The sequence below is a fragment of the Brachycentrus maculatus genome, unplaced genomic scaffold (assembly GCF_059751285.1).
Source record: "Brachycentrus maculatus isolate JH-2025_06_01 unplaced genomic scaffold, ASM5975128v1 h1tg000546l, whole genome shotgun sequence".
NCBI classification, from domain to species: Eukaryota; Metazoa; Arthropoda; class Insecta; order Trichoptera; family Brachycentridae; genus Brachycentrus; species Brachycentrus maculatus.
In genome coordinates, this window is record NW_028281290.1 from 39,305 (window position 1) to 111,393 (window position 72,089).

Below are 72,089 nucleotides of genomic sequence, written 5' to 3' on the forward strand. Positions count from 1 at the left end.
TTTAAATTATTAGAACTATATCCTAAGACGCAATTTCTATCAATTACAGACTTACTCAGACCGCAGAGAATAATAATTTGGCTAGAATTTTGATTAGGTTTGGGAACTGTAGTAAGGCTTGGACAAGTGGGTCGGCTAGACTTGTCAAGAAGGGGCTATATATGTAAGTAACTGTGTATCGGTACATAGGTTACTAGCTTCGTGCCGGGTCATGTTAGAGTCCTTTGTTTGCTGATACAATGTAACTTGATAAATTGTTTGTCAGTACTCGACGATATAATAATTAATAGTCTTACCACGAGCGAGTTTACCACACATCAAAAAGCATGTCAACATTTAATAAGTTACAAAAAAAAAAATACGGCATGATAAATTCGTTTCCATTATATAGTTTTTTTAAAATTTATTATTGAATTTTAATAGTAATGTAGCATTATGCAAAAATATATTACTAAGGTGAAAATGAAAACTGAACAGTTAAAAATTCAAATGTGAAAAACGTTTCAAACATTTATTAAATTAAAAATTAAAATCCATTTAAGCACACAATTTTTCAAATATGATGATAAATGGGGAATGATTAAAAATGTAAGTATCTGTATCAGTAACTAGTATCAGTGGACAATTATCATTTAATTCATTTATTGTTTCGGCATTAACTTTGTGGTAAGACATGTTACAATTATTAAAGAAAACACTTTGTTTTTTACCACTTGAGTTTTTATTAAAGACTACATGTTTCAGAAGTTAAACTTCCATCATTCAGGTTTGTATAATAACTAAAATATAAAATATAAAATTTTTCTATAAATAAGGAGAGGGGAAAGTAAGTGGAGGGGTTAGTCAAGGAACGGAGTTTGAAAACAAAGGAAAAATTGAAAAAATTTTCCTTTGTTTTCAAACTCCGTTCCTTGACTAACCCCTTCCCCTTACTTTCCCCTCTCCTTATTTATAGAAAAATTTTATATTTTATATTTTAGTTATTATACAGACCTGAATGATGGAAGTTTAACTTCTGAAACATGTAGTCTTTAATAAAAACTCAAGTGGTAAAAAACAAAGTGTTTTATTTAATTATCATTTAATTCTTTGACATTAAAAAAAGACATAATTAGTTTTTTTCACATTTGAGTGGGTCCAGATACTTATTCTCAAATCTGTATTTCATCCACTAGGAATTATTTTAACATTTTTTTAAGATCTCAACAAAGATGAAATCTTGCATACATAAAATTAAAAGGGTTTCTGATGAAGTAAAGCTTTTTCAATCCAACATAGATAGATAGGCTATTTGTGAACTCATATACACTGTTTCATTCAGTTGATCATATATATGGGAGTTAGAGTGTGGTTGGTAATCATGGCATCTTAGTCTTGAAATAATCACTTAACAAGCTTAAAACAGGTCATAAACCCTGTCAATACCCAGAGTTTCAATAATTTTATATCAGATCGAAAAATACGATCCTGATAAAATTTTTGATACCCTCTGCAATAAAAATACTATTTGAAACACATAATGCATTTTATTTACTTTATTTTAATAATTAATATGTAAATTAATTAAATAATTATAAATTGCTTTAATTGGCTGTCTGTTAATGACTAGTCAAGTCTGATTCGCAATTATAATATATTAGATTGGAACACCAAACACAAATTTAAGTACATATTATAATTTTCAGTACAGTTATTCTGGATAATGATACTGAATCCTCGGGGATTGCTAGTTGAATTACGTCAATTGGTAAATTCTGGGATTAGTTCAACGCGAATATCTGCAATATACAAGTCCCCTATGCATGACTTCGGTTACGACGTATCTCGCTTTTACGACATCCAACCCGAATATGGCACACTAGCGGATTTCGATGAACTCCCGAGCAAAGAAAAGTAAATGAGTAAACTCGGTGTGTGTATGTTTTTTTAGAATGAAAACGAGGTTTCTATTGGGGTTTACGATATTAAACGAATGTAAAAAAAACAGAATAAAAACATTACCTAACGTACTTTCAGTAAGGGAAAAGATTGAATAAAAAATAATATGTAAGTTTTACCTTTAATTATAAATAAAAAAAATGTTTTTTTTTTTACCAACTAATTTTTATATTTCAACACATCGATCGAAGCATCTGTTGCTTACAAGACTAGTCGTCGAAAAGATAAATGTATTTTTTTTCTTATGAAATAGTGGTACTTACCCATAATTTCTTAAAATCTATATGACACGTGTCTCGATGTATTCCGCATCATTTTCAAACACAGTATACGGAGAAACATAGTGTGGTATTTACCGAGTAAAAAGTAAATAAAATTAAAAGGAATTCAATTAGAACGTACTTTTCAAACGTATTTTTTTGGGGGAAAAGTGAAGTAATTTGGCATATTCAAAACAAAAGATTTAGATTAAACGCATATTTTAAAATAATACAAGCTCACCAAAACGTTACATTTCCATGATAAATGATTTCAAGTTATCAGGAATTCTAGCTTGTAAAATTGTTACGTTTTAGTGCGAATTAATGATTTCGTATTGGTTTAACACAGGATTGGTCACGTTTTGTCGCAATTTAAAATAAAATTTCGATAGAACACATTAAACAGAACAGATTTGCATTTAAAGGATATTTTTCTGCAATATTGAAAATGTAACTTTTTGGTAAGGAACTCCACAAATACAATTGACGTAAAGCCAAATAGAAATTTTACAAATTGCAAAAATAAAGGGGAATTCTTGGAATATGTAGTTTAAATCATATGTTTTGCGCTGTGTTGGATATTGCCTCACAAAACGTAATGAACACGACCAAACCAGAACGGCTCGGGGCTCCGGCTTGTGGGATTTCCCAAATATAATACATAATGTAGTTCTGGTTCGTGAGATTCTCAGAAACATAGTTCCGAGAAGGGACCTGGATCAACCTATAACAGGGCACAATAAATATCACCGGTTTGTTACACCTTTCATTTCACACGGAGGATAGACTTGAAGGCGTAGAATTGTATGCATAGAGATTATAATACGAGAATATACACGTATTAGTCTACTGTACGAAATTGATGAATTTTCCATTTCTGACACGACAAAAATTAAACAACAAAGCTGTAATCAAATTATTTTTTGACATCTCAACTAAGATGATAAAGAATATGGAAGTCTGGGCATTTACGGGGTTTACGACCGTCATAGGCTAGTTTAGATTATCAATTTACACACTGTAACATTCATCAATTCTACCCATGATTGACAATCACACTACTCAATTCTTGGAAGTTCTATTTATTGAATACAATTTTGTAACATTGTGAAAAAATCAATAGAATTTTAACTAGTGAGATCTATTGGAGAGACAAATAATTTTTTTTACCAGAAACTCTTATATTTATATGTGAGGTCCGAATCCTGGATTATGAAAACGAATTGTTCATTTTTAATTCATAAACAATAGATAGATAAAAACACGCACGTGTTTTTTAATGTAACGTTGCGTCAAAATTGCAAAGTAATCGGTGAATAACTCAAGGAAATTTAAGATTGTACAAATGGACACAAAAACAAATAACTTTGACGAAGAAGCGGTTAGATTCGAAACCGGTAGACATTATAATTAAGTTATAATTAAATATTTATAGTGATTTTAAAACCAAGTTAAAATTTAATTATAAAATGGAAAATCACAAAGTAAATATATATGCTTCAAATATAAATTATATCAACATTTTTATTTACATATATAAAATATCGAATAATGTTGCGTCTGTTTTAATTTATGATTTCAGAAGTGTAGTAAGTAATTCAACCGGAAAATAATGATTTTAAATGAATGTGGTTAAGTTTAGACCCATTATTAAATGTATAACCCTTTCACTAGGACAGATCTGTATTCAAGTATTTCTGATTAATTCCAATCATCCCGCAGAACATAGGAAACTAATTTATGTAGCAATATATTATTTACCCCACAGATATCAAGATTATTACGGATTTCGTACCAAATTATCCCTGTACGAGTACAGAGGGCGAGTGGTTCAAATAGTCCTTGAACGAGAATACTACTTATGGAGACTGGTTTTTGTAGGACTGTAGGAGAATGCTGTCACAGTGAACGGTAAGGGAAGGTCTACAAATGTTATATGATATATGGGTGAGTAACATTTTACATACAGGTGTGTATTATAATAAACAAGTTCCCAAACTGATATGGGAAAACTTTGGACCATATATTACGTCGATTTGCCATATTTCCCTGATCGTAAATCGGGACCAGTTGGAAGTTAAGGGGGTAGCAACATTTTTTTATGAATCATCAGTATTTCATACAAATGTGATGTTAATTTAAAATTTGGCAAACAACACATCCCAGGAAGTCCTTACAAATATGACGTTGTAAGTCATGTTTCGTGAAATTTATCATCAAATAAATCAAGACATACGTTTGTTAGTTATCTATTTTTACTGTCTCTATTGTGAGTTATGCTTTCAAGCTACATGTTAGAATTTTAACCTTTATAATTCATAATTCATATATTAAAATCACCTATAACGCTATTGACTAATTTACAGTTTTGTTTTTACTTATTAAGCTACTTGTGGTGTAAAGGTTAGCGTGTTTAGCTACCGTGCTGGAGGTCCAGGGTTCGATTCAAGCGGGTAAAAATAAATATTGGTGATTTTACACTCTAATATTTATTTATTATTACCCAGGACTGGTCCCTGAAGTGCATTGGATGCGAATAAGGCCTAGAAGAGCTATTTTGCCCATAATGCGTATACCAGAGAAGTATTTTTTACAAACCAGATAAAACCATTTTTCCATTTTTAACTTGATGTGAAACATTCTTCCCTTTTTATAAAAAAAGATGGATGTTTGAGCATCCTAAGGCTTACGACCTGGCATTTGGCTGGCGATCAGTTTATACACTTGTATAACGTTCACTGTTCTGCCGTATTTTATTAATTAAAATCAATTACAAAACCGCACAAGAGAACGATATATTCGTTTAAAGTCCGTATATATTTTATCAGAATCATTTTAGGGATTTGTAAAACAAGTAGTCATATTTAAATACAAGATAAATAAAATCCAAATATTTGAGGGTACTGGAAGATAACGCAAGTACATTAATGTTGAAAGAGATACTTTAACATTACCGCATTTATATTTTTCCATTTATACTAATTTATGCTTTGTGTTATTTCAAAGTACTCTACTACCCTCTCTAAACCTATTTACTTCTCCTAATACTACTCTGTGACCTCTTTAAGCCACAATCCAAATCCCTTTATAGAATGTAAGATATATTACGTATAAACGTACTTACAGTACAAGCATACGGGCTATTTTCTACCACGCGAGTAAAATATTAAATAAATACTGTCTCAGAATTTCATCGATATTTTATTACGAATAGTTTTAATAACATGTCCTAATTTATGTTCATCTTTCCTCATCCAGATTAATTTTTAAAATAAGTAAAAAAAAATGTAAATCTTTTGTTTGTTAGTTATATAACAAATTAATATTTAATATGATCTCATTTGGGCTCTATCAAAGATTTTACTCTTCTTGGCATGACGGAACAGAAAACAGCATGCATATGCACATCAGTGTGTCATACATCAATCTGACCTTAATGTCAGGAACCCAGCCGTTATCTAAGAAATGAAGTATGTGACCATAATTTACAAATACATACACAACACATTGAATATTATTTCAATGCCTCTTCTAGCTATTAAGATAATAAATAATGTTTTAGGAAATTGCAAGATAAAAAAAGAATTTTTGTTACGACGCCTTTTGAAAAATAATAAAAAATTTATATGTAATATGTATATATATATATTATTTAATATATATATACATATTACATATAATTATATGTATATGTATAATGTATATATATATATATATATATATATATATATATATATATATATATATATATATATATATATATATATATATATATATATATATATATATATATATATACATATATATATATATATATATATATATATATATATATATATATATATATATATATATATATATATATATATATACATATATATATATGTATATATACATATATATATATATATATATATATATATATATATATATATATATATATACAAATATATGTATATATAATATATATATATATATATATATATATATATATATATATATATATATATATATATATATATATATATATATATATATATATATATATATATATATATATATATATATATATATATATATACATATATATATATTAATATATAAATATATATATATATAAATATATATATATATATATATATAAATATATATATATATATATATATATATATATATAAATATATATATATATATATATATATATATATACATATATATATATATATATATATATATATATATATATATATATATATATATATATATATATATATATATATATATATATATATATATATATATATTTATATTTGTACTTAATATTAGATTTTAAATAACAGACTACTTGGTATGCGTTTTTTGCAAAGTTCCTCGTAGCTAAGGGATACATGCTTCAAATATATATATTTTTTTAAATTGATATTTTCAATAATCGTTAATCCTCAAACATTGCTATTATTAACACAATAATCACTTAAGCTAGCCAATGTCTGGTCGCTAGCCCTGTAACGACTTATTGTAACTAGACCTATTCCTATCATATGACAACATGTTTAGTCTTTTTAGTGTACACATGCAAACATATTAATTTTAATTTTTTTATGAGTTAGTAAAGGTGCGAACTGTAATATTTTATTAAAATTATTATCATTAAAACCCTTGCAGCACCCGATGGTGCATAGGGCACTCCATCATTTAAACGCAGTATTATCTTGATCGTTAATACATAAAGGAAAGGTGATCAGCCCTCTGCTTTAGACACCAGTCCAGGGTAATATTGAATAAATATAAGAATTCATTCAAACCCTTATCCGCACCCCAATGGTGCATAGGGCACTGCATCATATAAACGCAGTGTTATCTTGATCGTTTACACATGAAGGAAAGGTGATCAGCCCCCCGCTTCAGGACCAGTCCAGGGTAATATTGAATAAATATTACAGTGAAAAAAAAACACCATTATTTATTTGACCCCCCTGGGAATCGAACCCGGGACCTCCAAAACGGTAGCCGAGCGTGCTGACCATTACAATACGGAGGCGAACAAAAATTCGTAAATTATAGTCACCATTATTCGAAAATTCAAAAATGTTAAAAAAATAATGAAAATGAAAACTTCTGAATGAATCTGAAGAAAACTAAAAATATATTTGAGAAAAGTTATGAAAAATATTTTTCCGCCTGCAAAAGAAATTGGATCCTGAATATTTCTGAAAACCTTCAAAGGAACCGTTCGAAAATAACAAACTTTTTTGGTTTTCGGTGTTAAAATGAAGAATAAGGCAACCCAAACATAGGTATAGTAATAATGTTGGTCTCTCAAACATATTGTACGTTTTTATATATTTATATATATATATAATAAAATTAAAAAAAACCTTATCCGCACCCTAATGGTGCATAGGGCACTGCGTCATATAAACGCAGTGTTATCTTGATCGTTTACACATGAAGGAAAGGTGATCAGCCCTCCGCTTCAGGTACCAGTCCAGGGTAATATTGAATAAATATTACAGTGAAAAAATCACTTATATTTTTTCTACCCTCCCTGGGAATCGAACCCGGGACCTCCAGTACGGTAGCCGAGCGAGCTGACCATTACACTACGGAGGCGGAAATATAAGAATAGAAAATCATTTATTTTTCTGACTCCTCCCATGGGAATCAAACCCGGGACCTCCAGCATGGTGACTATTACACTACAGAGGCGGACAGAATAATATTCTTGAATAATATTTTAATTGTTAAATATTTCTTTAGAGAATCTTTCTTCTGACTTATTTGCTACTTCGAGTATCAAATAAAGTTAACTTAAAAAAACACTTGATTTTTTTTTTTAATTCACGCATATATTGTAAAATAATATAACCAATACTTTGCAGGTATTATGAATACGGATTCATGTTCATAAAATGATGCAAAATCTTTCAAATAGGATAAAATATATTTTATAAATGTATTTTACACTTTCATGCAGAATGAAGTATGTATATGCTTCTCAACAGTAATCGTTGAGGGAGTTTCGTTCAATCTAATTGTGATGACATATAAAGTAGTAGATAAAGATAATCGTAGCTTGGTTATAAATTGCAACTCTGGCCAAGTTTTATCAGTCAGAAGAATACGCGTGAGTCGGTATGTCAACCATTTTTTGCATTATATTTGAACTTGATTTATGATTTGTAAAAATGTGTATAGTAAACAATATTTGGCTTCCCTAAAATACGGGTATTTTGTCTCCTAAAATTGTATTTTTTGACTGAGTGTTAAAATGATTAAATTTTTAAAAGATATTTTAATAGATTTATACAATTATTCATTTTTAGATAGAACTAAGATGTTTGAGTGGTTATTTCGGGAAATATGCGTTTAATTTATAAGATATTAAATAAAATTCAATCAAATGTACGTTTCATTTCATGTTATTTGGCATATTTATTTATTTAAATTAATGAGAAATGTAAAACAACCGTTTTTCAACCATTTATATACTTATAGAAAATCGCAACTTAGTTTTTTAAAACGCATTATTTTTATTACCATTAACTCGTTATTTACAGATGATATAATTCAAAACATAAAAAATAGTGAATTACATTGTTTTCATATTTCTATTAAAAACCTATAATTTATCTTTTTAACGTTATCGATTTTTATATTAATATATATATATATATATATATATATATATATATATATATATATATATATATATATATATATATATATATATATATATAACATTAGTCATTCGATATTTGGTATGTTATTATGAATTTGACATTGATTAATTACCAAAAAACGGCAAATTGCTGAAGGAAAACTGATTTGTACCACATACATTTTATCCAGAATTGCATAGAAACCTGAAAAGGAATCGCAATGAAGTATTTTCATAGATATTTCTTTTAGTAAAAATTATTTCCCGATAAAAATATTGTATACAGATTCATGCATTCTATAAAGGAAGGAAAGCAATACCAACATTGGAATACTCGCGTTCCATATAAAAACGCGACCATTGCCTACTTTGCCTTATTCTTACCCAACTAGGGATATTGAAAGCATTCAAATGTAAATTCACAGTAAACTGATACAACTTTGTTTCACATTTTCGCAATTTGCTTTGCAAGAAAAAGTCTGTCAGCAAGCCTAAATCGCTCACTCCTTTAAAGAACGTCATAAATAAAAAATCGTCAATTTTCAGTTGTGCATGTTTTCGGAATGTCCAGAAAATGTACTATATCTCAGCAAAAGAGCCATATTTTTAATTTAATATTTACCCGCTACAGGGCAGAAAATGTTGTTTTAGCATTTTGAAATAAATGTATCGTTTAATTATTTTTTTTAAATAAATTAAATATTTTTCAAATGGAGAAAAAACCTTCAGGTTTTACCTAAAAAGATCTGTTGCACAGTAAAAAGTTTAATAAGTGGCTTGATATTTATTTTTAATACATTGTGTTATATTTTTAAATCTTTAAATCATTCTCCTGAAAAATCAAGTTTTTTGATTTATGACGTTCTTGAAAGGAGTGAGCGAAATGCTATCAATATCCTTACCCAACCCTTACTACCTACCCTAATTAAAAACTCTGTGCATACCACTGATTGTATATATGTTGATTGGGCATCACTTCACGAACTCTACATATAACGCACTATGTATTTGTGTAGATTGTAGATGTTGAACATACTATTGTGTAAAGTGTAGAATACTTATTTTCTAGCGGTTACTGGGATGGCGGGATTTTTCCTTTTATTTGCCATATGCCTGGCAGTGAACTCGTGCTCAGGAGTTATCTTAGGCCCAACGGAATCTCGTGATCTTGGAGAACTAGAATGGTGGCAAAAAACCGTGTTCTACCAGATATATCCTAGGTCTTTTATGGACAGCGATGGCGACGGCGTAGGAGATCTCAAAGGTAACTTCCGTGTATTGATTTTTTTGTCATTTTTAGGGAATTCTGAAATTTTCTGAATGTTTCACATTAAACTGATATTGAAATATCGACAAGTGATTATAAACCAATAATATCAAATACTTGAGTTTTATTAAATTCAAAAATCCATACTCTAAAAATCTTTTCCTTAAATACTAAGATACCATTTTTATTGTTACAGCCTCAAGTAATTTAAAACGAAAAAAAACAGCACTATTAAATGTTTTTCTTCTACTGAAAATAAAGCATTAAATATTTAAAAATAGTAAATATATGTGTTTGTATGAATACTTTTTGCGTGTAAATGTAATATACATTAATGATCTGAAAGCTTTAATATTTGTGTTGAAAATTTTAAAACTTTTTTTGTTCATATATTAAATTATGCATTGTTAACATTGTAGTATGGTGAAATAACATTCTTCTTTTCATTCATCGTTCACTTTATGTAATACCACTTAGAAAAGTGGTATTACACAAAGTGAACGATGAATGATAAGGAGAGTGTTACTTTTAATGCTGGTCAATTGATATATACCACATGTATAAGTTAATCAATGAGAAAATCGATATGTATATACTATACGTATGTATGTTTGTAGTCATACATATACACCACGACCAAGGATCATTTTAAACGTACTTGTTTGTTACGATAAGACTTTACTTTAATTTAAAGAAGTCATTTAAAATAAAGGAAGATTTATAGTGATACTAGATAAGTTAAATCAGTTTTCAAGTACTTCTACTCGTAGAATTGAAGCATTATGTACCACGTAGTAAATGGTTTAGTAACGTGCATAGATTTTATCTTATAATACATTCGTTTGTACTTGTACAACGTACTTGTAATAATAAATAATTGTGCATACATTATTATTTCCGCTAACGACGTTGAAAGAAACAAACGATGTACAACGACGCATTAGCGTTTTTTAAAAGTTTATTCAAATTTAAGTACCTACCGTGAAAGATTTGCATAGGAAAATTATCTCGACTTACGTTATTAAATTTTGCAATTGACAAATAATTTTTATGTAATGATAAACAGGTGTACAAACCACATAATATACCCGCAACTTATTCCGACTCTTGACCTAACCAATTTCAAGTATTTTAAATACTTTATCATGCTAAGTTTTTCTTGGTCTTCCCCTGTTTTTATTACAAACCACATTTGTATCATGAATTTGTTTTATCAGCCTAGAATTTTTTTCTTATATCACTATTCGAACACCTATCAATTTTTTTCTTCTTCTTCATCCTTCTGAGTGTATCCGTATGTGGTCATTTTGGTTATATTCTGTGAGCTATCTTTATGCGTTTATAATATATACCATATATGGTGTGGCGCTCTATTACTCTGCCTACCCCTGAGGGGAAGCGGCGTGACGGTTAGGTAGTTAGTTAGTTTTTATATATACACACACACATATATATATATATATATATATATATATATATATATATATATATATATATATATATATATATATATATATATATATATACATATATACATTTTTTTCCATTAACATAAATAATTCTCATTTATACTTTCTTTCAGGAATCATAAGTAAATTAGATCACCTGAAGGATGCAGGAGTCGGTGCTACGTGGTTATCGCCAATTTTAAAATCACCCATGAAAGATTTTGGATACGATATTGAAGATTTTTATGATATTGACCCCATCTTTGGCAACATGACTGACTTCGAAAATCTACTAGAAAAAGCAAAATCGCTGGGTAGGACATTCACAAACTCCTAATTTATTATTTATTCATTGATTTGGCGTTTAATTTGTAGAACTCCATTTCAATAAATGTTAATCATTTTAAATCAAACACAGATTTTTTGAGTCTACTAAGTTGTATTTTATTAACAAAAACACAAAAAATAATAATGTGACAATTGTTTCGCCTAGTTATGGCATTATCAAACGAATGTCATTTATTTATTCGTTAATTTTACTGTCTTATACACTATTTCAAAACAATGCTTAGATTAATCTGAACGCTTACGCTTGAATGAATTGAGAATTGCTAAATGAAACACAAAAGGAAATATATGGTTTTTTAACGCAGTCTTGATAAGAAACAGTAGAATAGTTTTTTGATGATTGAAAAAGGGTTTCGAGTATGTCTTGACTTGGTCGTATGAATGTTACAAAGAGATTGATATGAATACGGTGAATGAAAAACGACAAACAATAAAAATATTCGATGCTCAAATAAATCAAAATATTAAATTCGGTTTCGTATTTGTCGTTCGTTTTTTATGTTTTCTCTCAAAGATTGTTTAGGAACAATAAACAAGGATCTTTTTGTAGAGCATTTTCACGTATTAACTCAAGTGACTCTTATCTTAACACAATGGTATATCAAAGGCACTGCATCAAATTGTTGCAATATTAGTTTGATCATTTATTTGAAAATGGCAAGGTGATCAGTCCTGCACTTAAAGTACCAGTCCTGGGTAATATTAGTGAAAAAAACAATAACATTTATTTTGGACCCCCCGAGAATTGAACCCGGGTCCTCTAGCATAGTGGCCAAATGTAATAAACACTACACTATGGAGGCGCACTAATAATTTAAACTAATATGTGTGCTATCACTAATATGTGCACTGTAACTGAAATGTGTTTCAGTAAAATATCACTAGTATTTTACTTTTATATAATGTGTACTGTCACTTAATAATAATGTACAGTAATTTTAACGCTTTTTATATTGAAAACATTTGCTTCAAACAAATTTATTAGATTTAAAAATAAATATCTTAGTTTCAATGTGATAAACAAGCATTTAGGTGACGTCATATCAAAAGATTGCGCAATCAATGAGTATGCATGAATAGAAGTACGATTATAACGAATGGAATTTAGAGTATCGTTGCACATTATCCTCTGATACCAGTATTTTTATTTTAAAGCAATATGTATGTTTGTTTAATAAAGTTAAAAGGACACAAATTCAAACAGTGCAAACAATTTAAATGCACAAACGTTTCGTTTGTAAAAATGAAATATTGCTGAAAGAAGACTTAATAAAAATATTTACAGGCATCAAGATCATTATGGATTTCGTTCCCAATCATTCCAGTGACCAGTGTCAATGGTTCAAGGATTCAGCGGCAAAAAGAAACAACAAAACTGACTGGTATATCTGGGAGGATCCAATTTGGAATGAAAATCATACTGAACATTTCCCTCCTAATAATTGGGTATGTTATAATATATGGTATTTTTTTAGAGATATACAAATTTAAATTTCCGCAATAAATTGAAGGTGGCACTAACCGTGTGGTATATTGCGCCATATTGTTGAAACTACAGCTGTCAATATCAATGCCATTCAACTGAGGTACGAAGAAATCAGTAATCATGGTTCTGTGGCACTCTCCATTGATCGTAACATTCTGGCCGGCATCGTATTTAAAAATATAGGGGTCAATGATTCCACCTGCCCATAAAGCACACCAAAAAGTAACTTTAAGACTTTTAATGGATGTAAGGGCGTTTTGACAAAGGTTTCTGGGTTTTCTTCACTCCGAATTTGGAAATTCTGCTTATTGACTTAGCCATTTAACCAAAAATGTGCCTCATCGGTGAACACAATTTTGCGTTGAAAAAAAGGATCACGCTGAATATTGTTTTCGGCCCATTCATTGAACTTACGACGCGCATATTATATATTCAGTCTATTCATAGTGAAATGGCGAAACGCACTGACTACAAATCAACTTTCAACTGTCAAATTGACAGTCCGTAAAAACAATGTTGTCAGTTTATTTATTTTTAAAAAGGAACAACCCACATAGCCTTTTATTAGAGGCTTGTCTGGAGGTAGGATAGTAAGAAAAGGGAAGGTAAATGTAAAAATACATCACAAATACTCAGACCTATTGAAAATAAATCTTTCTTGAATTTATTTCGCACTTGGCGGGAATCAAACCCACGACGCCAGTTTCACAGTCGAGCGTCTACCCAACTACGCTACAGCGCTTGTCTTCAAGCCAAACCTCTAAAAAACACCCTTTTTTACTCCGGTTAACACACACGTAGCCTTCATGTTTTGTAGATAGTAACGTGAAATGTTTTCATGGTTAATAAGGACATTTTCTCATTTAAAGGTAAGCGTGTTTCGAGGATCTGCTTGGGAGTATAATCAAGAGAGGGGACAGTATTATTTGCATCAGTTTGCTGTACAACAACCCGACCTTAATTATAGGAACCCCGATGTCGTCGAAGGAATGAAGGTATGTTGAAAAAAAATATACACATCGGCTCAAAACTAACCACCCTATCGAAAGATGCTATAATTTTTGCCAATGGGGTCGCACGTCAATCATATACAGTATAAAAATATTGATAAAACAGGCACAAATGCGTATCAAGACTGGCGGCAGCCACTTGACGGATATCGCCTTTTCTTCTTAACAAAATAAATTGTAGAGGTCCAAATAAAGATTTCCATCACTCGAAATCTTTTATTTTAATTCAATATTGAATTTAAATGAAGTAAAGCATTTTTGGGCGAAATTCTTGTGAATGGATGAGTTAACAATATAAGAATAGTATAAATAATATAAATGTATAAAGATACGGTCGAAACAAAAATATGTACATAAAAAAGGATTAATCAATATATTTTTAATTTTCTTAATTATATTTTTAGTAAGCTTATATATTATTTAAAACAAACTAATATTTACATTTAATTTAATATCATATATATTTACATCTTCTTACAATAAACAAAACGTCTCTTAAGGGAAACGAAGCTTAGATCTATCTGTAAATTGAGCCTAGAAAAGCGGTACGATAGCGATTTGTTGGTAACTGCGTGAATTGGCACAAAATGAGGGTCGAACGCTTTGAATAATTCATATTCTAGGATGTGCTGAGATTCTGGCTCGACAAAGGAATCGGAGGCTTTAGAATTGACGCCATCAACCACCAGTTTGAGGTTGATAAGAAGGACTTCAACGGAACGTATCCTGATGAGCCATTGACAGGCAACCCTGATCCCGAAGATTACGGCTACGTCGATCATATCTACACAAAGGACCTGCCTGAGACTCACTGGATGGTGTACGAATGGAGACAGTTATTAAACAACTATACATCTGAAAACTTTTCTAGGTATTTAAAAAACAAAACTACTTTACATTTCTTTTCTTTTATGACATCTCAACATGGATGCAGAGGAATATGAAAGTCTGCGCATTTACCGGGCTTCCGACCGTCATAGGCTGATTTAAGTGACCACTTTATACACGTGTAACATTCACCAACTCTACCCATAATTCACAACCACGCTACTCAAATTCTTGGAAGTTCTATATATATTATTCGATTTCGAAACATTGTACTTGAATCACTAGAATTTTACTAGAGACATCTATTGGTGAAATTAAAGAAGCCTTTTATTGAGCAGAAACTCGTTCATTTGTATATGAGTTTCGAATCCTGGATTATAATCACATACATGAGAAGCGCCAGAAAAGATTACTTTCATTTCATTATTTTTGTTTATAATTTGAACAGTTCATTTATTTATAACATTTTGAGTGTGCCCAAATACTTGTTCACAAATCAGATTTGTGAAAAAGTGTTTGAACATACTCAAAATGTTGTTCTTTATATTTAAGAATAATAAAAAAATCTCATGTTTGAAATGATTTTAAAATACCACAGGACACTCCTGGAGAAAGTAGGCATTGCAAAAGATATTTAACAAATATTACCCTAAAAGAAAAAAATAAGTTTTATTTAGAAGAAATATTAAAGTCTAGGCATTTATTAGGTTTGCTATCTTTTTTTGCTGTATGAAACGGTCACATTATATCGGTACTGTTTAATTTTTAATATTTTCTCTTGACCGGACATTGTATTTTTCTTTGATTTGGCTACTTATACATATATGATAAAAAACAATATTTTTGCAAATTCTTATCAACATCTGTTTAAATTATAGTATGGTTAAAAATAAATGGCTTCTTCTAAAATTTGTTCATTGTGAAATTTTCCAGTTGTTAATTACTTTCGTTGCTTAAATTAAATAAAAAAACGAAAGAGACATAAAATAAGTCTATTATTATTTATTATGTAAATTTCGTTGTCTCTTTTATGTATAACAATTTATCTACACACAATGATGCCTAGGGCACTCTGCTGTGCAGCTAGAATCGTGAATTGTTTTTCGGTTAATTACGATAATTTGATTCGTATTACAATATACATATAATCAAAATGGAATTTTCCACATATTTAGAAGATTTTTTTGAGATGTACATATATTATATAAAAAAAAAAGAATTTTAAAATATTAATTTAATGTGATACTAATCACATTCGATAAAATTTGTTATCGTGATCGGGATCATACCTTAAAACGTTAAATATATTAAGTTACAGCAAAAAAAATTAAAACGATAAAATTATTATTCATTGATTTTTTTAAATAGATATATTTTTATCTTGATTACTTTATCATATATTAGGAATCTCTTGGAAACAAGTGAATAAATATTTTTTTTACAGAATCATAATGACTGAAGCTTACACAGATATCAATAATACAATGCTCTACTATGGTAATGGAACCAGTGATGGATCTAATTTTCCATTTAATTTTGGACTTATAAGCAGTGCCGATGAGAATTCCACTGCGTCTGATTTTAAGAAAATAATCGATAATTGGATGGATAATATGCCGAAAGGAAAAACTCCCAACTGGGTGGTAAGTATCTCAGCTTAATAGAGGTTAATAGCGTATTTTTGTGTGAGCTTATTTTTGCTGGTGCACGCCTTCGCAATGCCAACAGTAAATTATCCAGCCAACACGCTTGGCAACTCGTTAATCTTATAGTTGAAAAAGTTAGTACAGCAAAACCTCGATATAGAGGACTAATTGGGGAGAGGGGTATCCGTTAAAGCTGAAAGTCTGTTATATAAAATAAGTTTTAAATAAATCAACCTTTTTTAAAAAAAAGAGCATTGTTATATATAAAACACATGCAAACAAACAATAAAAACCCCCAATTAAATTAGAAAGCAATTTTTTTTATTGATTCGGCAGCCACTTTGTGGTAAAATCTATTCTTTACTTAGTAAATACCACTATTAGTAACAAATAGTGGTATTCACTTAGTAAAACATAAATAATAAAAAAAAAAAACAAAACAAAACACAAACCAAAATCATTTAATTATCTTCAGACACTCGGCATGAAGTGATATTGCTGTTTGATATCGACGCTCTTTCTTTCGGTAATCCAGGATTCTTCAAGATTAAAAAATGCGTAAAATATACATTGTATAATATCGTTATCTGGCGAATAGTCAATAATTTGTCTCATAAAATATCTCCAACAAGGAGTTATTTAAAAAAAATTATATCTCATCATAGATGAATAAGAATATGGAAGTCTGGGCATTTATAGAGGTTCACTATATCGAGATTTTACTGCAGCTAGAGTATAGGAGAAATATGTCTTCATGAGAGAAATAAAAATAAAGTATATAAACTTTACTAAGGTTTTTTTTATGCGGTATGAGTAATTTTCAAATAAGATTGAACCAAATTTATGCTTATACTTTAACCAGCATAATGTGCGTCATGAAGGATAAAATTATCACTTTTATAAGTTGTAATGTCTTGTTAACAAGAAGTATAAACTCAAAAGTTGTCTTTTAATCCCATTATTTTTATATGAATATTTAAATCATCACGTTATTCTACTGAGTAAATGCCAAATCAACAAATAATAATTATTATTCCTTTCAAAATTCATATGTATGAATACACTGATATCATATATGTTTAGAGTACGAAATCATTTATTTGATCCCAAATTAGGTAAAAGGATAAAAAATTGATAAGATATACATCAATTATCGTTTGCTAATCTGAAGATATTGCTTTTATGTCGCCATCGGACCAATAGATCGACTATGATCTAGGAACAACTCATTAGTTATAACTACCTTCTTTAGAAATAGATAAAAAAATATATAATGATCTTTAAGATCAAGGTTTAAAACTTTTTAAGTGTATTGGATAAAGAAAAATATAAGCGAATTGCATTTTAAATGAAATAGTGAGAAATTTTATTCCCGTAACCTTTTCATTGTTGACCAAATGCATTTTTCTCAGTAGTGTAAGAATTAAAGGCGTCTCAAATTGAGATGCACCATCTATTGATTTTATATGAAAGAAGATGAAGTCTGAGCATACCTAGGCGTAAGACTTGTCGATTGGCCAGCTAAGTGACCACTTTATAGACTTGCGTAACGTTCAGTATTTTGCCCATTATTGAACTTCCATATTGCGTTAATTTTTTACATCTTTAAACTTGCAATGGTCTTGGATTCTTTCCACATGTGTAATTGGAGGTAGCTTTATATACCGTACAAATTTCTCAACTGATGGCGCCACTATCAACTAAGTCTATTGAATCTAATTTATTATATTTTATATTGATATTCTCATTTGAAAAGTCGAGTTGTAGTAAATACATATAACCGGGAGTGGATGGTTAAATAATTAGGAATTCTAGCTTGTAAAATCGTTACGTTTTGGTGCGATTTAATGATTTCATATTGGTTCAGGATTGGTCATGTTTTGCCGCACCTTTAGTTAAGATTTCGATAGAATACAGTAAACAGAACCGATTTGCTTTTAAAGGATTTTTGTGCAATATTGGTGAGGACCTCCACATATCTTTTTTTCCGCTTTTAGATCGGCAACCACGATCAATGGAGAGTTGCAACACGTTATGGCACCGAAAGAATTGATGGACTTAATATGCTGGTCCTTTTACTTCCTGGAGTAGCTGTAACGTACAATGTAAGTCATTTTTTTAGTAAAAATATATATTTTCGTATTCTTCAATCATTCATTTCATATTTTTAGAAGCCTAAGTTGAAAGTTTCGTCAACTAAGCCTTTGAGTTGACAAAACTTTCATGAAATAAATGTTAGATTATTTCCCAAATTACTTTACGTACTACGTACTAGAATAATCCTTTAAACACATTTAATTTTCTATTCAAGTAATATGATAAATTGTAATTTAGTTTTATTCTGTAATTAGTTCCAATGATCAAGGTAAAGTTATATATATATATATATACATATATATATATATATATATATATATATATATATATATATATATATATATATATATATATATATATATATATATATATATATATATATATATATATATATATATATATATATATATATATATATTGGGTTGATGCAAAAGTAATGACCGTTTTTTATGATCCCAGGTAAAAAATTTTTTTTCATAAATTATGAATAGTATCTTCTTTTTTTATGATTCCATTGTATAAAGGATGCTTTCCCTCTACTTTCTATTCAGTTTTGGCCTGGCCAGAGTACAGTAATAACCCCTTGTATTTTTTCAAAATGTCGTTCGATAAAGTGCATTTACGTATTGTTTACTTTATGAATTCCGTAAACACAATACCGCGAGTGTGGCAACCAAAAACATTTGTGAAGTGTATGGAGCAGATGTCATCAAAGTTCGACAGGTACGAAGATGGTTTGCAAAATTCCGATCTGGAGATTTTTCACTCATTGATAAACCACGTACCGGGCGGCCATTGAAGTCTGATGACGACGAATTAAAAGTCATAATTGACACCAATCCACGTCTAACCAACAGGGAGATTGTGTCAATGATGGGAGTCAACCAAACAATCGCATTAAGACATTTGAAGCGTATGGAAATGGTTTCGCGGTACGACGTTTGGATACCTCAGCAATTGTCGGCTACCAATTTATTGGATCGTGTTTCAACGCGCGTTGCTTTGAGTGCGAGACAAAAACATGAACCTTTTTTGCATCGTTTGGTGACGGGAGATGAGAAATGGGTCGTGTACAATAACGCGACAAGAAAAAGACATTGGACTATACCTGGACAAGCCCCATTAACAACTTCGAAGGCCGAAATCCATAAAAAAAAGTTATACTTTGTGTTTGGTGGAATAATAAGGGTATTGTGTATTTTAAACTCTTGGAACACTATAAGACAAGTACAACAGAATGATATTGTCAGCAATTATCCAAATTGAACATGGTCCTTCAAAAGGATAGACCAGAATTGGTAAACAGAAAAGGGGCAGTGTTTCATCACGACAACGCGCGACCACATGTGGCTATGATGACCTAACACAAGCTAAATGAATTAAATTGGGATGTTATCAAGTATCCACTGTATTTTCCAGATCTTGCTCTTTCTGATTTTTATTTATTCCGATCACTGCGAAAAAATTATAATGATGAAAAAAATTATTCAATAGAGCAAGTAAAAACATCCCTTACTTCATTTTTCGCATTAAAATCCACGGAATTTTATACTACTGGTATTAATAAGTTGATAGAAAGATGGAATAAGGTTATAAGAACTGATGGAAATTATATAATTTATAAAATAAATAATACACAAGAAAATTTTTTTTTTAAAAAATATATGTAAAAAACGGTCAAAACTTTTGCATCAACCCAATATATATATATATATATATACATATATATATATATATATATATATATATATATATATATATATATATATATATATATATATATATATATATATATATATATATATATATATATATATAATTTTAATGATGAAAAAGTTATCACATGTTTTAGACCACAAACTGAGTTTTATTTTACACGACCAGTTTCGAAAACTACAGATATTTTCATCGATAGGTGATCATAAAAAAATCATTTGATAAAAAAATAAGTTTTTGTGATCACGTGTCCATAAAATAACTTTAGTTTTTGAAACTAGTCATGTGAAATAAAATTCACTTTGTGGTCTAATAAAAGTGTTTATTTCAAAAAAGCAACATATCATTCCACAAAGTTGATGCCAAATCGATAAATAACGTATTTATGTTGTTTGATTTTATTAAGGGAGAAGAAATCGGTATGGTGAATACATTTATTTCATGGGAAGACACACAAGATCCTCAGGCATGCAACACTCATGACCCAATCAATTACTGGAAGTCTTCCAGGGATCCGGCTAGGACCCCATTCCAGTGGGAAAATGCCACTAGCGCAGGTAATTATCGTGTTACATGAACTCTTGTATAAATACATGAAAAGGTAAGAGAGAGGTCAAACACGCGTTAAGAGGCCATCCATGAAGGAATAAAAAATAAAACCCGGCGTTTTTGTTATGAAAGTAATTACCGTGGCTGTAACAGACAAAGAATGTCCGCCTCTGTAGTATAATGGTAAGCACCGTTGGCTAGCTTGGCTACCGTTCTGGAGGTCCCGGGTTCGAATCCCAGGGGGGTTAAATAAATATAAGTGATTTTTTCACTCTAATATTCATTCAATATTACCCTGTACTGGTACCTGAAGCGGAAGACTGAACACCTTTCCTTCATGTGTTTACAATCAAGGTAACAATGTGTTTATATGATGCAGTGCCCTATGCACCATTGGGTCCCTTTAAAATCAACTCTGAACCTAAAAATGGTTTCCAACTATAAAATACGGGCAAACATCTCTTAAGGAGTAATTTGTATAACGAGCAAAAAAAATATGAAAATGTTGCTCCCTTAACGAGCGACATTTCGCGTAAAAGGCCGGTCCCTATTTCACGACATTTTTTTGTGAGCCAGGATTTCCGCGCCAGTAAAAAAAATGTTCGCTCAACGAGTAAGATTCTGGAACGAATTTTGCTCGTTATGAGAGGTTCTATTGTATTTAAATTAATGATAAAAGAAATACAACGACCCATAGAATATTACAAGATGAAAAAGCAATGATTAGAATTTACTACAACACACATTTAATTCAAAGGGTTTTCAACAAATACGACAACATGGCTTCCGGTTAACGAAAATTATGAAAACCTTAATTTGAAGAATCAAAAGGAGGCTGCAAGAAGCCATTATAAAATATACCAAAATTTGGTTAAGATTCGATCATTACCCGCATTCACACACGGAGGCATAGAGTCTAAGGCCATTAATCCTGATGTTCTCGCTTTCTACAGGTATGTGATAAATGAATCTTTTACATTATTATTAAAGAACAGTGTCCGTCGATGGTTGTTTCTCGTTGGTAGGAACAAGGTGAAAAGAGAATTAATTAAAGTCCAAGTGTAATTATTTTATTGCAAAACCTTTTTACTGTAAATTGTTATTGTATCTATTGTATGTAATGTATAAAATCAAGTAAATAAAAAAATGTATTAACATGTTAGTATTTTGGCTCAACACAGGCAGCGCCGTAATGCATGTAATTAAAAAAAATGATTTAAAAAAATTGTATCTATGAAAACAAATCATTGTATACCAGCGTTACCCAACCATTTTTGTCTCGCGTACCACTTGGTAGTACATCACGCTTAATTGAACCACTTTGCAATTATGATTGTATTTCGAGAAATTTGTTATTCTATTTGCATAATAACTTATATATAGGGTTACTATATTTACTAAAACTCAATTTATTTATGTTTGAAAAAAATAATAAAGCTTTATTTTTTTCTTATAAAAATGAGACGTTTAAACCTTACTTATCACAATGATTTTTTTAAGATTGTTAATAAATAGTGGCAAAGCTTATTCCTTGTCGAAAATCAAAACCAGGACATTTAAAGAAGTATTTTTATAACAACTATTTTTTATGAAAAAAAAGGAATTAAATCAAATTATTTGTTCAAAAAATGAAATGCGCCACAGGCAATTTTTTCCGAAAATTAATAGTAAATATATGTGTTTGAAATTAAATTAGGAAAAATACAAAAGTTTAAATTATATTCTTGTGCCTAATTTTTTCAAAACTTTTTGTCCACCATTACTGATTATTTTTCGCTTATCACTAACTATCCTCTTGTGTACCACCGGTGGTGCGCGTACCACAGGTTAGGAGCCGCTGTTGTGTACGAAACCGTTCATCAATAATTTCTTTAAAAAAATACAAAAATAATTGAAATTCTACAAACCGATTTTATAAGCGCCAGAGGTCATCGAAATAGAATATTCAGATGAAAACGGTTATTGCCTTTGATTTATTTATCAGGTTGGCTTGCTAGTTTTGTACTGTATTATGCATCCAGTATTTTGTATTTTCAACAATATTTTTTATCTACTGCTACTACGCATTTTCCCTTGTAGAAGTAGTTAGAAGTGAAGAAACGGTTCATACCTTTTCCTTAGACTTTATTTATGAAATTCTAACACATGTTCTTTCACTAAAAGTGGCAGAAGATTTCAAAAAAGGGAATGACCTGCAAAGCCCCTACTTTTAGATGCTTATCTGCAGGTAGGATAGTAAAGATTGGGAAGGTTAATGTGACAAATGCATCACAAACCAATTGAAAATAAATCATTCCTGATTTTACTTTGCAATTGGCGGAAATCGAACCCGCGACGCCAATTTCGTAGTCAAGCGTCTACCCAACTACGCCACGGCGTCTGCCGTTTTTTTTTTAAAAAGATTCTTAGATCAATATATCTTTGCACTGTTCCGTGTATGCTGCGCTGGTCGGGATTGTAGGCGTCTGACAGCCAACGTCGGGTCGGAATTGGATCTAGCTGACTAACTGAACTAAATACTGATCAACTAAGCCTACAACGGGGTACTTCTAGACAATTTGGTGGTGTATTTACAAACTTGTTTTATTTTGATTGGCAGTGACAGGGATATTGAAAGCTTTTAAATGTAAATTCACAGTAAAATCGGGATACAATTTGATCGTTTTTCATATTTTCAATAAATTTCTCAACATAGTTTAAAAAAATTGCTTTGCAAGAGTAGGTCTATCAAGAAGCCTAGATGCTTCTGTATCAGATCTGGACAATGTGGTGGGACAGCTTTCAATAGATCAATAAATAAAAACATTAATGTTAGTAGGTACTTTTAAGAAAGACCTGATTTTAAAATGAAATAATTTTCATATTATTTTTTGACATCTCATCAAAGATGAAGAAGAATATGGAAGTCTGGGCATTTACGGGGCTTACGACCGTCATAGGCTGGTTTGAGTGATCACTTTACACACGTGTAACATTCACCAATTCTACCCATTATTGACAACCACACTACTCAAATTCTTGGAAGTTCTATATATATGAACCAATTTAGAAACCTTGTTCATGAATCACTAAAACTTCACTAGAGACATCTATTGGTGAGATGTAAAGAAGCTTTTTATTAAGCAAAAACTCTTATATTAGTATGTGAGATCCGAATCCCGGATTATAATCACACACATGAGAAACGCCAGAAAATACCATTTTCATTTTTATTATTAAGCTTATAATTTGACCAGATAATTTATTTACAACATTTTGAGTGTGTCCAAATACTTGTTCACAAAATCTGGATTATCTCCAATTACAGGAGTTATTTTCATATTATTGATGTGATGTCAAAAAATAATATGAAAATAATTCCTGTAATTGGAGATAATCCAGATTTTGTGAACAAGTATTTGGACACACTCAAAATGTTGAAATAATTTTCATTGCTTATAATTTAATAAAATATTTTTATTTTTATTATTATTTAGATCAATAGATGATTTGGATTCATATGTCGTGGTGATCAATCTTGGTGGAAACAATCACACAATCAACCTAAATAACGCATTCAGTGGATTAGCAGAAGACCTTGTTGTTGTTGAAACAAGTATTCAATCGACGAAACCCATCGAGTAAGTTAAAATTTTGACTATTTTTTAAAATGAATTTCTATTCAAGCGAGAGACCTATAAAAACGGTCAAAATGCATTGCGATATTAGGGCATATTCATCTTAAAATAAGCTACGCAGAATAAGCAAAGAATCTTGAACACACTATTTTGATAGACTCAAGATTGAACAAGTTTGGGCCAAAATAATTGATTCGATTTTTTTTCTTGTTGTTGGAAATTCAGATCGTTATTATTTCACACTTTACACTTCAACAAAGATGAGAGGAATTTGGAATTCTGGGTATTTTCGGGGCTTACGACTTACGTTTAAGTGATCACTTTATATGCATGTAATATTCACCATTCTACCCATGATTCTACACACGCAAACAAATACAAACACACACTCACTCACACACACGGACACACACACACACACACACACACACACACACACACATACATATATATTTATATTTATATATTTATATACATATATATATACATATATATATATATATATATATATATATATATATATATATATATATATATATATATATATATATATATATATATATATATACATATATATATATATATATATATATATATATATATATATATTTATATACATATATATATATATATATATATATATATATATATATATATATATATATATATATATATATATATATATATATATATATATATATATATATATATATATATATATTTATGTATATGATTTGCATCTTACATCGCATCAGGTGCGAGTTTATGTGCAGTATAAATGGTTGATTTGAGTAAGTTTTATTCAGGAGAGACCCTTTAAAATGTATAAAAGATCTTTATCTAATTATTCAACATACTGGGAGATGCCTGAAAACAAGTTTTTAAATTTTTAATAATTTTAATAGTTACATTTTGTATAACATTTTGGGTGCGTCCAAATCCTTGTTCACAACAAGGATTTGAACATACTCCAAAAAATCGTAAATAATTATTTTAATTGAATTCGAAAACATATTGTTTTGACTAACTAACTAACTAACCATCACGCTTCCCCGCGGGGGTAGGCAGAGAGAATAGAACGCCACACCACTCTATCTTTGCAAAAATTCTTCGCCTCTTCCACGTTCATGCATCTCCTCAAACATACCCGCCGATTATTACGACTCCTAACCTGACCACTTTCAAGTATTTGGCATACCTGATCGTGCTATGTTTTTCTCGGTCTTCCTCTGCTCCTTTTTCCTATTGCATTCGTCTCATAAATTTGTTTTACCGTTAAAATATTGTTTTATTAATAATAAATGCCTATGTATTATTTGATTCAGGTCTGAAGTTCCATCCAAGAGTGTGGAATTGCACCCATTCGAATCTTTGGTTCTGAAGTCATCTGCATCTGCTGTAACAGCAGGGCTTACAATATTTCTAGTGGCGTTCTTAGCAAAAATGTTCCTGTGAAATCACGATTTTCTATCACCGCAATTAACTAAAATTTGTATGAAATAAAATACAAACACACTAAATAAGTCAATTTAGTGAGATGTAAAAAAGTAAAATATTTTTATTTTGTCGTTTAAAAATATAGTAAAATTTCTTATCTATTTGTTATTTGATCTAAATAAAAATATTCTAATCCTTCTACTAGTTTTTTTTAAAAATCTTTTAGTGAAATTACTATGTAACTCTGTAGTGTTAAAGTCAGCACGCTCGGCTACCGTTCGAGGATTCCCAGGAGGGTTCAAATAAATAAAAGTGATTTTTTTCACTCTAATATTTATTCAATATTACCCTAGACAGATAACTGAAACGGAGAGCTGATCACCTTCCATTAAATGTTAACGATAAAGATAATACAACGTTAATATGATGCAGTGTCCTATGCACCATCGGGTGTGGATAAGGGTATGAAGAAGGTACCTGAAACGGAGGGCTGATCAGCTTCCATTCATGTGTTAACGATCAAGATAACACTGCGTTTATATGATGCAGTGCCCTATGCACCATCAAGCGTGGGTGAGGAGTTGAAGAAAAAGAAAAAGAAGTTACTTTGGATACATTTTTGAAATGAACATTTTGAAAAAAATTCTCGAAATACACGATTAAATATGAAAAACGATTCATTCTCTAGAACGATCATATTCCTGTGTAAATTTGGTCGGATAAAATGAATCAATTGGAATGAGAGTGTAAATCAGATCTTTATTATCACCACAGACGTGATAATAATAGAAATAAATTACCCCGGAAGCTTGCCGATTTTTGGTGACTGAAAAATCAACACGAGATTGAAAAGTCTTGTTTTTTTGGCCAACAATGAAATTTTGTAAAGTAGGTACAAATAATTTACGAGTATATGATGTTTTCACGTTTTTCTTTCGGTGGAAAATTCTTCTTTTTATTAAAGTTTGATGAAAATATAAAGCAATTTCTTATTGAGAAAACAGTGCAACGATTTTTTTTCACTAGTTAAGTAAGTAAAGTATGTGTATATATGTACATACATACTTTACTAAAAAAACAAAATACTCATGTAAGAACTTTTGGGTTTAATACTGTAAACACAAGAAGTTTCGAGAACTGCAGAAGTTCTCATTAAATCGTTTAGTTTTAAGTCAAAACAAAAGATATTTATAAAAATAAAGAGATGATATCATTGAGAATATGTTAACTGAATAAATAAAAAACAAAATAATATTATAAAAATACACGTATACTGCATATTTTGTTTTAATAAGTTTTAATAAGGAAGTGATCTACCTTAACGTGTCTTCATTTATCAGTGAAACGAGTTCCTTACCTGAAAATAAATGAAAAATTAATTATAATTTATCAATAATAAAAAATACATTAAAGTAAGCACAGGTTATCTTAATTGATGGATCGACTATGTTAATGAATCATTTTTCGACAAAGCGTATATGAGACAGTTAAAAACAAAGCAAATTTGAGACAGTGAATTAAATAGACAGTCAGAAGATACTTTAAAATATTTTTTTACAAATAAGCTTATTTTATTACATACGAGTAATTGAAATTATGATTACAATTACCTTCATGACAAAGTAAATCATGTATTCTAGCATATTATATATCCACGCATAAACCATGGTTTTGTCAGATTTTGTTGTATATTCTTCAAATACAAAATAGTTGATAAATTAACATGTACACATTTCAATAGAGAGTCAACCGCTTATTTGATTAATTTAAATTATTTGCATTCAAAACTTTTACGATGATGGCATAAATCATTTAATTTATTTTGTTATAAAAGTGTTGTAAAATTAAGTTGTGAGATAGAGATAACCATGAAAAAATACATTTTTCTTTTTTTTCTTCTGACTATTTGTACCCCAATGATGCAAAGGGTATTTATTATATTGGATTATTATTTAAATAAAAGAAAAATAAAATTGCTTAAAATAAGAGGAAATGTAGGGCTCAATAATAAATGTTAAAGAGAGAATTATCAGTGTTATACTTAAATTTACCTTGTATATGTATCTCCGGAATCGTACCCAGGACCTCATTCATAGTAATTACATAGACATAATAACCATTACACTACGGAGGCGAACATATTAGGGCAAGATAAAATTTACTTAATTGGTTTTAGTATTAAGCAAAAATTGTAAGGGTTTCTTTCATCTCAGTTTCCTTAGGGTATGGTTTGTTTTTATTGTACTTTTATCTGTACTTCTAATTTTGTCTGAATGATAGCAGTTCATCTTTAATTGAATGTAATTTTTCTATATAGTAGTTAGAAACTGGACGTGCCTTTTGTATTGTATACTAAAAACATGTTCAAAAAAGCATAGTGATGAACAAAATTCCTTAAAAAATGTGGATAACCAAATGAATGCAGTTTTATATTGTAACAAAGTATTTCATTTTTTTCCTGGAACTTGAAATAAAATAGTGAAATTTTCAAAAGACGTGTGGATTTCGTTAAAACATGAATAAACGTATAGAATGCTAACCAAAATTGATAGCCTCACAATTGTTCAATCGATTTGAATACATGACTGTAAAAATCAATATCTAAGAATAATTAGTGACAACTGACAGTATTACAAAACGTTGTTTTGTAAATGTCCTATCTTATTTAATTTTATGTAAAAATAACCTAGGTTGATTGCTTAATATACAGATTAAATTGATATAAAAAAATATGACAATATTCAATAAAATTGATTATATCTGCATGTGTAAAAACGGATCCAATTACATTATATGCATTTAAAAATATACATATAATGCTCTGTAAAAGGATTACAAGTCTTCATTTTAAATATAAATCCTCCAACCCTTGCATTGCCTTCCACAAAATATATAAGTTTAAAAACATCTGACAACTTTTTTGAAAACATTTTGTAAAGTCAAAAGATGTATCTATGTATATGAGATGATTAATTTATTTTTCTTCATATAAATAAATTTATTTTAAACGCACTAAATATGAACATCGTAATTTATTAAATTAATTTCATGGTGTATTCTAATATTGGATGATTTCGTCTGAGGATTATCATACTCACGATATAACTATCCTTGTGTATTATTTGGTTAAAAAACATACAACAATATTGTGAGTGTATTCAAATTAGTCTGATAATGCATCTCCTAGTATGTCAAATAGTTCGGGAAAGAATCTTACATGAAGAATTCCGCTGATAAAAACATACTAATTTCAACCATGGATGACGAAGAAGCACATATAGTAGATCATTTCAATTGAAACATAAATATAACTTCTGAAATTTGAGTAGTGTCGTTGTCAATCATGGGTAAAATGGTAAATGTTACACGTGTATAAAATGATCAATTTAACTGGCCCATTACAGTTCGTAAGCCCTGTCAATACCTGGAGTTCCATATTCTTCTTCTATGTAGAAATGTTAAAAAAATAAGTCACAATTGGAGGTAATCCAGATTTGTTACCAAGTATTTGGACACACTTAAAATTTTGTACATATTTTATTTACGACATTTTGAGTGTGTCCAAATACTTGTTCATAAATCTGGATTATCTCGAATAATAGGATTCATTTTTCATGTTTTTTTTACGTCTCAACATAGATGAAGAAGAATATGAAAGTCTGGGCATTTACGGGGATTTATATTAATTTATTGAATGTTAAACACGTTCTATATTCTTCTCCATCTACATATGTTGAGATATCAATAAAAAATCTTGTAAACTTACCCTTAAGTAGGCCGGAAAGCACTAGGTAACGAGGTCAGCTGTAGGTCAAAGTTGAATTGGCTGTTATTTAATATACGTTTGTACCCACCTATTACGTAAGAGTAGCCATCGAGGGTGAGCACACATCGGCGCGCGCTCCCGCCCGTGGAGCGGTGGCGGGCGGGGCGCGCGGGGGGCCCGGGGGCGGGGGACCTGCCGCCCCCCGGGTCGCTGTGGCACTTGTGCACCAGGTCCTTCCCCCTGGCGGGCTGCACGGGCACCATGCTGGAGCTGGCCCCCGAGTCGCTGTCCACCGAGCTTTGCCGACTGGACTTGTCCACCGAGCCCTGCCGACTGGAATTGTCCACCGAGCCCTGCCGATTGATCTTGTCCACCAAGCCCTGACTAGATTTGTCCACTGACCCCTGCCGACTTATCTTGTCCACCGAGCTCTGCCGACTTGGGTTCTGGCTGCTGGCGGTGCTCTGGTCGCTGTCCATATTGATAATACCGACACAAAACTCACTTCACTGATGCGAGTACTCGTATACACTCAAAGGCATTTTTATTGCACCCGCAACACCTTTTTAAACGTATTATAAAAATATACATACGTAATAACCCTGATGCGTGATTTACATATTACTATTGCAGTCTGATATTGCATGCATCTATTGCATTTTTTCTGCGTAATCAAATACGTATTTATTACTTGAACGGTTGATATGTTGATTTATATATTATACTATCCGTAAATTAAAATATGTTTTTTTTACGACGGCAGTCACATTTTACAAAGAGAGTATATTTAGGACGTTTAGTTATCACCTCTGTCTGCAACTCTTTTACTGTGTTTTAAACTGTACTTCCAATAGAGGTGTGGTGGAAACGAATAAATCGATATACGTGTATTGGATGGAAGCAAATGCATTTTTATACGCTGATCACGTTTGATGTTCCACATTTTTTGTTCATATTCCTAAGTTCAAAGGGAAATCATCGATCCGCCGGAGTATTTTTAAACCGAATTGTTCCATGAGCTGTATACAACTGGGATACAGAACGTGAGTGCGATTCACTCGTGTGTAGCGCTAAGTTTTCCGATTTATCAAAATATACCTGCAATAAAAAGATTAAGATTACCATATTTTAAATAATTGTAAGTTATTTAATCATAATTTCAAATGCTTGTCAATAACAATTATTTCGCATATTATATTGTTTTACGATTAAGTTACGAAATGTTAGTACCTACCTACCGCTCTCACACGAATTTGTCATAATTTATTGGAAAACGTACTATAACTATCACAAACTACCTAACTAACGAAAATAGAATGCTATATCCCTTTTTTGCAAAGCATTCTCCACTTCTTCCACATTCTTGCATCTCCTTACCATATACATAACTTTTCAATAAATGATTATTAAAAAAATATTTTCATTTGTTGAATTTTATTTTGGTTTAGTTTTTTAGATCCAAACCGTTATTCGTTTCTCAAAGATGCCCTTTCTTTAATTTTATTTTTATTTGTTCGGTAATTATACAGCTTTGCATTTAAAAAATATGTAATTGAAAATAGTTTCATTTATTGTTTCGGCATTAACTTTGTGGTAAGACATGTTACAATGATTAAAGAAAACATTTCGTTTTTTACCACCTGAGTTTTATTATAGACTACATGTTTCAGAAGTTAAACTTCCATCATTCAGGTCTGTATAATAACAGTCTGTTATTATACAGACCTGAATGATGGAAGTTTAACTTCTGAAACATGTAGTCTATAATAAAACTCAAGTGGTAAAAAACGAAGTGTTTTCTTTAATCATTGTAAAAATAGTTTCATTAACAGAAATAAACATTATAATACATTAACAAAAAAAGTTACATTAATAAAAATAAAGCCAAATTAACGATTCCACATTTATGTTTTCTTTAAATTAAAATTAATAAATATTCTTAAGGTCACTTTTATAAGAGCAGCAACTTTGCTGTCTAAACTTAAAACACAGTAAGGGACATTTTTTTTGTAGTACGTTTTTTTTGCATTTTTGGACTAAGTAGAACCTACTTAGTCCAAAAATGCAAAAGAAACGTAATACAAAAAAATGTTCTTTACTGTGTTTTGAGTTTGGACACTTAGTTATAAATTAAATAAAATCTTTATTGTGTTTGAGAAACCATAAAAAGGTATATTTACTGAATATATTTTACGTTGTGAAATTGAAGGTTGATAACGCTATGAAAATTTGTAACGAAACTTAGTAAAAGGTTTTCCCTGTAAAAGTTTATGCACTTTTTACGTTGACATGACAAAAGCAGTAAATTTGAGGTCACGTATTTTTTCACAGTAGTTCAAAATGCTTATATTAGCATACGTACTTTATTTATGCAGTTTAATTATTCGTATTTACTGATGTGTGTTCAAATATGTGCGGTAAAAAGATTTTTTTTTTTAAATAAATTTTTTAAATCAAACACTAGGTGAAACAATTATCACAAATTAATTTTTAAATGTTTTTTAAAAAAAACTTTAATTTATCTCAATTCATTCAACATTATGATATTTAGTTTATATTTTTACACATTTCAAGAGTGTTTGTTGTAGCAGAAATATGATTTCATTCAAATTAGTTTGATAACAAAAAATATTTGATTATGTTAAAAATATGAATGGTTTTATTAAACAATCATGCATGTATAATAAAATTACAACTAAATAGTTAGATGGCTAAATCTGGATTTTTTTAATATAAACTTGTTATTTTGTTATTTATAAATATGATATTTGATAAATATAATAAAATATGATTTAAAAAAAAAAATTACATTTTTGCTGTCAATAATGGCAACAGCAAACACTTTAAAAATATGTATAAAATATCACAATGTTGAAGACGCTTTAGAGATAAATTGAAAAGATAAATTATTCCAATTGAAAAGTGCTAAAGTTAGATAGACAAACGTGGAAAAAATATATACTTGATTTTTTTGTGTGCAAGTATAAAACTTATATCATGCATAAAAAAAAATCATACGACTCGCAAATATTAAAACCTGTAAGGATACGTGACAGACAATCCTGATTTCATAACAGGGCTGAGTGTCAAAGGGGTAATACTTACGACATATTAACATAATCACATTGTGTAAGGTACAAACCGCAAACGGAAATGATCCACTTAATCTCACGGTTTCCTTTTTCGTTCATATTTTGACTTCACGTGACGTCATTAAAATAATATGTTAAGTTAGCCTTCGCAGTGTAGTGGTTAAAGCATTTGGCTACCGTGCCAGAGGGATAATATATATATTGTAAATAATTTTTATATTAATATTTAAATCAAACACAGATTTTTGAGTCTACTAAGTTGTGTTTAATTGTAAGTGTGTGTTTTTGTGTGATTGTGAATCCATAACTTATGTGCTTTTTAACAATAAAATACAACTCAGTAGACTCAAAAAATCTGTGTTTGATTTAACGATTAATACACAAATAGATAGTAATATTTAAGGCGTTACTCGAAGGTAATAAGAGATATTGATATATGTATAAATCTCTACAAAAAACGAACATTCTTTATAAATATCAAAAGCCACGAATTCTTGTTTTATTTTCCTTTAGATTAATATTGAGCCAATATATGAAGGCAAAAGCTTTAAAAAGGTTTTCTTTCAGTCTTTTGTATGAGAGAACTCGGAAAAATGGATTATTATTTTCAATCTTGAGAAGATGGAGTTACAGAATCTTGCTTTGGTTTTTCAATATCCTCATTTCTCCTGTATTCTTGTATATATTGTAAAATTGTAAAGTATACCGAATAACGGTTGGAGAAGGGAAAACCCATTTGCGTAAGTTTCCCGCTTCTACGAAGATAATACATGTATTATTATAAATCTCAGATATTTTCCTTTGAAAATTTTTTATAAACTTGCGATGTAATAATATATTTTTTAGATATGTTACCATATTATACATATATTTAAGTTTATATTAATATGCCTGAAAACATATTTTTTTACATATCTTGTTACTCCCTAAGAATGAATTAATTTTATAAAGAAACCATGATTTTAATGGATTATTTGTACTTCTAGTATCCATGAGCTTGAAAAACTACCACAGGATTTTTTAAACATACGTACAAACAATATTACTCGTTAATGTCCGTATTATTTGTAAATTTTGATTACAAATGTCGATAGAAATTGAAATAATGAGATAAATGTGTAACTTTCATGTTTTCGGCTACGCTGTTGGGATGATGTTCGTTACTTTTTCTCGAGTATTTCTTTCCAGTTTAAGTAATTGGAGTAAAGTTTTTAGAAATACACAATCAAAATTGTGCACTGGTTGGAGTTATTAGCTTCAAATAACCGAATTCAATAAACCGAATTATGAAACGATTTATTTTTTAAAGTTTAAAAAAAATTGATCGCCATGTCCGAATTATACACCATAAATTTCCCCCCCAAACATTCACCTATCAACTTTATCAATGGGATTTTATATTTTTTAAATTTTTTGAATTTTTATTTATTGATATACTATACAAAAGGCAGAGGTTCAACTATATGTACCATTTTATATGTTTTTAAGTGATTTACAACTGATAGTTTTTCCTTTGCCTTGTGAATATTAACATACAGAAGAAAGTGGAAAGTTTTATGGAATGACGAGATCTAGTGCAGAAAAATCATCTTTTTTAATGTACTTGTATGTATAACACTCCTTTGTTGAGTGTAGCTCGACTTATGTTCAATACATTGAATAATTAGTAGAACACAATTTTGTCAAAATTATTATTTTTCAAAAAACCTTTGTTAAATTGCGTTATGAAAGAAGGCGTCACGGAGCTTTATATTTATGATACGTTATGAACGGTTTTACATAATAATTAAAATGATATGAAATTGGAATGGAAAATATAAGTCTTTAGTCACGATGGAAACTGATTGGGATACCAGATTATCCTCATATATTAGGGCAAACAACAGTGTATTTTATTTATTTCATAAAAAAAATATATGCAACAATAAAAAAAATATATCAAAGAAGAACTGGCATTGTTTCGTCTGTATTCTTAATCGATAAATAATAATTACATTATATTATTTATTGATTCAGCATTAATTTTGTGGAATGACATGATTATTTAATTAAAATTAAACACTTGAATAATCCACTTAATCGAGTTTTATTTTATTTACGACTAGTTTCGAAAACGACAATAGTTTTCATCTTCTGGTACAAATTAAAAAAAATAAATTAATTTTATTTGTTAGTTTTAATTAGTACCAGAAGATGAAAACAATTGTCGTTTTCGAAACTAGTCGTAAATAAAATAAAACTCGATTAAGTGGATTGTTCAAGTGTTTAATTTTAATAAAATAATTACATTATTCTCAATATTATTAACATATAAAGCATTTACTTTGTGGTTAGTCATTTTTACTTATTTATTTTTCTACAAATTTTTTAGTAATATTAGTATTCAACCACTCACCGTAAGTGGTTATAAACTAATATTACTAACATTTTTGTTAAAAAAATAAATAAATAATAATTACATAATACTTGAATGCTTTTATTTATTTTAATCTGGATATTTTTATTTGATCCAGATTGATTTTATGGTTTTGTTTGGATAATCAATATTAAAGCGTAACACATTTGAATATTTCAGCAATAGCTAAAAAGAAAAATAGCGTTTTGGTAGTTTTCAATAAAAAAAGCCCTGACAGTTTGTTGCCAAAATAAAGAGATGGATTGAAAAAGTTTTCTAAATCGATTGAGTCTTTTTGGATAATTTAGTTACGGAGAACTTTCAACAAACATTGCTTATTATAGGCAATGGAAGGTGAAGCTATGCCATAAACCGAGTTTGTAAAGCGGTTAACTTCAGAAAAAGCAAATTCAATGACAATCCAGATTGTACTTGATTATATGTTGTATTGTTATGGTACGAAATTGATTTACAAAAAAAGTATAAAGTTTTTTTTACAATTCTTAGTATAAATAAATAGTAATATCTATAAAAATATAAATATTTTTATACGAAACGAGGAAAGTCACCTACACTTATGGGCAATATTCTGAAACAAAAAGCCTTAAGGTGTAATATGTTTTTACGTTACACGCAGTTGTTTTAACAAATTTAGATTTACATTAAATAAAGAAAAATCATTAGAATTATTGGAGAGAATTGTTATCATGCACGTCGTTAATGGAGCATTTAAATAAATTAATAAATAATGTGAAAATAATGACTTCCTTAAAATAACTGAAGGTTCTTGAATTTGAAATTTAATAATAATTGGAAAAGTTGTACCATTTTATATTGGGACGTAAGTAGTAATTAAAGTGTGTTAGATGAAATATTAGCCACGTTGAATTTTTTTTCGATAATCACTGAAAAAATACACATACAACGTAGTAACATTGTTTTCTTAGGATAATACTAGATAACAGATCAAAACATGAACAAAAATATCAAATTAATAAAAGTTAGGCATTGTTTAAAATTACATTTGAAAAAAACTAGATAAGAAAAATGTTTTAATTAAAATGTAACTTTGTTTTAAAATCACTATAAATATTATATTTTAACTAAATTATAATAACTACCGGTTTCGAAGCAAACCGCTTCTTCATCAATACTGATTAATACTAAAACACTTTCTACTAAACAAAACTCTAAATATTTTGATGGTTAGGCAAAGGAGCTTGGGTAGATCTCAAGTGTTTTTTTTGTTGGTTAGCAGTCACAGTCAAAAGAAATCAGGGATGCTGAGTGATTGTGTGTATTTATAAATAGTAAATTATTATTGATTGCCTTTTTAATTTCTTATGTTTCTAAGCAATCTAATTTAATTCCTCTATTGTATATGTGTAATATATTTAGACTTTTATTTTTATCAAATAAGTGATTATTTTCTTTTAGGTGATTGGCAAATTCAGAATATTTATTATTATTTAGACATCTTGCATGCTCTTTACATCGGATGTTATAATTTCTAGATGTTTTTCCTATATCGCTCACTCCTTTCAATAACGTCATAAATAAAAAAACCTCAATTTTCAGTTGTGGGTGTTTTCGGAATGCCCAGAAAATGTACTATATCCCAGCAAAAGAGGCATATTTTAACTTAATATTTACTAGCTACAGGGCAAAAGTGTTGTTTTTGCATTTTGAAGAAAATGTATTGTTTAATTTATTTTTTTAAATATAGTTAATATTTTAAAATGTAGAAAAAACCTTCAGGGTTTACCTTAAAAGATCTGTTGCATAGTAAAAACTTTAATCAGTGGCAATATATTTCTTTTTAATACATTGTATTATATTTTTAAATATTAAACACGTCCTCCTAAAAAATCAAGTTTTTTTAATTTATTACGTTCTTGAAAGGAGTGAGCGATATATAATCTGGAACACGATGAGCACTGTAGGGAATAAATTTCTGATTGTTCTTCATGGTTGAACAATTGTTGAATTGCTTACTTATAAAGGCGCATAAAAATGATGAATATTATGAAAACACCATTATGGTATGAGGTAGTAACTTTCCTTTTAAAATACGTACTAATACCACTGCATTAGAATGTGGCCTTGTCTGAATATGGTATGAAACTTTTTCTATGATGTTCGCATGACGAACGGAATTGAATTATGATCAATTACATACCGCACTACTTAATTAGCGTTAATCATTTTAGCCTCTCACTATTACCAGGGGATCAAACTATGGCCAATTTATTAATTAGTACCCACATTATCATAACACTGGTAACTACGTTATGCTAGTGTGTACTAGCTTAGCACTTGTAGTGTGGAGAATATAATTTAGGGTTGGCAGAAACTTAAGGGGATATTCGCTTACAAAGAATTCATTCATTCATTTAATTTTATTTAAAAAAAAATGTTTTCTGAGACTTATTTTTTTAGAGAAGTATTTTTTTGTATTTCATATTAAGTTTTTTGTTATTTTGTATTAACTAATTCTACTTAGAAACCTTTACCCTTATACCCTGTACTATGACTATTTATTTTGTATACCCATTCACAGGCCATGCCTTCGTGGGATCTTTTTTTGTATTCATTTTAATATTTTATTAATATTTTATGTAATTTAATTTATGCTATGTAATGCAAAAAAATTTATAATAAAGAAAAAAAATCCACCTGACACCACCGGGAAGTCAGGAATGTCTGTTCACGCTCGATTTTTTTTTAATGAATATATATTTGATGTCTTTTGTTTTTTATAATATATAATAAAAAGACAGTGTTGTGATGTGTTGTCCACATTAACCTTCTCTATCCCTACTATCCTACCTGCAGACTAACCTCTAAAAGTAGAGTTTTTTTGGGTTATTCTTTTTTATTATTTAATATATATATATATATATATATATATATATATATATATATATATATATATATATATATATATATATATATATATATATATATATATATATATATATATATATATATATATATATATATATATATATAAATATATATATATATATATATTTATATATATATATATATATATATATATATATATATATATATATATATATATATATATATATATATATATATATATATATATATATATATATATATATATATATATATATACACATATACATATATGAAAATCCTTACCTTTACCATATAATTAATTCGAAGAAAAAGTCATTTTTCCATGCAAATACGGTATTCTAAGAAAAAATTCGTTACGTAAAATTTTACCCTAATTTATTTTAGGTAAAATTGAGAAATGAAGAAAAAAATATTTAAATAAAAATTGAGTTAAATCGCGGGTTTTAGATTAGGTGATAAACTATTCACTGGTTAATTAAGAGAAGGTGATTTGTTGTTCACCGGGAATATTCTACTTTATACTTTAACTTGCGTCGATTCAAAGGGATTCGTGGGTGACTGATTTTTTGTAGGAGCTAATATTTTAAATTTTATAAATAGGATTGGATGTAATATGCGCTACCCCAACATACATATGTTACCTTGATGCTTATGTATATTAAGCTTTAAAAGAGAGGGAAAGAAGATAAACGAATCACAATGCGAATATTTGAACACTTAAAATAAATTTTATTTGCTTATTTTTTATGGTGTCTTTAAGTCGTATTACACAAAATGATCTATAAAGAGAGTGTTATATTACCAAACCACAAAGTTAACAATGCTTTTATCATACAAAAAAAATATTTTGTACTAAATAATCTAGGTATACATATTTAGATTTATATACGTAATATATGATACTATGGTATGTAAACAAACTTTATAGCATTAGTTATAGATTGATATAAAATTAGTTGTATTCATTAGCCAGTCCCTGTGGTATCAGACATGATTAATTACACTTCTTTTTATCAAAAGCCTATTAATCTTGATGGTAAAACCGAACATAGAGAGAAAATTTTGGTTGAATCCTTCAGTACAATATTGATCAGATGCCATTTCCAAGTGATAGCATTTAGAACCTCTTAGTACGTACCTCATTTCAATGAACTCCTCCTAATATAATTAGTCTCATAAAAGATTTTGAAAAAGCTAATAAATACTGATTTCATCTGCAGTAATTACATCTACCCAAACAACTTTATCGTGCTTAATTGATTTTTAGTTAAACGCTAAATACTAAATGACATAGTAGGTATTAAATTTTAAGTGCTTGAAAACGTTGGTAGTGCTTCTAAGAAAATATTTATGGTGACCTACCAGCTATTAATTTTTATGCCAGCATGATAAAAACCAGTTAATTTTCTCATGTTAAAAATCGAAATATTGCACTGACAACACTACTATTTGTATTAATTGATTCGACAGTCACTTCGTGGTAATATATACCTACTATAAGTACCACTTTTTCCAAAACCTATTTGTCTTTCGATGCATTCATACGTAAAAATAAATAAAGCAGTATATTTTGTTGTGTACATAAATGACGAAATGATAATTTTATTGTAGTATAATGTTTGGTAAAACTATAAAAATTATTAATATAAAAAAAATCATCAAAGGAAGCATAAGGCTGGGAAATTTTAAATATTACGCATGACTCACAATCTCATAATCTGCGTATGTCATACCATAATGAAGATCCTTTTGTAGCTAAAATAAACCATTATAAGTTTTTCAAAGAAAGATTTCTTCTTGCCTTTTTTCCTATATTTTTTTAATGTGGGCAATATATTTTACAAGAATTCAATGTAATATTTGTATAAGGCAAGATTTTATCCCTATTATTACAAATCGGAACAGTTAAAATACATTATTTTTGCGTTAGTGATGTAAAAATGAAGGGTAAAATGTAATTTAATATTTATTAACATATTCAATAATGTATTTAATTAATAAAATATATCATCCCATTCAGACAAGCTACGTGTATATGCCAAAATTTTGAATATAATTTCCTTTAAAACTAAGATTTTTAAAGTGATTTAACGATTTTACTAGAAATGTTTTAAACTAAAGTAATCGGAAAAACAAACGTTTAACTTTGTGACCGTCAGAAACCTTAGATGTTTGAACTTTGTCCTTTCTCTAACCCTGAGATAACGATGATGATGAAACACGTTTTGGGATGATCTGGATACGCCTTCAAATTGAGATAAAAAACCATTGAATACTACGTCCACAAAGGAGTTGATTTAACCTTTGTAAAAATATTGATTTTCTTTTCGTTCAAAAGCGATCATATTTGATCGAAAAATCTAAATAAATAAAGGACATTAGATAATATACACGACAAAAGGTTGTAAAAACAAGAACAAAAAAAAACAAAAATGTTATTTAAATGATAAACACAGACATTTAAAAAAGGGTAATCATTTAGCAAATATAATTTATGAATTACTAGTACATTATATACTTAATTTATAAGATGTGGTCTACAATACAAGTAACGAAAAAAATACCGTAGCAAAGCACAAAAATATAAGTTCTGAGAAATTTCTCAAAGAAAAACAAAAGTTTATTTCATGATAACTCATTTACTATTCAGTTCTTCACTAAAAAATAAAGGAAACTTACTGTATAAACTTGAATAACACGAGTTAAGTACTTTTTAAAAACTTCTGAATAACTTTCAAATACAATAATATGAAATTCAGTTATAGTCGAATACAAAAGGTCCTCACAACAATCAGAACACAGAATTGTGCAATAATTCAAAACGTGCCAAATGAAAATTCACACAAAAACATAATTTTAAGGTATATTGTCACAATGCAAATATTTGATAAAACGTTCTACGCTTTTCAGACGCAACAACAATGTATTCCATTCTTCTCAAATTCAAACCTTCTTAAGTAAAGATGTGAATTGTTGAACTTCCTCATCAATCCGCTTTGTAGTAATTGTATTATTATTGTGCGACGTGTTTGCAAAGGGTCCTTCATAATAAATTTAACGACTCCGCATCACAGTACTGCAGTCCAAAAACTCCCTTTGGAATAATTTCTGCTCAGATTGAGGACAAAACTGAGGAGAGTAAAACAAAGTTGCATCTTCAAGTAATTTTTTGGATAAAACCCTTTTTAAGTTGATCTTGTCATAGCGGTCGCTAAACGGACTATACGACATTTCGCCAAGGAGTTATCCTGAAAACTACATATTACTATAGAGAACATAACATATTACTTCTGAAGCGAACATATTCTAAGCAACACAATTTTTTTCTATTGCAAAAAAAACTCTTTGCGCCTTAAAAATAAGGGTGTTTTTATTTATTCGTAATCATCATCAAACTAATACCAAAATGATTTGCAGGATTTAAAAAAAATTACATTTTCATTTATTTTTCTTTAATGTTTTTTGCAGATACTTTGTGGTGTGTTTTATAAAATAAAACTAAAAGTTTGTTTTCAACCACTTTTACTTTTGAAACTTTTCTTCAACCTGATCATAACTTTCAGGGATGGATATGTATTTAATTTTTACACTTATTATTGATTACACTTATAATTGATTTTACAAATTATAAATAAATAATTAAATTTGATATCGGTCTCATTTTTAACTGTTAAAGAATTGGTGAATTGTTTTCTTACATATCGAAAATATTCATAAAAAAATAAGTCAAGGAAAATATTTCGAACAAAACCAATACAAAATTAAATTCACAGCTACGAAGTATTATTATTGTCTTGGTCTGTATCTGGATATGAAATAGATCAATAAATTTTTATTATTATTTTTTTAAATATGGAGAAAAATATACATATTTTACGGTTTTTTAAAGCGGTCTGTACCATAAACCAATAATGGTGTGGCATTTTATATTATCTAAGCTGTGCAAATGGAACATATCATTGTTCATATTACAATGAAAAGTTATCTTATTTTCCCGACATTTCAGCGATTTGTATTAAGACTTTTCGATGTTAAAAATAAGAAAGCAACCAATTCGGATCTAAACGTTTTCTAGAATCACACATTAGTGAAAAGTCTGTAACTTCAGAGATTCGTAACTTTGAAAGATGTACCTACGACAACATGTGACGCCGTGGAGTTAAAATCGGCAGAACATCGTAATTTTTTCATTCATCCATAAGAAAAAATGGAACTTCTTTTTTCGTTCAACACGTGTTAGGTATTGCTAACAAAAGAATATTATTATACTAAAAATATTGTTCTAAATATATTTAAAAAAACAACACATTATTTCTACTTTTAAATATTAAAGAATTCCTCTTCTAACCACTATCCTCACCAAATGGTGCATAGGGCACTGCATTACACTGACGCAGTGTTACATTAATCGTTAATTACATCAAGACAAGGTGCCCAGTTTTGCGGTTCAGGTACCAGTCTAGGGCGATATATAATAAATACTAAAGTGAATATGACTTAATTTATGTTAAACCCCTAGGGGATTGCACCAGAGACCTTCAGTATGGTAACCGAATCCTCTAACTACCATACTACGGAGGAAGACCAACACATAAAATAATAACACATCAATATTTTAATTTACTATTTTCTATTTAAGTTTTTTTCTAATCGTTAGGAACCGAATCAGAGTTCTGTGGTCGAGCGCATACACGACTCGAATATTGATTTTTATGTATTTTAAACAATAAAATACAACTAAAATAGACTCATAAAATCTGTATTTGATTTAACAATTAATACATCAATTTAAATGGAGTTCGACAAATCAATCTCTAAATCAATAAACTAAAAAATACTTAATATATCGTGCAATTTATAATCTTTTGATCCGGCTGAGTTAACGTTGAGAAATTCTTGCTTTATTTTGAATTTGAAAATGATAAAACATGGTGAAATATGATAACTAAGCAATTAAAAAGATGAACATAAATATTACGACAAAAACTCGCTTTTTCTGACATTCCCTGAAGGGCAGACGGCAATGTTTGACTTTTTTGTTTACCTGCGGTCATTTGAATGCCAAATTAAGGGAAAAATAGTTCCACGATAAGGTACGTGCAAACATTATTGAATGAAATTTACTGCTTTCCACGGCTGTAGGGGTTAATTCTCCTTCGTGGGTTATAATCTGTGTGATGATTAGTTGGCTTTTTTCATGGATAGTCTCCACCCGTCTCTATCCTCCAATCGTCTCTTCAACTTGGCGTATCCGCTACAACACATGTTGGAGATAATTTGGATCATGTCGGTTGAGCGGGGTCGTCCTCTGTAGTTTGTGCCTTCGCACATGCCTTCCTTTTGAGAAATAGGCCTGGGTGTCTTATATAATGGTCTATTCCTTCTTCTCGATGTTGTGTTACTTTATTGAGTAAGCATCTAGTCTCCCCAGCCCTGCTTATTATCTCATTGTTACCTACATCTTCCGACTTAAGAATCCTTAACATACGCCTGTAGCACCACATCTCCAACGCATCCAGCCGCCCTCGTTTTGGTTGCCTGATAGTCCACGTTTGCTTTCATACAACAGTATGCTCTAGACCTGAGTTTTAATTCATGTTTTTTCGTTTGTTTCTGGATATATTTAAAATCAAGAAAAAATAAAGAAAATGATATTTTATAATTTTTCTTTTATTTTGAATAATGTAAAAACTATTTTTGCCATAAAATAAATTTCGCAAGTGAACAAGTCGTATTTTGACTTATAAATACAGTCAAACGTCGATATAACAGACTAAGTAGGGGAAATGGGTGTCCTTTTAAGGCAAATTTCAGTCATATGTTTTTTTTTAAAATTTAAATCATAAAACTTTTAAAAAATTAACACTAAATTTAAATATAAATAAACAAACCCAAATAAAATTCTATTTATTGTGTTCGGACACTCATCGTGAAGTGACGTTGCTGTTTGATATCGACGCTCTTGCTTCCGGTAATACTGTTTATGCAAATAAAAACATAATAAAGGAATTAAGGTTTTATTCGCAATCAAGAAGTTTTGAGAAATAATTCGCGATTGTAATGTTCGCTAAAAATTATTAACATGCAGCGACACTTGAATTTAAGCATGTAAAATATTAACTGGACGTTTTTATTTTTTTTTCACTTGACCAGATATTTATATCCAAAGTTTGTTGAATAGAGATCCGTTATGTCGAAGTTTGACTGTATTTGAAAAAAAAAATGAAAAATAATATGTTGATATGGGTATTACCAGACCTCCTTTAGATCGTCCCATTTTTGTTCACAAATTATTACCATAGCAAATAAGTTCACTAATAAAATATCTATTTTTGTCGCAATATTGAACGAGTGGGTCGCGTGGATGAAATTTCTGGATAATAATGCTCCCTCCGTAAATAATTTCCCCTGGTTTTCCGCAATATCAAAGCTCTACGTTATCGTTACTTGTATTACATTAAACGTACACAAAAGGAAATAGGTCACGTGAGAATGCTAAATTTCCGAGTCATGTATGTCATTTATTTAAATATACATTCATATGATACAACATATCTTTTGAAATCGAAGACGTGTACGTTGGTATTAAGAAAAAACGACTCCTTGAACTTTTCGACTTTTTCACAAATTTAACTCGTAGAAGGCGGAGATTTTTGTATCAGATTGTACTTGATATTTGTGCAATAGTTTTGAGATATAGTGTTAAATCGATCAGTATATGATCTAAACAATGTTGAAATAAATAATTACAATACTATTGAGAACACATTTCCATTTAAGTGCTTGAAAATAAATCACACTATCGGAATGTAATGAATGAAAGTATTATATATTCAAATGATTAGGCCGGATATATCGTTGAATAGATAATATTAAAAAAAATCACATACAGCATGTAATATAATCTTGAAATACAATTTGATGTTTACGACTAAAAAGTAAATTAGCTTCTCCGTGATGGTTTGCGTGTTTAGCTACCGTGGTGGAGGTCCCGGTTTCGATTCCCAGGGGTGAAAATAAATTAAGTGATTTTACACTCCAATATTTATCCCTGAAGCGCAGGAGTAATTACCTTGCCTTTATGTCAGTAACGATCAAGATAACACTGCGTCAATACGATGCAGTGCCCTATGCACCATTGGGTGCAAAGAAGGGTTAAAAGAAAAGAAGAGTATTTTTTTACTAGGTAACCAGATACGAACATCCTCCTTTGTTTAAAGATTTTATCTTTTAATTAATTTGTCTTGGTTTTATGTTCGGTAAATTATTATTTGCACATTTATGAAAAAAAATACAGAAATAAAAAAAACAGATGTTTGTTTTAATTTTTGTATGAATTATTCACAAATCATGCAACACTAAAACTCATGGAATTTCACTCTTATGTTGACTTTATTTTTGTAAAAATCTATGGTTGAAAAAGGTTTCAGCTAGTGACGTAATTACAACATGTGCGTTCCTAAAAAAATAGGTTTCGTGAATCTTTCGATGAATCTGACATTTTATACGCAATAACGTAAAACTAAATATCGGAAAACGTTTGAAAAATTATTGTGTTTGTTTAAAATCTCATATTGATAGTTTACATACCGTGGTGCATCAATGTGTTTTTCTCGTTGTTCCGAATATTTTTTAGTGAAAAGTGATCCAAGAGATAGTGTAGTACTGCTGTTAAGATACATTGAGATACAGAATCCAAGTAAGTAAATATTATTTACATGAATATTTTTTTATCTTAATTATTCAAAATAATATGGAAGAGCTTACGACAGGTCATTGACTGGTTTATGTGATCATTTTATGCACTGTAAAATTCATCCATGATTAACAATCGCAAGACACGAATTATGGAAGTTATATTTATGCTTCAATTGAAAAAAAAATTGTATGCCACTTCTTTGATGACATCTATGATCGAAATAAGTATGTTTTTATTAGAAGAATAATAATTTTCATCTATGTTTAAGATATTTTTGGATAAACTCAAAATAATGTAAATTAGATTTATAATGTAAATAATGTAAGAGTCTAAAATCACTTATATTTCCTATTACACTCTGGAAATCGTAACCGGAACCTCCAGCATGGTGGCCAAACACGCTTACCATTACACTACAGAGGTGGATACATATAACCATTTTTGTGTTATCATGTGATTTATTTTCTTTCGCGATTCAAATTCTGAAAACATGTTAAGCAATCATTTTTTAATACAACAAGCAGTCAATGTTTCAAACACATTCTTTGACGTATAACGAAATATCAATTTTCTTATTTCTTAATGGCGTTGCGTGTGTTTGGGATTTATTATAACAATTATTTTGTCCGCCTCCGCAGTGTAATGGTCAGCACGCTCGGCTACCGTTCTGGAGGTCCCGGGTTCGATTCCCAGGGGGGGGGTCAAATAAATATAAGTGATTTTTCACTCTAATATTTATTCAATATTACCCTGAACTGGTACCTGAAGCGGAAGGCTGATCACCTTTCCTTCGAGTGTTAACGATCAAGATAACACTGTGTTTATAATGCAGTGCCCTATGCACCATTGGGGTGCGGAAAAGGGTTTGAATGAATGAATTAATAAAAATACACCATATTTGACGAAATAATTTATTTTTATTTTATTTTAGAAATTTTAATTATTTAAACACCACTTATTAACTCAAACCATTAAACAATTATCGTAATATATACTTGTAATTATTTATCATTATGTCTATAGTATGTTCTTGATTTTGATTATGATAATAACATAATGTTATAATGTTTGAGTGTTTTTATTACAAACCAGTTTTTCTTGTCTCGACTATCAGAAATATATTTAAAACGTCGCATTATTTGGGATCGAATGTGTCATATTTTTTGTTCCAATCTCGCTGTTGGTGTTACTCTGTCGATCGGTGTTAACGGCTCATTGAATAACCAGGTCTACTAAAACCTGATTCTATAACGTGATACGAGCAGGTGATATTTCATGAGCATTGCTGGTTACAACGTGTAAATAAAACAGCGTAATTAGCGTAACAAACATAATTGTATTAAAATGATATTTATAAACAATGAAACGAGGAAAAAACATGATTTATTAATATTGTATTGTATTGAACAACCTATTGATTAAAAAATATTTGAATGTAACAAATAAATTATTAATATAATAGCATTTTTGGTAACAGTTGTTTTATTATTGGGCAAGAGACAAGCTAAAATTTATTTTTGTTTTATATTGCACTAACCTATTGATTTTAAAAAAATATTCATATGTTACAAATATTTATATACTTATAATTTAAGCATTTTTGGTAATAGTTGTTTTATTATTGGGCAAAAGATAAGCTAAAATTTACTTTCGTATTGAATCGCTACAAGCTAAAATTTATTTTTGTTTTATATTGTACTAACATTTTGATTAAAAAATATATATATTCGTATGTTACAAATACGTTTATACTTAAAATATAAGCATTTTTGGTAACAGTTGTTTATTATTGGGAAAGAGACAAGCTAAAATTTATTTTTGTTTTATATTGTACTAATATTGATTTAAAAAAATATTCGTACGTTACAAATATTTATATACTTAAAATATACGCATTTTTGGTAACAGTTATTTTATTATTGGGCAAGAGACAAGCTAAAATTTATTTTTGTTTTATATTGCACTAACCTATTGATTTAAAAAAAATATTCGTATGTTACAAATATTTATATACTTAAAATATAAGTATTTTTGGTAACAGTTATTTTATTATTGGGCAAGAGACAAGTTAAAATTTACTTTTGTTTTATATTGCGCTAACCTTTTGATTTAAAAAAAATATTCATATGTTACAAATATTCATATACTTATAATATAAGCATGTTTGGTAACAGTTATTTTATTATTGGGCAAGAGACAAGCTAAAATTTATTTTTGTTTTATATTGCACTAACCTATTGAATTAAAAAAATATTCGTATGCTACAAATATTTATATACTAATAATATAAGCATGTTTGGTAACTGTTGTTTTATTATTGGGCAAGAGACAAGCTAAAATTTATTTTTGTTTTATATTGCACTAACCTATTGATTTAAAAAAAATATTCATATGTTACAAATATTTATATACTTATAATATAAGTATTTTTGGTTAACAGTTGTTTTATTACTGGGCAAGAGACAAGCAAAAATTTACTTTCGTATTGAATTGTACCAACCCATTGTTTAAAAAAAATCGAATGTTATAAATACATATTAATAAAAATTATACAAATAAGTATTTTTGGTGTCAGTTGTTTTATTACTGAGCAAGAGATAAGCTTATGGTTATTATTAGGAGTTAACTGTATTTTTTAATATTATATTTTTTAATTATATTTTAAGTATATACACTATTTAAAACGAAGAAAAAAAACTAAACTGGATTTATTAATATTTTAGGGTTTCAACCTTTTGATTAAAAATCGAAATACATTTTAATATAAAGGCATCTTTGGTTATAGTTGTTTTATTACTAGGCAACAGACAAGCTAAAATTTATTTTGTATTTTAAAATAATTATTAACTAACATGGAAAAAAACTTATCATTCATCGTTCACTTTGTTTAATACCACTTAACGTTAGGTTACGAATAACCTTTACCTCATCAGGTAAAATAAAAATTAGTCTGTTATTGTACGCGTATTTATTAATATCGATACCAATTAATTTGAATAAAATTAAGTCGATATTATTTATCCAAAACAGCTCCTCGACGTTCTGTATTTCTGTCCACTCGTGTATATTATGGAGCCAAAATATCTGCTTTTTTCCGTGACCTCTTGGCCAGGTATTAGGAGAGCAGGATTCGTTATCACTTCGTTATTGGTAATGAAGTCAACAGTACATGCGGCGTCTTATAAACTATGTGGGTGGGTATAGGGGTTGAAGAAGAAGAAGAAGAAATAGAAAATATGAAAACAAAATAAAAAGCCGTCGGAGGTAGTCGGGAGTTTTTCGGTAATATTAATGTTTTAGGACCATGTTATGAAGATTTATTATTATGACAAAAGCATGTTGGATTTGGGTTGAAATATGAATAAATTACTTTTTAAAATATTTTTTCAAAAGCGAAGCTTTTAAATTATTGTAAGATCTGGCCAGCATTGTATAAACAAACTTTTAAAAACTTAAAATATATTTGAATCGGTTCAAACAGGATTCGTGCAGAATTTATGGTCTTCACCGTAACGATATATCAACACATGACGCGAAACGCCCACAGCGCGGCTGCGGCTCCCGAAATACGAACATAAATAATTACACAATACAAAAAAAGGTGTTTCTTACTTTCTTTTGGCTTCTGCTATCCGTGTCTGTAAAAGTTTATTGCTTAATATTTCTCGTGAACAGATTCTGGAAGTTGATTTATATATTTATTTGAGTAAAATAAATATTTGTTGCAAAAGTTCTTACCAACCTGATGATATTTTGGAGATATAAACGTTCTTTAAAAATGAAAATAAATACGAAATTTTCACCTGCAAAAAATAATGTTCATCATTAACCTCTTTTAAATTAACAATATTTATATTATATATTGAATCAGACATTGGTTTATTCACCCTACGGATGAGTTGTCAATATTATAAACAGAAAAAAGTTAAATAAATACATCACCTATTTCTCAAATGATAGTGCTACAAATAGGTATATTTCCAAATGTAAAAAAATGACCAAAATGTGGAAGACCTGAGACCATTTCATGCACATATATACAGGTTTGAAAAATTAATGCAATATGACTGTTCAATAATGGGCAGAATGGTAAACGTTACACAAGTCATAGTCGTTACACGTCATATAAACGCAGTGGAATCTTGATCGTTTACACATGAAGGAAAGGTGATCAACCCTCCGCTTCAGGTACCAACCAGTCCAGGGTAATATTGAATAAATATTTCTGTGAAAAAAATCAGTCATATTTATTTGACCCCCTTGGGAATCAAACCCAGGACCTTCAGAACAGTAGCCGAGCATGCTGACCATTACACTACGGAGGCGGAGATGTTTTATAACAATTATTTAATGTAATCTTTCATTCAATTTAATCTTGACGGTTTTAAATTATTTTTTTTTAATGCAACTCTAAATCCGGGAATACTTCAACAGTTTTAAGTAGTCAGAGTAAACAGTTGAAGCTGCTACAGTTTGACATTTTGCAGTTGACAAGAATCTCATTCTGCGAAACTAAGTTTTTAGCAGTTAAATTGAAATCTCAATCGACAGCTACCGCTGACTTGCAGTAGAGTGTATTCGTAATGAGATTTTTGTATTAAAACAGTAAAATGCCCAACTACCACAGTTTGAAGCGGTTGATTCCGACATGATGACAATGTATTCTAGCAATATATTATGTCATTGCTATATTTAATGTGAAATAGTTGATGAAGTGTTTTAGAAGGAACTAGTAGAATGCTAGAATGATTAAAATTTTAATGATAAAAATTATGTAAATACTTTTCAAAAATAAAATGTAGCTTCATGTTATGAATCTAAGGTTTTTTTAATTGGGTGTGATCCTAGTTAGTTTCATAGTTTATGAATATAAGACTCAAGATTCAACGTCCATTATGTCACTTGAGTCCTTTTATTCAAATATAATCTTTCAATACTATTAATTTTTAATTTTCAAATGTATGCATCCTCAAATTCTGATAAAATAAATTTAAAACATTAGAAAAGAGTAAAAATAGTTGAAAATTAAGTAATATAAGCATATACGAGTATGAATTAACATGTATGTAAAACAAACATAATATGTACATAGGTTTCGAATATACTAAAAGTTCATAATAGAAAATTTGTGAAAGAAATGAAAAAGTAAACACTTTAAAGCCTTCGAGTTCAAGAAATATTTCAAAACGTTAATTTTTCATTAGAAGTAAAAAATTGCCTTCGAGTTTTCAATCTTAAATTTTTATATATATTTTTTATTTCTTTTTTATTATTCGGCCTCTATGAATCATTTATCGGGTTATTGAGTAAAAAGTGTATTGCGATACCCTAAGGACTGTTTCACAAAAACCGTACAAGTTTTCAAGTTTATAAAACTCCGGATATATTGAAAATGTGTTAAGGTTAAGGTATTGATGCCAATCCGACCGTTACGGTGTTAAAACGTTACACTAAAAAACAGTACCCGTGAAAAAGGTCACACTTTTTTCTTGACAATTCAACGTTATTAAATAAATAAATATAAGCAGGGTTTTTTTTCATGTAAAGCGGTGGAACATTTTCCGGCACCTTTTTTTACGGATATTTTTATTTTTATTTTTCAAAATCAATAAGATGAAATAATGTTTGTGCTTACGTAATTACAATCTTTATTTATTTAATTTGTCAAAATTATAAAATATGGTATTGTAATGAATGTTTATATCGTATTTTAATATATTTATTTTCGTAAAAAGCTTGACACGAAGTAAGTTCTGGGACCTTTTTTGTTTGAAAATAATACCAAAATAAGTGTTGATTTTGTATGATATTCGCCTCGTTCTTGTTGAAGCATAACATTTTTTTCCATTCCAATTATTGTGAAATATTAAAAAAGACTTATAAAAATTAGTTATCATTTTTATGATGCTGTTGTTTTCACTTTGCGTTTTTGTCCAAAAGATCATTTCTTGACTTGGAAAATATAAAAATTGAAAAATTAATTTCAACCAACTGAAATAAAATTATAATGTTTATTCTAGACCCTAAATTATTACTTTTTTGGCCAGAGCTAAGAATCTTATAAACCGGAGTAGTGTTATACTTTACTAAGGTTGTTTATGTTTTATAATAATTTAAGCTTTAATTGTTGTTTTACTAAAATCACTGTTTAAATCCAAATTTACATAGTATTTTTTTGTACTACGGCATGAATTTAAAAAAAAAGTGAAAAACGAAAAAAATGTCAACAAAATATTGACATCTTAACATAGATGAAGAAGAATATAGAATTTTAGGTATTTATAGGGCTTCAGACCTGTCATAGGCTAGTTTGAGTTATCACTTTATATAATTTAACATTAAACATTCTATCGATGGTTGACAACCACGCTACAATTATTTTAACACACCCTTATAAAATGAATGTTAAATTCATATTATTTTTTGACATCTCATCAAAGATGAAGAAGAATATGGAAGTCTGGGCATTTACGGGGCCATTTACGCATCTTTGATGAGATGTCAAAAAATAATATGAAAGTAACTCCTGTAATTGGAGATAATCCAGATTTTGTGAACAAGTATTTGGACACACTCAAAATGTTGTAAATGTTAAATTCTTTTTGAAAAATAACTAATTTTTAAATACTTCATTATATTACATTGTTTTATACTTCTACTGAGTATTAATAAAATAATATAGTATGAACATACCAATGTAAGTACTGTTAAACAGAAATTTTCATTTTTTAAATTAAAAATACATAATTATGTTGCATACTGAGAACCTAGCTGGGAAATAAATTTCAGTTTCAGATTAGGTAATGCAATTCCTCTTTCGTGATATACAACCACATTAATTTAATTTTGAAAACGATGTGTACAGTCTGAAAGATAAACCGATCGATCATTTGTTCAAGAAAACGATCATGAAATTGTGTTGGCTTTTGGGGTGAGAGAAGGGGCGGTAGTTTACCCAATTTGATCGCTGTTGGTTAGTTATTTATATTACCAATTACCATCACACTATGTCCCTTTAATGACGTCATGCATGTTATTTAGTCATTGATCCCTCGCATTATTAAGTCATTCATTCTTAGGGGATATTATATCGTTTATTCTAAGGGGATATTCGCAAGCACAGAATACGTTCCACCGGAGACCACCGGAAAGATCACATGTCTGTTCACGCCCAGTTAAAAAAAAATCTATTATAATTTTTTTTTGTTTTTTAGAATATATGCGTACGGAATTTTTTTAAATTATTTTTTTAATAACTCTTTAACTTTGAATAACTGTTTTCCTTTCAGAACCATATAATTATTTCAAAGAAAATCTTGTTTTATCAATGCAAAAACGGTGTTTTATGGGAAAAAAATCACTTACGTTACATGTTATCTGAATTTAGAAGTAATTTTGTTGCGACTTAATGAATACTGAACCTGAAGAGTCGTACATAATAGAGTTTCTAGTATAAATCAATGAAATAAAGAAAATTCATAAGTATTATACTGTATTATATTTAAATTATTTATTGACTTTAACATTTATAACTTGTGAATATATTCGAACTGCAAAAATATTGATGGCCTGTTTACATAAAAAAAACTGTACAATTATGTTGCACGTATTTTTTCAATGTATTCACGGAAATAATTTTACATCGTTTGTAACAATATCTCTTCGTAAACCACGCGTTCATAAACAGTCACACGTTTTTAAACAGTTTTACTTAAATTCTCAAGTTACTTGTTACAAGTAAAAATAATATTAAAAGATAATTTACTTATTACACATTCTGAATATTCGTGTGAAAAAAACAAAGAAACGACATTTTGAGTAGACTAAATCTTTTTCAAAACTGACTTAATCTCGCCATTTTATTTTCTCTTTCTGTGCACTCTGTTTTACATATTTTTTACATATTTGTACATATATCATGTGCCATGTTGTGTTGATTATAAATGTATTTAATGAATCCTTACTTATATATGTATGTATCCATGTGCAATCAAAAACATTTTATTTTTGTACGCACATATGGTACGAAGTTATCATATGTGCGTTCATGTATATATATATATATATATATATATATATATATATATATATATATATATATATATATATATATATATATATATATATATATATATATATATATATATATATATATATATAAATAAATATATTTACATAAATGCAGACATACATACATTTATGTATATAAATAATCACACTTCTTTTGACTGCTTTTGCTGTTTTGACTTATTTTGGTAAATAATAAAATTGTAACTATGTGTATTGTTTTGTCAACATTTACATTATTTGACCAGTGACCGGGTTTCGTCGTTACTGACATTATACAAGACAACATCAAACATGCATATTATTAATATTTGAATAAATACAGATAATGAATTTATCCTCAGTATTCTGTGACAAAAACTCGGGTAAAAGTAAAAAAAGGTAATACAGATAATATACTTTGAGATTTTAAAAATGCATATTTGTTTTAATTTGTGCATATAGTCCGCCTCCGTAGTGTAATGGTCAGCGCGCTCGGCTACCATTCTGGAGGTCCCGGGTTCGATTCCCAAGGGGGGTAAAATAAATATAAGCAATTTTTTTTCACTGTAATATTTATTCAATATTACCCTGGACTGGTACCTGAAGCGGAGGGCTGATCACCTTTCCTTCATGTGTTAACGATCGAGATAACACTGCCTTTATATAATGCAGTACCCTATGCACCATTGGGGTGCGGATAAGGGTTTATTATATATATATATATATATATATATATATATATATATATATACATATATATATATATATATATATATATATATATATATATATATATATATATATATATATATATATATATATATATATATATATATATATATATATATATATATATATATATATATATATATATTAAATATATATATTTATATATATATATATATATATATATATATATATATATATATATATATATATATAATAAATACGTAGGTATACGTATTCAGCTGGTCCAAGTGACGTCACTTGTCGTCGTTTCTCATTTGCATGTAATTTTAATAAAGTTTTTATTAAATCCAGTCGGTAATCGATTCATATCTTAATGTATTTTGACAAGCACTCAGAATTAGGTTCATTAGCAAAAATGTAATCGGTACATGTTCGGCAACTCGTAAAAAGTATAACAAGCGGCATTTACGACATAAGTCATCATTAACTAGTTCCTCGGGCAATAATCAACGGTATTGAAAACATTTTCTTTGTTATTTTGAATAATTGCACTATATTTTTTTATGAGAAACTAGCTCTGCTGAAATGGTCTGGTGAAATGGAAAAGAAATAAAAGAGAAAGTCCACAAATCCAATATGGTAATTTAATTTTGTTAATATTTTAAACAGCTGCCAAGAAGCACGGTGTCCGCCATGAGTAATTTTTAGTACTGCGTGTATTGCTGTTTAGTTTTGGGACATGGGGATACCATTAAGGTAAAAAAAAAATTACTACCAAATGTGAAATCACGCCCGCGTTTGAATGCATGGTTGTATCCAAACAGACGAGCAACATTTATATTTATAAAGATTATGAATTAAGTTAATATGAATTTAAGAACCATGTTCAGAATTATGTTTGTGTATTACCCTGGACTGATACCCTGGACTGATAATCACCTTTCCTTCATGCGTTAGCGATCAAGATAACACTGAGTTTATATGATGCAGTGCCCTATGCACCATCGGGTGCGGACGAGGGTTAAACGAATGAACGTTCAATAGACCACCACAGAGATGGATTGACGGCTCGGCTGTCCAAACTTAAAACACAGTATGATACATTTTTTTGTAATACGTTTTTTGCATTTTTGGACTATTTGAAGTAGAATATACCAGTCCAAAAATGCAAAAAAACGTACTACATAAAAAATTTCCCTTACTTTGCTTTAAGTTTGGACAGCCGAGCTGCGAATCGACATCACAGGAGGCTAATCCCTCTTAAAAACAGGCCACAAGCCTACACCAAGAAGAAGAAGACTTAGCAATATTTTACGTATTTTTTATGATTTACCTACAAAATAGTATTGAGAATTTAAATCGCCTGTTATGTAAACAATCGTATGAGGATTGTAATCGTATGTGTGCTGTATTCTGCATTTAATAAAGCAGGCGTGTTCTCGTTGATTCGGGCTCCACTCTGGAGATAACCATCTTTTCCTGGTCGCGTTTGCATTTCCCGCGCAAATTATTCGGTTGATAAAATGGCAAACATAATTAAAGCGGAATGCGAACTAATATAAACCGATGTTGAACTCCGTGAATGGAATAAATTAGCATGAAGTTTGTAGGTTAGTTAATGCGCGAGTCCCTCTGTTTTACGCGGCCTGCGAGGTGATAGCCCCAAATGTTTCTCTTAGGGCGTTTGTGCACTACTCGTAATTACACGGAATTCCACCCGGCACGTCAGTTAGCATATCGCTCACTCCTTTCAAGTACGTCATAAATCAAAAATCGTCAATTTTCAGTTGTGCATGTTTTCAGAATGCCCAGAAAAAGTACTATATTCCAGCAAAAGAGGCATATTTTTAAGTTAATATTTACCCGCTACAGGGCAGAAAGTGTTGTTTTTGCATTTTGAAGAAAAGGTAATGTTTTATTATTTTTTTAAATATACTAATTATTTTTCAAATGGAGAAAATCCTTCAGGTTTTACCTAAAAAGATCTGTTGCACAGTAAAAAGTTCAATAATTGGCTTGATATTTATTTTTAATACATTGTATTATATTTTTAAACTTTAAAAACGTTCTCCTGAAAAATCAATTTTTTTTATTTATGACGTTCTTGAAAGGAGTGAGCGATATAAAGTAGAAGATTGGCTTGTGTTTTTGTCCATTTTTCTTCGGATCGGTGCTCTTGATCGGTGCGTGAACATGTTGCGCGTAAATTCAGTCACGCTAAACTGTCGTAGTCGCTTTCATTTTTCAAAACCGGACTGCCGGACGGTAAAATTCAGTGTAGTGCACAAACAGCTTTACTCTCTAAAATTCTAACCCTCCTTATCTGAAATCGAAAAGCACAATCGTGATTTTGTTATCAAGATAACACATTATTCGGCCTATAGGAGTGGTTAACGAGTAATATTTTAAACATATTCTAGCAATGTTTTGGGGCATAGTAGGTATCGCGTGTGTTCGATATTCTCGCAATCTTTAAGGGTGAACTCTCTAATAAACAAATTAGAACGCGACAAATTTAGTAATCCACACGTGTTGTCCGCGCATGATTTTTTAAAAAAATACGTTTTAGAACTTAGCTAATTATTATTTTTATCATTGATATATCATTCTCATTCACTCCTTGCCTTTCATTTACTCTTTCCTTTGAAAAACATAATTCTTTCGAAGAAAACTTGTTTTTTCAATACAAAAACGGTGTTATAATCGAAAAATTGAATTGTGTATAATGTTATCTGAGTGTGAAGAAAATTAAGTTGCAGGCTATTGATATCACATGTTAATGGGCATAAAAACCCATTTCATGTCATTTTTTCTCAATTTTTAAAGTATCATTAATATATAATATTTTCAAAAAGTCAAACGATATTGTTTCATCATATTTTGGTTGTGAATCTAATGTTATATATATATATGTATGTATTTATATATATATATATATATATATATATATATATATATATAAATATATATATATGTATTTATATATATATATATATATATATATATATATATATATATATATATATATATATATATATATAAATATATATATATATTTATATATATATATATATATATATATATATATATATATATATATATATATATATATATATATATATATATATATATATATATATATATATATATATATATATATATATATATATATATATATATATATATATATATAGATCTTTATGTATTCGTCAGTTTCAATACAAAAATAATCCTTGCAATAGCAGTTTAAACATTTGAGACGAAAAAAAACACAAAGATGACTTTGAATAATTGAGGTTTTTAAGTGATGAAAATAACACTACTCGTATTTTAATAATGTTTCCATTTATCAGTTAAGACCTAGAAGATTAATTCAGCTCAGGAAGATTTTAATTATGATAACTAATCCGGGGATGAATTCAGAATTCGACATTAATCTTCATTTCACCGGGTAGATTCAGAGTAGATTTGGATAAATTCTAATCCTATTCACGTATTTCCTCATCAAACATAATTCGGCAATCATAAATATGTTTCCGTACCGTAGAAGAATATTCAGTAACAATTATTTCTCTGTTTTTGATCATAATTATCATTCATAATTTATAAACGAGTATATATAGGTGCTACAGATAACATGTATCACTAATTATGGGTGCCTTCCCAAAAAAAAAAATACTACAGGTGTCTCAACTTAAGATAAAGGGTCTATTTTTTATACGAAAAAAGAAAGAAGTCTGAGCATCCTAGGGCTTACAACCTGGCATTTTGCCGGATGAGTTGATCACTTCTATAATATTTACCAATCTGATCAGTAGTGAACAAATATCTTGCACTAATTTTTGCAAGATATATACAAAAACTGCTGTTGGATTCCTTTCGTATGTTAGTGGTTAAGAAATTGAAAAGTATAGGTACTTCTTGCTCCAGTGGAACTTTGTGACACCTATCATTTATATTATACATTACGTAGGGCGAGAAATCCAGATTCTAATATAATATATTTTAAATATTTTTTTTTATTATTGAATAATTAATTTAATAATTTTCTAAGTTTATTTTTACATTATTTTCACACTTATTAAAACAATGGAATTAAATACTTTTTATTATTATTTTTTTTTAAACCCTTATCCGCACCCCAATGGTGCATAGGGCACTGCGTCATATAAACCCAGTGTTATCTTGATCGTTTACACACGAAGTAAAGGTGATCAGCCCTCCGCTTCAGGTACCAGTCCAGAGTAATATTGAATAAATATGACAGTGAAAAAATCACTTATATTTATTTTACCCCCCTTGGGATTCGAATCCGTGACCTCCAGAACGGAAGCCGAGCGCGCTGACCATTACACTACGGAGGCGGAAGAATAAATACTTTTATGTGTTGTTATAGTGATCCGGTATAACAACACTCATATGTTTGTAAATGACAGACTATGTTTTAGATCTCAAAAGTTTCAAGTAAGCACGTTATAAAAATACTTGAATTTAATATTTTATCATTAATGATGTCAGCTTGCCAGTGTTTTAGAACAAAATTAAAAAGTGACTTGTTTTTAGTTTAAACTTATCGCCAGTTCAAGAAGAATGAACACTCTTTAACGGTTGATATTATTTGCCTGAGAGACCTCTATCTGAAACTCGAGATTATTTAAGAAATGTTTGGTCCGGTTTCAGATCTCAAAAGTTTAGGTTTCAAGTGAAAACGTTATAAACATACTTTAATTTAATATGTTATCATTAGAACAAAATTTAATGTGGCTTATTTTGAGTGTGAACTTGTCGAAGGTTCAAAAAGAATCAACACTCGGAAATGGTTGATATTATTCGCCTGAGAGACTTTACTATGAAACTCGAGTTGTATACAATAAACAATTAAAAATGTATTGGAAAAGAACTCCATTGACAAGACACACAAGGTGGCTTGGTGGGTTTCTGCAAAAAAAAGTTTTTAATGTGTATAAATTGTGATTTAAATAAATGTATACAAATTAAAAAAAAAAAAAAAAAACGAGAATGATAATTTTGATATGTTTGCCAATAACAGAATCTACTGAAGATCTCAAACGTTTAAGTTTCAAGTGAGAACGTTATAAAAATACTTAAAATTAATATATCATCATTAGTGACTCAATCTCAAAAGATATCAAAAGTTTAAGTTGCAAGTGAGAATGTTATAAAAATACTTTAAATTAATATATCATCATTAATGACACAATCTCAAAAGATTTTAAAAGTTTAAGTAAGAACGTTACTAACCCTTCACTTCATAGTGTATCAAATTTGTTACATACCCAAAAGTTAGTGTTAAAACGTCCTTTAAAAATATAAGCAACCATTCTTTGTTATTACTGATTAGATACATTCATAACTCACGTATATAGTTCATAATTTAGTCAAAAGACGCGCTATGAACGCCAAAATAATAACTTCACTTGTCTCTCGAAGACGAACTGTCAATGCAGTCATGCAGTCATGGAAAAAAAAAGTCACGCAGTGAAGGGTTAAAATACATTGAATTAATATATTACGGTTAATAACGTCAGATCGCTGGTGTTCTAGAACGAAATTCAAAGTGGCTTGTTTTGAGTGTAAACTTGTCGCCAGTTCAAGAAGAATCAACACTCGTAAATGGTTGATATTATTCGCCTGAGAGAGCTCACTCTGAAACTCGAGTCGTATTTATGAATAAGTTCCGCACTTTCCTTGTAACCGGAGTTAAGCAAAGTAGCTCGCAAACACAGCCGCCGATATAGCTCGGCAGCAGAGGAAAGAGTCTTTTGTGGTAAACACGGAGGAAATTAATTAACTATGTAGGTACTGAGACCTTTCAAATTTTCGATTTTCGAAGAGAGAAATAAAGTAAACAAAGGCGCTGAAAGTTTGGTACTGTAGGCCAATAAACTCGCTCTTAATTACTTTAGCATTACGTCATCTTGGACGGAATTAAGCCGTAATATTATTTATTCAGTCCTCCTCCGTGGTGAAATGGTTAGCGTGTTTGACTACCGTGCTGAACTGACTAGGAGGGGGGCTCAACTAAATATAATACAAATGATTTTTTTGACTCTTATATTTATTCAATATTACCCTGGACTGGTACCTGAAAAGGAGGGCTGATCACCTTTCCTTCATGTGTTAACGATCAAGATCACACTGCGTTTATATGATGCAGTGCCCTATGGATTATTGAGTGCAGATAAGGGTTTGAAGAGGAAAAATAATATTTTATTCGTATTGAAATATAACAATGATCAAATATCAATTCGATAGATATTGAACGCCAATTGGGGAGGATAGAAAATATTTTAAGTAAATTTTCATACACATCATTAAATTAACCGATCTTTGAAAAATCCTTGAAATTGGCAAACAAGAAGTAAATTTATTCGTTGGCTTTGAAATTAATCATTGTCACGTCATTCCATTCCGGACGGAGATGTAAAACAGTTTAGTGCATTCATCGACGGATATTGTTGAAATTCATATATTCAAATTTTATTTAAATTTATCTCATTCGGTCAAATAACAAGACTACGGAGCTTTTAAATTGCGCTCCATATACCTTTTATGATGTAAAAACACTGCGTAATTTGTTATGAGAAAAATTTGAATTCATCACGAAGCAGGGAGTGTTAAATCCTTTATTTTGATTAAAAATCAGATAAATTTAGAAAAGTAGAAATATTTGTGGATACATTTTTACACTTATATTTCAATCTTATATCAATTTTATTTTATTTTATTAATTTATGGTTCATAAACAATAAAAAACATATTACAATTAATGAAATACAGTGCAATACAAATTGTTTGAATGTTTTACATCAACTAGATGAGAACAAATGTCCGCCTCCGTAGTGTAATGGTCAGCACGCTCGGCTACCGCTCTGGAGGTCCCGGGTTCGATTCCCAAGGGGGGTAAAATAAATATAAGTGATTTTTTCACTGTCATATTTATTCAATATTACCCTGGACTGGTACCTGAAGCGGAGGGCTGATCACCTTTCCTTCATGCGTAAACGATCAAGATAACACTGCGTTTATATGACGCAGTGCCCAATGCACCATTGGGGTGCGGATAAGGGTTTTGTTATTATTATTAGATGAGAACACAACAAGCTCACAGAAACAATAAAGGTACAGGTTAAATACATATATAAAGAAAAGAAATTTGATTGTAAAAAAGGGTTATAACAAAATGAAATTAAAAAAAAGTGAAATTGAATTAATTAAAAAACTCATTTCAGAATAAGCGGTTCAATATTTATAATAGGTATAAAATTGTGGTAGAATGGGTTTGAACCTAGAAAATCTGACTTGGAGTCCGCGATACTAACCATGGAACCACAACCCGACAGTAAACAACCTTTTTTTATTTTTTAAAAGGAATATAATTTATATGTTTTTCTATGTTGATAGCTAGGGCCACAAATTTCTAACGTACCTACTAAAATTAAAAAAAAACGTTTAAATATACGATAACATTCGTTATTATTCTTCTTCTGTGAGTGTCATGTAAGGCCCCCGTGATGTCAAATATCACTTGAGAGTACTTGTCTTGGGCACCTCTAAACAGCACCTCGACGATCCTAATCCCCATCCAATCTCATATATTCCGGAGCCAGGAGATTTGTCTTCTGCCCACACCTCGTCTACCCTCCATTTTGCTTTTTGTAAGGTGCAATAGCTCGTACTTCTCACCTCTCAGCACATGCCCCAGATTGGACACCTTCCGGACCTTGATATCAGTCAGCAACTGTCTCCTTGCTCTTGTTCTTTGGAGAATATTTGCGTTGCTGACCATCGGTCCATGGATTTATTATTATTTATTTAATACAATAAGCACAAAAATATTTCTAGAAAAGTTGTTGTGTATTTTATGTAAACATAATGAAGTATTATTTTTCAAAGTCTTCTTCTCCTTCTGCTTAGTGTAGGCCTTGTGGTCATTTTTCAAAATACTTACTTTAAATTAACAAATCATGTTATGTGTAATAAAACACATAGGTAATAATGTACATATAATATATGTATGTCGGTAGGTACTTAAACACTAAATGAAGCAATTACTCCATGAAAATATCGTCTTTTTAACGACAAAATTCAAATTTTTAATTGCCCATTGTATATGTTAGCTTTGTAATTTAAATATTTTAAACATAACATATTTTTTATAACAGCGAGTGTAATGTGTTTATCATTTTTGTTGTTTCAAAACTGCCACAAATCTTTCTTTATTTATATTTTTAAATCTAAAGTAGTCATTTTATACAGCAATATTGCAGTGGCTCAAAACATGACACATAATCAGATTACTCGAGTAAACATAAGTTTTGCGACAAATTGGTTAGCCCAAACGACACAGATAATGTTGTTATACTGGATTTCGGCTCCAACTTTGGCCTTTAAAGCGAGCGTCCGCTGGCGTAAAATGGGTACAGAGAAAAATCACCGAATAATCATACAAGTGTAGAAATATATACATATATTGGTAGTGTAAAGGCAAAGGGGTATATCTGCCTCAGACCAAATTTAACACGAGAGCAAAACAAACTTGTGAAATTAAATAACTCATTTGTTTTTGTGTTTTTAAATATACATATCTTAAAAAAACTAAATAAGTAGGTAGTGCAACTATAGCTATATTCATTTGCCAGATTATAAGAATACACTATTTTAGTCATTTTGTGGAACAAACATAAAAAAGGAAAAATTTGACAGATACACCCCTTTGCCATTACACTACCGATATGCTTTTGGAACTAACATATGATGGTCGTTAATTATTAATATTCAAAAATATAAATACATATTTTTTTAAAAATAAGAACTTATTACCCGCTAAGTCTTTAGAGGCTTGTCTGTTGTTACTAGCCACGGCCTTGCGTTACTGTGCCTCAGGTATTTCTAATATTTTAAATTTCATAATGCCTGCGGGTATACAATATTTTAGCCGCTGTCAAGAAGCACGCTATCTGCCATGAACAATATAAAATTCTTTTAAAAGAAATAACCCGGAAAGCCTGTAATTTTAGATGCTTGTTTGCAGGTAGGATATTAAGTATAGTGAAGATGAATGTGAAAAATATATCACATACATCAAATAAATCAAACATATATCAAATATATCACGACCAATTGAAAAAATATTTTTTAAAATTTACGTTGAATTTCGGGGGAATCGAACCAGCGACGCCAGTTTCGCAGTCGAGCACCTCCCCGACTACGCCACAGCGTCTGTCTTTACTTATGTAACTTAACTTAAAGAAACTTGGTAATAACGAATAATCATTTTAAATATAATAAACTATATTGAGACACGTGTTTCGTTGCGCTCAACATTTTTTTAAAACAAAGCATCCGGTTTGAAAATAATGTTAGGTGCATCGAAACACGCGTCGTAATAATGTTTAATATTTACTTTTATCTACTAAGAGAATTTTAAATTAAAATAAATATTATAGCTTTAATTATATTAACAGGGTTTTATACAAATTGCATAAACTAGTGCTAATACAAGTTTGTATGAAACACCGAGTGCCCTAGTCATTGTTTTTTCTTTAAAACAAATAAATGGTTGTAAAAATAAAAGAGTAATTGAAAAGTGAGGAGTTAAATAAAGTGTTTTTTTTTAATTAAATTATTAAAGAAATTAAATTCGATTAAATATTCTAAAAAAATATTCAACTGTACACAGACGACACGTCTGTGCACAATTAAATAGAGCACAATTGAAACTGAGTTTGTTCGTTTGAGATCTCAGTCTTAACATGAAAAATATCATCATGCGATACTAGACTAACTATAAGTCATAAGAAATATAGTAAATAAGTCAAGGCAATATAACGATTAATTAAATATTTGTTAAAATTTATCACGTGATCGCGACATACTTTGATGAAATATTATAAATGACTTTAGCTGCAGGCGATCAAAATAATAATGATGTACGTTTTAATGCAAAGTCATGTTGGTTTTGTCCATAATGTATGTATATCTTATTATAGAATGATAAAATAATATATTTTTATTATAAGGCTGACCATGGATATCGTTACCTCACACCTAAAAGAATTATCGCGCGCGCATATCATTTTTGATTAATTAAATGTACCCAAGAAGATTTATGACAAGTCTTGAGAAACGAAATTCTTTTATGCAAGCGTAGAAGCGAAATTTAAAAGTAATGATTACGGACAACATTAATACGTATTTTGCTTTTTACGCTGCTAAATTAATCCATATTTATCTTGTATTTTTCTACACATAATGATGTATAGGGCACTACAATAGGTCATCCAAAGTGACTTACCACTTTAAGGTAATAAAAAATATAAACTCTCCTTAACGTGTATCATTGAATTTACGTAATACCACTCAAAAATTCTATTTCATGACTTCGAGTTTCGGAGTAACTATCCCTTCCTTAGATCAACTATAACTATAACTATCATCTATTTAACATGTACAATATATGTTTATATATATATATATATATATATATATATATGTATATATATATATATATATATATATATATATATATATATGTATATATATATATATATATATATATATATATATATATATATATATATATATATACAGTATAAATATATATATATGTATTTATATATATATATATATATATATATATATATATATATATATATATATATATATATATATATATATATATATATATATATATATATATATATATATATATATATATATATATATATATATATATATATATATATATATATGTATATGTATATATATATATATATATATGTATATGTATATATATATATATATATATATATATACAGTATATATATATATATATATATATATGTTTATATATATATATATATATATATATATATATATATATATATATATATTATACTGTCCGGGCAAATAAAGCATATTTAAAGTCAAGCATCGAAATAAGAAAAATATTTAAATTTTTGTTGTAAACGTGTCCCTTCTATTATCCCCACTCATGTGCTTTTGCCAAAAATAAAATATTAAAGATAAATTGAGGTTTAATTCGCCATGACTAATTAATCTTTCATTATTAACATAAAAATGTGGTTGAAACAAATCATCGAAACAGTTATGATCGATTTCCACTTTTTTAACCAATGAAGTAACTTTTTAACAAATCTGACCATCTAAAGAACCTACATAACCGGATGTTTAGATGTAAAGGTCGATATAAGTTTATTTCAGGACAGACGAGACCGGCTATCCATCTTCTCTGCCTATCCCTTCAGGGAAACCTCGTGATGCTAGAAGAAGAGTAGTAAGATTATACCTCTAGGGATTGGTGTAAAACACTTGTTTACTTAATTGATTAAGAGAGATTTATTAACGATGAAAAGATCAACAAAAAGCAGATAAGATATGTAACGTCAGATAAGGCAAGATAAAAAAGAACTAATTTAGAGATATATATCAGTAGTATGTGAATAAAAAGAGTCTTTGCTTAATAAAAGCTTTCCCTATTCCAACAAAGATGGCTGTTGTGAACACGCAAGTACAGTGTCATGAGTTTGATTAATATATCTGGGAGTTTCGAAAATTGAGTAATGTGGTTGTCAATCATGGGTAGAATTGCATAAACCCTGTTAATGCCCAGACATCCACATTTTTCTTCATCTATGTTTAAATGTAAAAAAAAGGTATTTTTTTTAACTGCTACATATTTAAAAGGTTTTTCAAAATTATAATTCAATCTTGACGATTTTTTCAGTTTTTAATATCAATAATTAATACAATATATTTATTATTATGTATGAAATATATGCCAATAGTCAACCAATTTTATATGTCCACAAAAGACTGATTTATTAATGCTTACTTAATTTTAAAAACTACTTCTCCGGATTACAATTCTACAAAATTAAATTAAATACTATTTTATCTTAAATCTATGCAAATCACTCAATTACATTAATCTTGGCCAGTTATCTCAAGTGTAATAATTCAGCATATTAATTGAGTGAAAATTGGCTAATCAATGTTAATTTATTGATGATCTCATGCGATGTGAGTGCACTCATACGTTAAATTCGGTTGAATATTAAAAGGGGTCTTGAGTTATGTGTTATAGGATTAAGATTTGAGACACATTTAATGCAGATATGGATAACATATGTAGTTGTTTTGGAGACCGTAATATGTATGTTAATAAATAAATATGAAGTAAAAATGCATTATTTATTACATTTCTTTTTTTCTTCGGGAGTAGTTTCGTAGTCGTCTATTTACATCTATATACACGTAAATTCAGTAGTTTTACAGCATCCAATTTTTTTTACATCTATTTAAATTACGACTAATGTAAAAAAGGAATCCAATAACAGTGCATATAAAATGTATTTATACATATTCAAAAAATAATGTTAAATGGGCAGAATGGTTAAAGTTACACAACCGTATAAAGGGATCAATTAAGCCAACCAAATATCAGGTCGTATACCTTGGTATTCCCAGTTTATTATTTTCTCCCATGTATAAATATATGTATTCTTCTTTTTAAAAACCTTATCCCAATGGTGCATAGGGCACTGCATCATAAAAACGCAGTGTTATCTTAATCGTTAACACATGAAAGAAAGGTGATCAGCCCTCCGCTTCGGGTACAGAACGGGGATGGAAAACAGAACGGGGACCACCGAAACAGACTTGGCACGATCAGATCAATCAGAACCTAAAATCTGGCGGTGTCAAAAGTCTGCGTAATCGGAGGGCATGTATGACTAGATGTATGCATGTGAAGGAGGCGAGGAGTGTATGTCAGGACAGAAGAGTGTGGCGTTCCATCCTCTCTACCTACCCCTGCGGGGAAACGGCGTGATGGTAATAGTAGTAGTAGTATATATATATATATATATATATATATATATATATATATATATATATATATATATATATATATATATATATATATATATATATATATATATATATACATTTAAATTTTAATTGACTTGCTGTGCATTAAACATGTATAAGATAATTTAACATGAAAATGCTAATTTGAACCATTTTTTATTTATGACGTGACCATAATTTGTGCCTATTGATTGCCCAACAAACTATGTATATATAATTTTGTCAATCCTGTTGGAAATAAACGACTTCCATACAAGTTGCGGTGAATAAAACGAGTAACGAGAAATATTCAACCTAAAAATGGACAAATAACGAATTACACTTAAAATTTTCTCCGTAATATTTTGCGAGTTGCAATGATTTATGCGTTTAAGTATGCTGAGATATTTATATACCTTATATTTGCGCATATCTGTATAAAATTTATATAATAGTGATATATTAACAAGACGTTATAACTCCCGAAGTGGTAATTTTAACCTTTATGACGCACATTATGTAAGTTTGAAGAAGTTCGAAAGTATAAGCATAAATTTCATTGAATCCTATTTGAAAATTACTTATACCGCGTCGAAAATAACTTAAGTAGAATTTTTCACATCAAGCAAGTATACTTGAATATTTGTGGAGAAAAACATTTTTTTCTAACCATATCATAAATAAATCAGAAACGATTCATGACATACTAGCTGTACCCAGCCCCTCGTTGCTGTGTCTCAGTCTGGTTAAATGGTAAAGAAAAAAAATACCCCTTCCTAATTAAATCGCATTTTTGTTTAATTTCGCAAAGCTTGTACACATCTAAATAAAAGGGTCTCTGCTAAATACAATCTTTCTCAAACCAACCATATATGGCTCCCGTGAAGTCAAACATGAAATATAATGAGATTTATGATAGTTGTATGAGTTCCAAAAAAATAATTATGATTTCACATGTGTAATTTAATTCATGGCATGGGCTTATGACCTGTTATGGGCTGGTTAAGTGATCACTTTACTCACGTGAAACATTCAACATTTTACCCATGAATGTGAACTACACAATTCAAATTTATGGAACTCCTAGATATATTGATCAATCTCATGACACTGTACATATGAGTTCATAAGAGCCATCTATGTAGGATTAAGAGGTCATATGGTGAGCCCTGTAATTCTTTTTCTGCGTTGAGATGTCATAATGTAAAATAATAGTTAAAAAAATGAACTGTGACCAAAAGAATACCACAACATACGTTGTGGGAAGATTTTATTTTATTTTTTAATTTTTGGTTATAAGTATATGCTAAATTCATTTGATGCGGCGTATGATTTTTATATGGTTATCTAAACGCACTGTCCTGTTTGGGATGTCTGTTATGTGATCGTACTTTATAATTATACGTGACCAGCTAACATATATATGTATGTTAAAGCTTCTCATATGTAACTCATTACACTAAGTGATCCATATAAGACATATTATGATAGAACGGAAAATATTTTCGGGTACATAATAATGTAATTATATAGAAATATACCTCTTTTAGTAATCTGAGTAACATTCGAGTACAATATGTGCTTTTTCTAATTTGCCAAAAAGGTTTTAATAGAAAAGCAAAGCAATCAATTAGGTTATCAATTTTTGGGTAACACACACATATAAATCTTTTTTTTAATGTAATGAGTAAACCCCAAGGTAGACGACTCCTGGCCAGACCAAGTGTAGAATTGACAGCTGGGAATCGACATCATAGGAGGCTCATCCTTCTTAAAACAAGCCTCAAGACCTACACTAAGAAGTAGAAGGAGAAAGCTTCGAAATTGAAATGATAATTTAAAAAAGGTTTATGTACCTACGCAGAACTTATTGTAGCATTTTATGTAATAATACTTATTTACCAGGCTACGCTTTGCTATAGCTCAATCTTCAATCAAGTTAAATGCAAAAAAGACAATAGAGAGCACATATGTGTTATATGTTTAATTTTAAGTTGCTTGTGAATGCAACAATGCAATCGAATACTTTGACAATGCTTTGAAAGTCACAGTATATGTCAAGCAGTTTGCCTTCCGCCATGAGCAATGTATAGTATTGTGTAACAGATTGCGGTAAAAAGGTTTACAAAAAAACGTGTTTAATTTTTGAAAACCTTTTGGTATTTTAGGATTTTGAACGAATACCCAATATTTTTATTTGTCGAGATAGAACCATAAAATAATAGAATCCATTTTTATGGAATAAGACATTTTTTAAATATAAACAATTTTGAATATGAATATGAACTTAACTTATGGAAAATATTTTTCCCTATTCTAAGGCAACCATTGAATACAGAAATATTTATTTTATTATTTTTCGTTTACCATCAACTTATTTCATTATTCTACCATACATCCTACTACACAAACAAACTAAATAACAAAGAATATAAAAATAAAAATAAACAATGCGTTATTTAGGAATATTTAAAGAAAACATCAAGACACATTTTTTTAATAATAAAGATCGAACTTGATTTTTGAAAATAAGTTAAATTTTTAGTCAACTGAGAGGTAACTTCTTCTTTAAAGTGTGTATGTGTTTAAATATTTAAAGATATATGTTTTTTGGGATTGGGAAACACATAATCGTTGGATTCATCCAATCCGACAACCAATATTGATCTTTTGTTCGTTCTACAGTTCTTACACTTTCGACAGACATTTCATTATTGTACCCACTAGCACAAGTATTAACAAGAACTAAAAGTGATTCTAACTCCTTACCCTTAACCCACCTCACCCGAATCATCTAAAATTTAAGCAGGGGATTTTAAGGACCCCACCCCAGTATATATAGAAACATTTTCGTCTTCTTTTTCAAAACCTCATCCGCACCCCAATGGTGCATAGGGCACTGCATCATACAACGCAGTATTTTCTTGATCGTTAACACATGAAGGAAAGGTGATCAGCCTTCTGCTTCTGGTACCAGTCCAGGGTAATATTGAATAAATATTACAGTGAAAAAATCATGTATATTTATTTGACCCCCAAGCCCCGTAGTCGAGCGAGCTGACCATAACACTATGAAGGCGGATAGAAACATGGTGTTATAATAATATTAAGTTTGTGACAAGCAACATGTAGTCGATAGCATGTTCACAGACTGACTGCGCGAATTGAAAAACGCAGTTAACAATTGCTGTCTCACTTCCACATATTGTGGCACGCAGTAGTTAGATTGAAATAAATAAAATGTCTCGGGTAAACATAAATAACACACGTCAACGTGGACCGTTCGACCATTAAATCACGCATGAAATCGAGCGTATAAAGAAGGAATATTTATTAAAACAATAACCTGTCACTTTCCCGGCAACATTATTTGATTTGATTTTTTTTTCAGTACAGCGTTTGTTAACGTAACTTCAAATTCTGAGTGGAACCGATGCACAAAACCCAGTTACTCCTAAACTTATAGTCGTATACCACCAGGAAATATTAAATGTATTATTATTATATTAAACCATATCCACTACCTAGGTGGAGCATATGGAGTCCACAAACTGTCTCCAGGCTTTTCTGTCAGCTCCCTTGCATCCTCCCAAGCCAGATCTATCTCCCGAATTTCTGACGAGAACTGCTGACGAATTGTCAGCAGTGGTGATATTAAATGTAGAATCATAACTTTTTTAAAACTAATTAACTAACTAACCATCACACTGCTTTACCACAGGAGTAGGCAAAAAGCCATACCAAATTATCTTTGCAAACAATCTTCGCTTCTAAAGATACATATATATTTAAAACAATAAACTGATGAGTAAGTTTTCCTTAGTATTATAAAAAAAGATTTTAAAAAAAAATGAATCAAATTGTTAGAATGATCATAAAGTTTACGAGGGAAAAGTTGTTTTAGGGGGATTTGAAATACCCCTGTTAGGCCCGAGTGGGTTAACTTACTCGTTTGCTGAACTCTTCGCCTCGCCTTTATATTTCTCCTTTGAGCCTTGAAAAGGATCGCTTCAAATTGGAGCGTTCAGATCGTGTAAAATAAAGTCCTGGGGGATAAGACGTGCCAATTCAAGAGCGTAAAAAGTATGCGCAAAATAGAAAAGATTTTGTAAAAAAACATAAGACTTTTACCGAACATTTTCTTATACATGTCCTTCATTTTACATAATATTGTAATATGCGTCAGACGAGAAGTGATCCATCATTTTCTCGGTATTGATAGAAAAATTCAATCTTTTAGATTGGGTTTTTGTCGGAGGGGAGGGAATGGCTTAACCTTTTTGACGTGGGTTTGTTGTTATTTACTT

General features: G+C 29.4%; 1 protein-coding gene across 1 annotated transcript; it reads left to right on the top strand.

Annotated features, from left to right (window-relative positions):
• Window positions 1–8,309: 8,309 nt before the first annotated feature.
• LOC148301544 (maltase A1-like) lies at window positions 8,310–26,509 on the top strand. The gene is made up of 12 exons (XM_088273089.1): window positions 8,310–8,333; window positions 9,929–10,123; window positions 11,709–11,888; window positions 13,208–13,368; window positions 14,278–14,403; window positions 15,042–15,289; window positions 16,691–16,889; window positions 18,890–18,997; window positions 21,112–21,262; window positions 22,012–22,207; window positions 24,731–24,874; window positions 26,197–26,509. The coding sequence occupies exons 2-12, from the start codon at window positions 9,940–9,942 to the stop codon at window positions 26,324–26,326; spliced, it is 1,827 nt and encodes a 608-aa protein (XP_088129215.1). The 5' UTR covers window positions 8,310–8,333; window positions 9,929–9,939; the 3' UTR covers window positions 26,327–26,509.
• The last annotated feature ends 45,580 nt before the right edge of the window (window positions 26,510–72,089 follow it).

Excerpts from the sequence above, each read along its gene's own strand:
- LOC148301544 (XM_088273089.1), top strand. The coding sequence starts at position 9,940 with ATGGCGGGATTTTTCCTTTTATTTGCCATATGCCTGGCAGTGAACTCG. Across the intron at positions 11,889-13,207 it reads AGAAAAAGCAAAATCGCTGG|GCATCAAGATCATTATGGAT; the intron begins GTAGGACATTCA and ends AAATATTTACAG. Across the intron at positions 13,369-14,277 it reads ATTTCCCTCCTAATAATTGG|GTAAGCGTGTTTCGAGGATC; the intron begins GTATGTTATAAT and ends TCTCATTTAAAG.